At 44.2% G+C, this 60,948-nt stretch overlaps 5 protein-coding genes and 1 long non-coding RNA gene across 6 annotated transcripts; 4 read left to right on the forward strand and 2 right to left on the reverse strand.

Moving 5' to 3' along the window:
• Nucleotides 1-6,636: 6,636 nt before the first annotated feature.
• On the reverse strand, nt 6,637-8,731 carry LOC111839968 (uncharacterized). Its single transcript, XR_002837240.2, has 3 exons — nt 8,652-8,731; nt 7,956-8,223; nt 6,637-7,797 (listed from the first exon to the last, which is right to left on the reverse strand). It is a non-coding gene; the product is annotated as an uncharacterized lncRNA (long non-coding RNA).
• Nucleotides 8,732-12,984: 4,253 nt separating this feature from the next.
• On the reverse strand, nt 12,985-18,241 carry epcam (epithelial cell adhesion molecule). The gene is made up of 9 exons (XM_023804391.2): nt 18,071-18,241; nt 17,706-17,813; nt 17,127-17,379; nt 16,672-16,737; nt 16,340-16,400; nt 16,099-16,197; nt 15,816-16,010; nt 15,427-15,462; nt 12,985-15,112 (listed from the first exon to the last, which is right to left on the reverse strand). The coding sequence occupies exons 1-9, from the start codon at nt 18,123-18,125 to the stop codon at nt 15,104-15,106; spliced, it is 882 nt and encodes a 293-aa protein (XP_023660159.1). The 5' UTR covers nt 18,126-18,241; the 3' UTR covers nt 12,985-15,103.
• Nucleotides 18,242-22,984: 4,743 nt separating this feature from the next.
• On the forward strand, nt 22,985-33,744 carry LOC111839990 (uncharacterized). The gene is made up of 6 exons (XM_023804360.2): nt 22,985-23,177; nt 27,254-27,309; nt 27,793-29,874; nt 30,726-30,848; nt 31,001-32,977; nt 33,557-33,744. Exons 1-6 carry the CDS (start codon nt 23,035-23,037, stop codon nt 33,742-33,744), a joined length of 4,569 nt encoding a protein of 1,522 aa, XP_023660128.2. The 5' UTR covers nt 22,985-23,034.
• Nucleotides 33,745-33,762: 18 nt separating this feature from the next.
• On the forward strand, nt 33,763-36,074 carry LOC111839964 (mucin-4-like). The gene is made up of 5 exons (XM_023804309.1): nt 33,763-33,950; nt 34,123-34,302; nt 34,633-35,233; nt 35,423-35,572; nt 35,815-36,074. The coding sequence occupies exons 1-5, from the start codon at nt 33,819-33,821 to the stop codon at nt 36,054-36,056; spliced, it is 1,305 nt and encodes a 434-aa protein (XP_023660077.1). The 5' UTR covers nt 33,763-33,818; the 3' UTR covers nt 36,057-36,074.
• On the forward strand, nt 35,940-46,226 carry LOC111839963 (mucin-like protein). Its single transcript, XM_023804308.2, has 14 exons — nt 35,940-36,029; nt 37,717-37,792; nt 38,583-38,870; nt 39,435-39,668; nt 39,806-39,958; nt 40,181-40,359; nt 42,089-42,275; nt 42,557-42,676; nt 42,985-43,104; nt 43,287-43,307; nt 43,435-43,502; nt 43,594-43,783; nt 44,234-44,630; nt 45,683-46,226. Exons 3-14 carry the CDS (start codon nt 38,699-38,701, stop codon nt 45,822-45,824), a joined length of 1,983 nt encoding a protein of 660 aa, XP_023660076.1. The 5' UTR covers nt 35,940-36,029; nt 37,717-37,792; nt 38,583-38,698; the 3' UTR covers nt 45,825-46,226.
• Nucleotides 46,227-53,865: 7,639 nt separating this feature from the next.
• Nucleotides 53,866-58,359, forward strand: calm2a (calmodulin 2a (phosphorylase kinase, delta)). Its single transcript, XM_023804365.1, has 6 exons — nt 53,866-53,995; nt 55,229-55,259; nt 56,872-57,015; nt 57,128-57,234; nt 57,337-57,472; nt 57,716-58,359. Exons 1-6 carry the CDS (start codon nt 53,993-53,995, stop codon nt 57,742-57,744), a joined length of 450 nt encoding a protein of 149 aa, XP_023660133.1. The 5' UTR covers nt 53,866-53,992; the 3' UTR covers nt 57,745-58,359.
• Nucleotides 58,360-60,948: the final 2,589 nt, after the last annotated feature.

Consider the following 60,948-nt stretch of genomic DNA (forward strand, 5'->3'; position numbering starts at 1 on the left):
TTACAATGCCTCTGCAAAGTTTGTAAAAGATCCATCCAACGGTTTTTGAGTTATTGTCTTTAACGACATAAAGTGTCAAAACACCTTTTTTTTTTGGTTGTCACTATTAGGTGCTGCTTCAGTTTTGGGGTGATCCATCTCAAAATTTAATTAGTTCCTCACCCATACAGTACAATGTGTCACGCCCGGCTCGTCCAATCCTCCTGTGTGCCACGCCCCCTCATTTTCCTCATGTGAAACCCCAATTGTGACCAGCTGTTTCCTGTTATTTCGACTCGTCTTGTGTATTTTAGTCGGCGTTCAAGTCTGTTTCCCCAGGTCTGTCATTAACGTTTGTCTTGTGCTGCTCCCCGTTTGGTGAATAAAACCCCGTTTTTGGACTCCCGTCTCCCGAATCTGCTTCCCCGCTACCCGTTCGTGCACCTGACACAATGCTTGTGCAAAGTTTAAAAAGATCAAACAGTTTTTGAGCTATCGGCTCAATACCTGCAGCGGAGATGGCAGAAGACCATCTAAAACCATATGTATTCCCCCACGGCCAAGCAATACAATAAAAATCCTAGAAGTTATGTACTATGTATATGTAACAGAATGATTGAGGGTTGGCCTTTTCCCTGCTGCACGATGACAGTGTTCATTTGCAAAGCCCAATCCTGAGGCATCCTACAATATACAGCATATAATGTTAAATGATTAATTAATACACCTGCATTCTTTCTGAGATGTGTTGCTTTGTGCAACCTGGATAATGACGGTGAGAAAAGGTGCTGTATGGCGTAGAGAGAGAAGTGACTTCAGAGAGGCTAGAGTCTTAGCGGAACGTCGAAGAAATACCAGCAGAGTATCAGGAAAAACAGTAAAGTTCATAACCACTTTCGATAAAAAGGGTTATGGCAACGTGGTTAAGTGTCACACACTGAAAAAGATATCAGAAGGGACCCCCGGAGGCCGAATTGATTATTCTATTTCCACTGTCATCTGCACTTTGTTTCATTGTCCCTTCCATTCCAGGTCCTGAAAGAACTCATAAAGAAAAACTAAACCACTTTTTTTTTTTTGCAGCAGAGAGGATTTGAACCACCCCACCTTCCTGTATTAGGAAAACAAACAGATGCTCATACAGGAATACAGGTGTCCTTTGGGTTGGAGCTTGTAGACACAGCGCAAGTGAAGTCTGCATTTTTTTGCATATTCATATATAATTTACATATTCTGAAAAAGGTTATACATAAGTTACATAATGACTGACATATATGTGTGGATGTGATCTTTTTGGGATTATGAGGTCTTAAGAGTTGTAATACTAGTTCTGTAATGATTATATTAATAAACCACACACAAGACTAGCAAGTTAATATAATCCAGACCAAAACAACACTGAAGGAGAACCATAGAAACAGACCTCACTAGCTGTAACATCCCCCAGAAACCAAAGCATATGGCTGTTAGGTCCGACCCGACACCAGGATCAATACCCTGGCATTCCGAGATGCACCAGCACCAGGGATGTTCACTTTACTGAAGACCGGACCCTGCCTCATGGGTCCAATTATTCTTTTCAACCGTCCACATGCTCTTCTCATTCCAACAGACACCGTGAGGCTTGTACAGCTTCAGTCCCTTCTGAACATACACACCAGTCTCTGTAGTCATAGCCCATTACAAGAAATGCTAATAAAGCCACCCATTACACATTGCTAATCTATAAATGACTTTCTCCTCAGTGACATACATATTCATTGAACCACGTTGTTTTTACTCAATCAGTTCAGCTTAAGTACTCTGCTTAAAGTTGTGGCCTGTTCTCCCATCAGTACCAACAGATATTACTCCACGGATCAATTTGGGAAAATGACAAGATGCTGGATGTTATCATGGTTCAATCAGAAACGTTGCATGTATGTAGGCAGTGGTGATCTGTGATGATTTATGGATTTCTCTCTGGTAGCACCTCACCTCACCCTTTCCCACATGTGTTAGATTAACAGCCACATGGATTTATTTGGAAATCACTTTCTGGAAGTTCTGTGCTTGGCAAGAAAATGCGAGGTGTTACGTGACCAGCGTACTAGTGCTACAGCTGTTTAACCTAGCATTTAACAGCAACTATTCAGATAAGCCCTGGTAAGAGTGACAGAGGGCAGAGCAGATTACACAAAGGTGGGAATAGATTATATTAGTGGGATAGTTTTTCAGGCAACAACATTACAAATAACAGGATAGCTCTCATCACTGAAGCTATACTGAAGCTATCTACTCCCATACTTACTAAAGCTATCTATTCCCATACTGAAGCTATCTATTTCTAATTTTCAGTCTGCTTCCCACCCTCCCTCCCTTATCTAGCCCAAAGCTGAGTGATCCCCAATTTAATTGATTCCAAACAGATCTATAGCAAATCCTCAGAATACTTCCTGCCACAAAAAGTGCTGCACAGGTCTATTATAGCAACGGGTAACATTGGCTTCCCTGTGGAGGACCGTCGTCTCTCTTGACAATTGATTATATCGTCATGGATTTAAGGCTCTCTATCCTGAGTTCTGATAGCATCAACTACAATGGAGCAGTAAAACCACAGAGAAGCATGGAAGCAGCACAATCATTTTACGAGACGGTTCCCGGATAATCTTCCTTGTATCTAATGGCACTCCAGAATTTCACATAAGAGCAGCATTTCAAAGCTTGGAACAGGCTTACAAATCTATCGCAAAATACAAAGACTCAGAGATTTTAATTTCAGCCACTAAATTTAGATCACACTATACTGGAGAAGGAAATTTAGATTGGAAAGATGTTCAAAAATTCACACAAAAGCAGCAAACATTTAATGAAATTAAATGACACTTAATTCCAGGACCTGATTTAACCCTTACTGTGACTCCTGGGAAATTAGACCAACGTTCAAAACAACAACAACAACAACAACGTTAGGGCCAACACAGTGTGAGAACCAATTTAATCACTGTTACTGCAATACAAAGAGAGCCTCAAAACCATCAAGAAACATGCTTTTCTTTGCATCGTTTGACACTGACTTTGTGCAGATGAATTCTGGGAATTCAGCTAACAAATGGTCTCAAACAGTCTTTCACTCTGAATATACATGGCACTGAAAGGCAGGAAATGTGGTGAGTCCAGCTCAGAATGTTGGTGTAAGGTGGTTAATGATAGCCTGAGTAGTTCAAGACAATATCTATCAGTAACAATCAGGGACAGATTAGAGCGTCTGGGGGCCTTAGGCTGACTTAGTGTCTGCTGATAGTGTTAGTGTGTAACTAACTGTTCCATTTTTCCTGAAGTAGAATGGGACCTTGAGGTTTGACAGGGCCCTGGGCTATATCCTAGAATAGCCCATGCATTAACCTGCCCCTGGTAACTAGAGTAGGAGGTCTTTGTAATAGTAGCTATAGTAGGAGCTATTGTAAACTGCTACTTTTTTGTGTGTTGCTATGAAGATGTTCACTGGCTGGTATTACACTAATTGGGAGGTACACCTTGCTGTAGCGTGAACAGGGTGACCCATTAAACATGAACAGCACTGAGACCTGGTCACTGCAATTAAACCCCAATAATCTCTATCTGTACTGCTCTCATGTTCAATTAACCAATATGACCCCTTTACTGCGTTCCTCTGTAGGCCAGATTTTTAACACGTTTTTAATGTCAATTTGTGATCGCAAACAGGGGGCAGTGTCAGAAAAACCTCCTCTAAAAAAATGAAGAATCTTAACTACTTCACTGAGGCCATTTTCAATTCATGTAGTTTCATCGTCGTTTATTTAGAAAACGATGCCAGTGTGTCATCTTCTCGCAAGTTCTTGATCGTGCAGAGTCCATCAGTCTGTCTACAATAAGGACCAGCAAGATGGTCCACAGAGCTGACGAGACCCCTTATAATATGCATGATTGAGCATAGTATAATTTTAAAGCTCCTTAATGATATATTTTTATGACAAGCAGGATGGGGACAGCTGGATTTGTTTGACAGGTGTGACGACATTCAGGTGAAGAGTTCGGCAAAAAGGCCACCTTTTTATTTATAAATAGTACATGGTTGATGGTATAGATGGCTGAACTGTCCTGAGATCTAGGAAAAGCCTCGGACTCCTGGTCCCAACACCAGGAGAGCTGAGGGCGACCACCACCACGCTTGTTAGACAGGGTAAACTCCACCAATAGCCTTTGGCCTTGGGCTTTTCATCCATAGCTCCGGAGTGTCCTCTATACCTTCTGCCATACCCAGGGCAGTGCTGTTTGCAAACAGGAAGCTATTCACCAGTCACACTGATCTGTAGCTGCTATTTGGGAAAAACAAGATCATTTTATACCGCCTCTGTAACCTGGCCCTGAACCCTATTAGGTCTGATGCATTTGTTTACCTTTATTAAGCAGAGAATACATTCACACCTCCGGTCTCTCCCATTCTCTGTCATCCCTAGTAACACTCCGTAAGACGATTATCATTTATACAGATCAGCAGTAATGTCACAAGCTTCTATTTTCAGGCCTTCACTGAGTCAGCTCTGAATCAAATTCAAGCGAGGAAAAAAAAAAGTAGAATAGCATCAAAATGTGAAAAATGCTGCAGAATACTTTTTAACAAAAAAGAAAACATATTGTGTTTTATTTGAAATGTGTTTTGTTTAATGCCAAGCTATATGCATTTATGTTTTACATTTTTCTTTGATTTCTATTTAACTTTTTTGCATACATTACATAGCATGCTGCTAAGATATAATTTCAGCACTGTCCTTAAAGGTATAGTCATCAAGCTAAATGCTTTCAGAAATTCTTGTGTCTCATTGGCTGCCCTGCCTGTGCTCCCCACCAAATAAGATAAGTTACTAACTTCTTCTGTTTTATTCAGGTTGATGGAGATGAAGGTTGGGATCGTATCTTTCAATTCAGTGGCCCCACAAATATTATATAAAGTTAATACCACCCGCTCCCTTCTGTCTCCTCTGCGCTTTCGGCAGTACATAAGTACAATCTATCATCCAACAATCTATAAACCCACTGTAACAAAAATGGCCTTCTCTCTCGGCTGGGGATCTGTTTCCATAGACTCAAGAAAGCACATTTGCATTTGATGAATTTTTCATAAGCTCTGAATAAGACAGGAAAAGTGTCAAAAAGGGGTGGTTGGTCCTTCCACTGTCTCCATCTTTCTTCTTGAAGCATCCGCAGGCTGATTTAGCTAAATATTGATTGTAGCGGCGCCGGCATGCGGCCCAGACAAACCTGGCAGTTGCTGGGGGTGGAAGACCACTAGGGGCGCAATCACCTCGCGCGCCATCTTGGTGCATTATCAGTCACAATTATGGAGTATTCCAACCCCCAGAATGCAAGCAAGTCAAGTACAGCTTTAATGTCACCCCATCATATTCAGTACGCTGCATATCACGATGCAAAATAACGTTGTAGAAAACATTTTTATAAAAGTAAAATAAAGCAAAAATAAAGCAAATAATATAAAGAGGAAAAAATGGATATTAATCATTGCACTGCACAAAAAGTTAAATTAACTTGTCTGACACTTGAACTAGCTGAGAAATTTTAATAAAAGTACAATGTTTCTGGTCAGAGTTAGAGTAATGTATTAATTTTTTAAAGCTAAATGTAACTGATAGATGCTTGACACATATAATTGTTTTGTCATCTCTTCTGGTTTCTTTTTACAGCGATGGAGATGGAGACTGCAGAAATGCTGTTCTTTTCACCTTGCTACTTCTGTTCCCAGTAGGAAGTGGGCAAGAATTGTGAGACCTCTGAGACTTCCGCCAAGTCCTCACTGTTGAGTTTCACAGTTGTGAAATACATAAGAGCACAGGTCATGTTAACATCCTACTGAGAGTGAGGATGACATTCTGTAAGATGAAAAAACAAACTTGACCATCTTAAACTGGTTCAGCTGGTTGACCGACTCGTGATGTTTTCGCATGATGGTTAAACGATTTAGCTCATCACGCCAGCTTACAATGGTCATTCTAGCTAGTTTCACTGGTTACGCCATCATGACTAACTGGTGACCCACCCATTTAAACCATCAAAGAGCAGCATGAGCTGGGACATGACTATCTAAGACCATCTTAGACCAGCTAAAGCCAGCTACCACCATTAGCTTCTTTTTAGCTGTTTTTTTCTCAGCAGGGCTGTTAACCCAGTGAACCCAGAGTGCTGTTCCCTAAATGACATTAAAGATGCGTGTGGGGTTTGGTGACCAGGACATGGGAGAGGCATTTAGGACCCTGTAGTATCAATCCATCTCTATTAGGAGGGAAAGTAGAACAGCTTCGTAATGTTAATGCAGTTCCTCATGAAGACAGTTGGTTAGCACTTGGATAATATGATATACCAGAGGGGATAGGGGTTGTAATTTCTTCTTAAATTGAGAGATCAAGGGCTAATTTTTCTATGATGCCACTGAAGTCATCTCAAGACATTGTTATTTCACTCGGACTTGGCATTATTTATCGACCGTTAACACCATCATCCAGTTCATCTACCTCCTAGGGGTCATGCTGTCCCCTGTGGAACAGACCACACTCCGCACCTAATCCTGAAGCAGGGTGCTTCCTCAAGAGCAATCGCCCTTTCTCTCTGCATTAATCATGCAGACAAGTGTAGCCTCAGCTCAACAATAAGAATGCAAATTATGAGACTGTACATGGTGACTTATATCGTGCGCAGAGAGCAAAAGCCAGAATCTCAGTCTTGACTGAACCCACAGGTAAACCATAATTTTTCAGAAGGCTGTAGTGCATTATGCAGTGTTTAGATAAATTTCTGTGCTTTAGCCCACAAATCTCCAGTAAGTTTTACAGCACATCCTTAAACCTAATGAAGGGTAATGTAGAAAATCCCCCCCCCCCCCACACTCAACGCAAATAGACCTCCAGGGGATCAGCTGCAACACACAATAGTGTAGGGTCCTGCAGAGATCAGTTACTTTGAGTATCCAGCATGGCACCCGAGGAAAGCATTACCATCAGCGCCCCCTGTCTGAGGCAAACTGACTGGCAGGTCAGGACTATCCTAGAAGATGGCGTCCTGTGTAGCCGTATATGTCGCCTATTGGATTGACCAGCCCTTGCTACAGTTGTTTATCGACTTCTGAATAAATTCCGATCGATATCACGAGTGTATGGGGTGCCCTCTGGTGTTCATACACAGAATAACCAGTTTACTCAGCTCTGTGATTTTTACTAGTCATATAAAAACCTTTTCTCTTTCTGTTCTTATAGACAAAAACAAAAAACACAGCATTTAACTAAATGTTCTAAAGGTTACTATACTGAATACTGAAGCCAGAAGGCATAGGCAAGTATACTATCAGATGCACTAATAATAAACAATAAAGAAACTAAGACCTAATGTCTTTCTTAGATCTTAGCTTTTTATTGCTGTTTATTATTGGTCATTGTATATTATTGTATTATCATTTATTACTTATGATTGTCTGTATATTGTATGGTGTTATTCTGTTGAATGCAGTGTATGTGATGGAATGCAGTGGTTTGGAGTCCATGACAAATTTCCCTTCAAGAACAATAAAGCATTCCATGCCTTACCTTAACACTGATGACGTTTCAGCTGTCCATTGCAGCACAGTCATGAGTCAGCTGGATGAGCTGAGCTGAGCACACAGCCTTGGGGGGCATCACTGCTCAGTGTGCTAATGTTGGAGATGTTTCCCAAGTGGATTGTCATGGGTTTCACTCAGGAAGTCTGGGATCCAGTTGCACAGAAGGGTGTTGAAATTACGGGTGACTATGGTGACTGAGACTTCTGCCTCTCCTACAAGTGGAACGAAAGACAAGCAGTGATGCAGTGATACAGAAAGCCAGTAAGCCAAGAATCAACATCATCTCATCCATCATTAGTGATAAAATTCAACTATTTTTCAAATAGAAATCAAACCCCTAAAAGTTAGGACTATCACTGGCTCTGCTTACTTCTTTTGAAGACCAAATTGATCACGATAAATTCGCAGGAATTGCGCCACCGGACGGAACGTGTTCATGTTCTTTCGCGTTCTCCCTCCCCATTTCACTCCGTGACTGTTGTGAAACTGCATTTCCCATCTTAGCAACCTCCAAGGTGATTCAATTGTCTGAAGTAGGACTTCTCTGTGACTATTCGGGGGACATGTCTGAAGGGGAAATGAAAACCACTCTGCCTGAGCATGACGAGATTCCAGGTTTGTTCCCACGTGGCAGTAACCTGAGGGAGAGCAGAGAGATTTGATGAAACATTTTAAGTAGCCGAGCCAGATGACTGCGACGGCGATGGCAAAAGCACCGATGACACATCTACGGACAGCCAACTCCCACCGGGTGTAGCTACACACAGAGCATGTGCATAATAAAGCTTTAAATGCACAGAAGTATCTGTTTTCTTTGAGTTTCCTGCCTGAGCTGTATTTTTGTTAGTTCAGACACTGGCACTCACTGTTGACACGAAACCTCCCCGCAACACGAGGCGATTCTAACTGAGCCACCACCAGTGTGGCTGTGGATTATATTACTGCAGTATTAACATCTATCCGTCCATGTCAGGAACAAACATCCCAGTCAGGGCCACAGGGGACGCTGGTGCCCTTCCCAGGTAGCAGAGGGCCCAAGGCTGGGGTTCAGCATTAGCATTATTACCTCAAGATTCTGCTCTGTCGCCTTTCCACCAGCCTGTTTTTCAGCTAACTCCACAAGCAGCAGTAGAAACCACAGGTGTGTCTGTTTGTTGTTTAAATCATAACATTAAGGCCTGGAAGTGAAGCAAAAGGGAGGGCTGGTCGTTGTAATGCTGACTCAGTTCTCCACACAAGGGGCATTGTGCAAACCAATTCTGCCAGTAGGCACCATTTGAAAGCCTCACACAAGACGTAAAAGATACACGGGCGCAGATATCAATGTTCTTGAAACTTTGTGCAACTATTATACATTGAAACATGTCCAGCTAACCAGATTTTCTGCTGCTGAGATGTGTGGGGTCTCCAGCTTCGATCAGCTGGCTGGCATGAGATTTTCAATTTGAGAAAAGTCTGCACACTCATTTACATGAATGAAACAGTTTTAATACCTCGTAAATGGTCTGTAGCATTTGCAAACAACCCCAACGCTTTTTATGTAGTTAACTTTAGGTTTATAATGGAATAATATACAGTAGATTTGCTGTAAGATTTCTTGGTGAGCGTGACAGTGTGGCAGATTGAGAGCCAGACGCGTGACAGTTGGTGGCCCTGGGTGTGAATGTCACAACGTGACGATTCGTTGATGACATGTAAAGTTAATGGTAGAAGATGAGAATGATGAGGGATAGGGGAGGGAAGGGGATTAAGAGATGCGATATGCCGGAGGAAGCTCACTCATTGGCCAAATTACCCTGACCTCAAGTTTTTTGTAGGCACATTATTGGCTGACTGAATCATTACCTTATACATTACATTTTTACAAAATATTGGGTAGGCACATGTCTACCTGAACTGATTGGCACAATACCATTGCTCCTAGAATGCTGTCATTCACCAGCTTGCTCACAGGCCATTTTAACTAAGCCGTAGCAGATTGTCAAATGTCTGGTGAGTCTTGTTTTAACCGTGTCAATTGGCCCACAGAGCAAAAAGGCTGGATTCTCAAAGTAGCACCTGCCCATTGGCTTTAGAAACAAATATACAGGGAAAAAGGAGTTTAAGGAACACAGACACACACTTTGGTATGATTTTTTAACTCCTGATTTGGTACACAAAGGTATCAGATGGAACAGCTATGGTTTTACGCACGCGTGTGTGTGTGTATGTGCGTGTGTGCGTGTCGGGGTTTGTTGGATGACTCATTATGATCTGCCATCTTGGCATTTCTTCAATGTTTATTTACAGAGTTTACACACACACAAAGATTATGAGATTGAGGGATTGAGACTAGTGTTTTTTCATGAGAACACGGTGAGTAAGACATAATAGGCGGAATATTTCTGGTCTCTTGTTTTTGTTTGGTGCTACTGCCCATGATGACCTTGTCGTTTTCTTAAATTTCTCCATTCCCCCTCCACCCCTTTTTCAGTCACCCTCCTTCTCCACCACCCTACTTTCTTCTTTCTTCCCTTTCTCCGTTTTCCTCCTCTACATTTTTATAAGCATAATATACAGGGGTGCTTTAATGCACAGGGTTACCCGGGCTGAAGCCCAGGGGCCTCTGATAAAAAGGGGTCTGGTTAATAAACACACTCACACACACCATTGTAGAAGATAGCAGGGGGGGCTTTGACATGTTAATGAGACCTTGATAATGTATAAGCATCATGACCATTTTAAAGTAATTCTGAAATCTGCATGTTTGGGAACAAAGTGCAGCTCCAGTAACTCCCCTAAGTATTTCTCCATATAGAAGATATTAGCAGAGTTGTCTACTGGATTTAGATACAGTCACTGATGGTGATGACGTTGTACGTTAATTTGTTCCATTGAAATTAGATCTTAGAACAAAAAAGAGGAAAAGGGGAAATTAAACATCCCATTGACAGTTTTAAAAGCGTTAGAAGGAAGGTGTTATCAGATTTCATTGCTGTCTCGATTAGCTGAAGCTAATATCACACTCTACCAGACTATACAGGATCAAGAGAAAAAGCAGGCAAGTCCAAAGTTACATTTCTGCTTTTATTCAAATATATGCTCACTTTGGATATTTCAACTTTTCATTCGCATCAGCAAAGGTCGAACTTTTTAAATGATTCTTTTGAACAAACATGAATAATGCAATAGATTTATGAGGTTAATCATATAACATGGTAATACGTGTTAATAGAGAATTGATATTCGTTAAGGATTTTACCATGCTAATCCATTAACCCACCCCCAAAACCGAACCTGTGTGCAGTACCACTTCTAATCACTTGATGGGAGTGTTTTGCTATTTCAAATGGAATTTTGCAACAAACAAACAAAAAACTTTGGTACAAGCTCTTAGTACAAGTGAATTGGCTTTTCTCTACTCTGAGTTACAGTATTCATATGATGTTGAAGGCAGACATCGTCAAGAATACTCGTACTACAATACATGTTACAGCTACACTAGTTGGCTAAAATACGCTAGTTAGTTTGGTTTGAAATTGACTCCAAATATGGTGTTGCTGTTTTCTAAACTGTGTCCTTATATACTAGCGTTTGTCTTCTCTCTTGGGGTTTGGGCAAGTTGTGGCATTAGCCACATAACTGCGTGTGACCCACGTGACGCACGGATGACTCAGTTATTTAGTTTTACTCAGAGATCAGTCTGTGCTTGTGCTCTACTACACATAATGGAAATCTAAGCGGCCAAGAATTTTGAAGTATATAAACAATAAATGACTGTTTATACATCATCAATGTAATCACCATTTATTGCTCGAATTTATCACTAGCCTGGGTACCTAAAAAAAATGTTCTGTTCATCTCTGCAAATGGTAAACAATACAAGTACCTGGTGACATAGCAATTGACAACTGTTTCATACAACTATTGATTTGGCCTCTGGGTTACCATTTGGCATTAACCTCTGGGTTTTTATGTATGTAAAAAGGGACTTTTGTCTTGGTTCCTGAGTTCATGTGATGAGTCACCATTCACTTTGGATTAGTGTAGTTTCATCTAACCATCCATTAATCCAGTATGCAATCTAAATTGAAATGAAAATGATCAGCTGTGTCATCATGAAAACTGTACAGTGTGTTTCATCTGGAATGCCCTGCAGTGCTCCGCAGCACCAGCACGCTTCTCAGCATTCACTGTGCTCCACGCCATTTTTACAGTTTCTCCTTTTTCCGCAGTGTTGTGACATAATTCAAGATCACAGCAGAGATAGTAATTTTCTTCAGGTATCCATGATGATGACAACCTTTAGCTAATTACCGTTTCCTACCAAACACATGTATTCTATACTTGCTCTACATGGGCTCAGGGAGAGCAACAAGTTTCGACAAGAAACTAACCATAATGATTTGTTCCTTTTGTAAAAACTGAAGATATTTAGATTATTCTAAACCGAATCTAGAGTAGCTCAGATAGACAGTATGGCTATGAGCCCAGTTGGGTGCCATGCAAAGCTGGATGGCCTTTGGACACTGTACAAATACTTAATAACAACCTGTCAAAACTGGTTCTGCTCCTGTTCGTAGACTTTTATGCCCAAATAAAACATTAATTCCAACTTGTGTTGAGTGGAATACAACTTTTTAGACATCAAATAAGCTTCAAAATTATTCAAGAAGTATCAGGTCACTGCGGTGCAGTTTAGAAAGCACACTGAAAATTGGGGATTAAAGTAATTGTTTTAGGCAACTTATAAGACTTACAATAATTGTTCTGGGAGTCTTGGCTTTACGAAGAATAAGTCCCTGGGATTTTTACTATATGAACACTTCCTGTGGAAAACTAAATCAACAAGCAGCAGAGACAAGTCACCACAGGTTGGTTGAATAAAAATGAGTCACACCGCTTCCAGGAATACACCAGAACATTCCAGACCTAAATTCCCAAATGGTGTCATATAGAGAGAAATGAAACTTGGAATACTGTAATAGAGTCTGTAGTGGAAAATGACCACCAAACATGCTGTCTGATAGTTGCTAAAGAAGTTAGGCTGCAAAATAAGGTTGCTATGCTTGCAGAAATGGATGCAAGAGACTGGGGAGGGGGTTTTAGACCTTACCCAGGTTAAGCTAGATGAGAGACAAATTTTATTCCACATATTGCAAATATACTGTAAGATGCTTGTGCTAGACGAAAAACTTGTCCTGAGCGTAGACTGCTAAAAGCAGAAGTGGATTTTCCGGTTGTGATTACTGAGAAAGGTTGTGTGTGTATCAGTATAAAATGAAAGCAGCTGCGTCTGCTATTTGGAGAACTTCTCAGAACTGTCTGTGAGGTGTCTCCCCGAGCTCGCACAGAAAGATATCTCAATAAATGAAGCCGAGCTAAAGCATTGAACTCGTCTGTTCATTCGTACCTCCAAATTTCCATAACAAGTCTTTATTACAAAGCAAGACCATGGTACATACTGATACCAAGCATGTTTCACACATAACATTCAGGCTAAAAACACCAAGGCTTAGTGACATTTATATAACATAGAACAAGAATTCACTAAAAGGTAATTCGCTGATATTAAAATGAATTTTTAGAAATAAAATATTTTAAAAACAATAATCCAGGTAAAGCTATTCCAGTTTAAGTTTACGGTTGAATCTAGAAGCAGGATACTAGTGATTAGTACTGCTAATTTAAAAAAACTACACACACACATTACAGAGTGGGGCAGAACAACTCATGAAATATTTCCAGCAGCAACTGGAGCAAAACTTGTTTTCCACAATTCACCAAAGTGGAGCATTATGAACATATATATATATATATAACATTTATGTGGTTATACAATAGAGAGATTAACAGCTGGTGGTGTAGCAGTCATGGAACTTGTGCTCATTTGGTGTTGTACTCTCAAATCAACAGAGGGTAACAAAAAACAAGAGATTAACATTTCCCATAACAAAATGTTATAGACATCTTTCATTTTTAAGCATTAAACTTTCCTCCAACTTGCATTAACATTATGTTGTCACCCCAGCTGGCTGACGGACTATGCAGACTTTCAGGCTCTCCCGAAGTACAATCACCATTACTCTATACAAAGTTCTGCATAACTGAAGAGGAATGCATATTTTTGCATTTTAAACACTAGGTGTAGTTCAATACCTCACTTTGACAGGTAGGTATAACCAAATACCAAAACAAAACACTACAAAATTTTGCACTGAACCATAACAATGCTTCTCCAGTCTCCTGAATCACCTCAGTCGTATGTAAAACGCAAAGATGATTCCTACAAACATAGCTATGCTTTTTCAAAAGGAGGGCAAGTGACAAGAGATGAAAAATAACTAACGTACATAATGTCCCCTGAGCTTCGCAACTTAACGTTGCGATTAGATCGTAATGCTAGTTTTTGCTATCAGACCTGGGTTAATGACATTAACTTGTCTCATTTCAATAATCCTTTACCTACGTAATGTTGATTTCTTAGATGCCACCTATTGCCTACTTTTGCGCTACTGAACTGCTACATCCCATAATGCTTCTCAAAAGATACAAGGCTCAGAGGTGGTGGCAGAGGGAATTGCTCTAGGTGTAAACGGTACTATGCAGGTGTTGCGCCATTGAAAATGCTAGTTGCTCCAGGTAATGGCTCAACACCTATTTTTTTTTTTTAAAGGCTTTGCAGATTGTGTAAGGCAACTATATCTGCCAAGACAAATGATCTACTGAGTACATTTAGGAGTCCAGTTGATTTTTAAATAATCTCATATTGGTCACAAACCAGGGATCCTCTGGTCAGCATGGTTCATCAGTGGCTGCTGAATGTGGAAATGCTTTATGTTGATAAACAAATTTTCATTTGGTCCTCTATTCAAATTCCTCCCTTTTTTCCATACTATTTTTTTCCACTGAATCAGCCTTCTTGACAAAACAGCTTATGGCAACTTAACACTATTACACAAAATATTATCATCTAATGCAGTATATATGACACTAAACGCATTGAGAAATACAGCGCATTTCCCCCAAAAGTAAGGCAGCTCTACAATACACTGGTACAGCAGCAGAGTACATTTACCAAAGACACCATTAGACACCAAGGCCCGATGTACACTGTACACCCATGATGCCAAGCTCAAGTTATTCCAAGAATCAGACCATTATAAAAAATTATACCGCTAAAGTGAATTAGAAAAAAAAATATGGGTTTATTAATAACAGTTCAATTGAAATGCAGACACATTTCACCCAAAACTGTACAACGTAAGAGATTAAGAGCATTTTGATTGTGATTGACATTAAAGCATATATATAGTGTATGACATTAAGAACATTAATGCTTACAGTATAAAAATGGTAAAAGGGTGGGCTGATTCAAACAGAAATACTCAGGTTATTACAATAACATTTCCACATGGAACTGTACATAAACGTCAAACATATGCATACCACATTTATAAACTGAAACAAAAGCATATCTTTTTATTATTCCAAAGATGGCACACTTTGCTTAATATTTCTTTTCTTCGATGAAGGCAGCTAGTGAACCTGTAAGAAACCAAAAACCACGTATCATAAGATTACTTTTCAAAGCTCACAACCCTACAAAACCCTCCAAAAAATACATCTAAATACAACTAGCCTACTACTGACCAAGAGTATAAATGCTGGTGTACGCGGTACTTGGCTTCTGAACGGACACTGGGAGTGCTGGTCACCATAACAAGACATAAGACTATCACTGACGGGAAGCTTAATTTGGCTTAATGTGTGGCTCCCATCCAAGAACGAAATTACGGCACTCCGCTTGCCCCTTTTCTGTTCTTACACTCGCATTCTCCTTTCGCTGGCCGCATGCCTACCTGAGCCATCTTGGATTCTCTCTTCCTGATCAGGAACTGCGGAGCGGTGACAGCAGAAGGGGGCAGAGAGAAAGAACCTTGTTAGATTTCCTGCCATTATTAGTCCAAACATGTTCTATCAGTTTTGCATTCCACCACAATTTTGTGTGCCATTGTGGACGAGTAAACGAAGCCCATTAAAAAACCATTGATGTTTCCTCCTCCAAACAATTACATACACAGCCAGGGCGTGTTCATTTTCATGATGCCTCATAATGGCAAGACCAAATGATTGCTGAATTCTGCTATAATAGCAGATGAAATGGCATTATGCTACAAAAGACCTTTTGAAGCTTCAAGTGAAGATAAGGTGAGAGAACAAACACAAATATGAATTTCGGAGTACTGACCAGGACCAGCAGACCGATAATAATTGCCAGAGCCACCACAACGATGACAGCAATCACACCCCCAGTAAGTTTCTTCATGCTGAAGGTGGGGGGCTTCTCGTCAACATAATAGACGGTGGCCCTCTCAAAGCTCATTGGCTGCCCACCAACTGTGACCGGCGGGTTGGGATTCGTAAGTAAAGTCAAATTCTTGACCTGCGAACAGGAAGACACCAAACCTAAGAACACCGTCCACGCTACTACGTGTTCAATGCAGTATCTGACCCTCAAAAGCAGTCCTTACATCTTTTTCCAAATAGTGTGCCATGCGGGAGAGGTCCACCGTCCTATCACCCATCGGTTTCTTGATGTCCACAACAATCAGACTTCTATCCTTGTTATACTGCAAGATCAATCCAAGTCACATGTAACCATAAATGTTCAACAGCATTTTAAACCACACATGTGAAATGCTACATTCTGCCTTGCCTGTTACAAACTACAATCCATATGAGTACACCATGAGACATACTAGAAATACTCACATCAACTTTTTCTATTAGGGATGTGTTCAGCTTGTACTGTTGCAGGAGAGTTTCAATTGCACTGCAGAAAACAAATACAGGTTTCATAGAATAAACAGCACCAGCAATCCAAAGCAGACCCACTGAATAACTGGAAATGTTCAATCTTCCCACTATACCCATTCTATGTGAATTACATTGCAAAAGCATTAATCTTTATTAGAATAATGCCATTGTATATGATTGACATTAGCAGATGGTTCACCTCGATGTTTGACCAAATATATATGCATTACAGAATGAACTATTTGACTGAATGAAAGATAGTATTCAGATTTATTTTGTTTACGAACGTTCTAATGTTGGTGACATTGAGGGCAGTTTTCATTGTTCTGTGATAGAGGTCAATGCGTATCCAGCTGGAAAAAAAGAAGAGGTGACAGGGAATATGGGTTATTAAAATATAGGTCAGGCCAGAGCAAAAGGCCACATCCAGGTAGCAGAGTTATCTCTACTGGGCTACACAACCAGGATGTGGGTCATTTTAAAAGAATGGCCAAGAAAAAAAATCTCAGGCTTTCAACTGTAGCTTTAATGAGACACAAGAATAATCATTTAAAAATGGTCTCTGCTGTCATTTGGTCCTCCATAGAAATTAACTGTCCAGGTCTGATACAAATAATCCTTGTCACATAAGCCTAAATATATTGTTATGGTTACTGGTTGCGAAAGCAGCAATTGATATTTAGTGTTACGGCAATGCTGGTTTCGAGCAGGTATGTAGCCTATGTAAGGAATGTTTACTTACTAGGTCTCCACCGCATCACATTTGAGCTGGAGATCGCCCATGTCTGAGCGACGGACACCGGCGCTGTTCACACACCAGCACTGGTTAGTATTGTTGCACTGTTTGGGATTAAAGTTTCCGTTGCGCTCGCATACGGGATCGTAGATCCCGTCCTCGTCTGTCAGGGCATGCTCAGTGGGTTTCCCTAGAGACCTCACTGCCGCACGCGTGAGCAGGAACATCTCTGCCTTCATCGCTTGGCACTTGGAAATCACTGACAAATCGAACAGCGGATCAGTGACATATACAAATACTATCCATACGGCCAGCAACCACCAAGATCAGATTCATTTTTTTAAGTCAACAATCCATGCTTCTTCCAATAACCCCTCAGTTAACATTGCCCTTTTCCCCCCATCAGCGTTACAAAGATTTTTTTAAGATGCATTACCCCTTTTCCATGTCCATGGACAGAGTACATTTTCTTTAACATTATCACGATAAAGCAATTTAGCAGACTCACACTGCAATAACAGTGCGTTTATTGTGCTCTAGCGCACTTTGGCAAAGGGCCCAGACGGATATCTCAGGCTAACTTACGTGTACTGCAATCTATGGGATGCGCCGTGTTATTCACAACTGCGACGGTACAATTGCAAGTCTGCCCCTGCGTCTCACATTTAGCCCACTTCAAGTACTTGCATGAGCCTTTTATTGTAAAACAATAACAACAACAATAAGTAGGGTTATTTTTGTTCAATTCAAATTAAATTGCTAAACAGATGGATGCATGTTTACACTGAAAAAAACAATTAAAAGTGAAATTATATGAGCACTCCTTCTTTGAACAGTTATGCACTCCTTTGAACACCCAAGCACACTACAACTAAAATAATGTTTACAGGCGCATAAACAAGATCAGATGAAAAAAATGCAGTCATACATAAATAAGTAAATGATCTTACAGTCAGCTGATGCTCCCACTGCTGAAGCCACGAGCAGCAAAATCAGAGCCCTCATGATTGAAAGCGGAAAAATAGGAATAGGTCGTTATTCCGAGACAGGCTTTGCGATCGTTCAGCACAAGCCTCCGAAGTCGTTTGGACGGCGCCCACGAACAGGCTTCGTTTTTCTTCTCACAGGCGCGGTTTTCTCGCCAAACCGGTTTGGGAGAAACTCTAAGTTAGTCAGTGAGGGGGAAAGCAACTATCAGTCACTAAGCGTGATGCTTTTTAAAAATACATTTTTAAAAAATCTCATGCCGCACAAAATCAAATGAGTGTTTATTTGATAGCATGCAAAACCAGTGCAAAGTTGAATGATAGTACGACGGTCTTTGTAAACTTGATCTTAAACATCTCCTGAATCTTACTGATCTACCCTCTGGTTGTCGTAAGAGTCGACACGAGGGTGGGGCTGTTCTAAGCCGTTTAGTTACCTTCAGCTTTTCTTGAAATATTCAGTGAACTTTAATAGTTTTGTATTTTATGGGGTTCCTACATAAGATGTGTGTTTGTTATATATGTATTGTTCACGTACGACCATTTGATTGATTATTACAGGAGAGCCCTTGTGCCCATTTAGACATTCAGACATCAGTAGACATTCGGCTAAGCTGATTGGGGTGTGTGAATTGACTCGAGTGTGATGCATGAGGGTGCACATTCCATGTGAGCGTATTCAGGTTAGGGAGATGGATGGAAATAAGCAGTGCTTTAAAAGGGGATAAAACAGCTGCCAGTAATCCTCTTGTTATTCAGTCCTTTGGAAATTGTGAGAGGTGTCGATACAGGCCTGTAGTCCACGTGGCACCCTTGGTGAACATCACTGCCAGTATCCCCCCCCCCCCCCCCCCCCCCTCGTCTGAGGCAAAGTGAAATTGGCTGGCAAGTCGGCACCTCCTCAGAAGTTGGTGCCCTAGGTGGCCACCTATGTCAACTACACTCCGAAAAAAGGGGGAAAAACGTCTATCGATGCTTGTCACTGGGTCAGTCAATTGTATCCTTAGCTGCAGGTAATTGTACCTATTAAGGTAAAATAATGTACTCTGAGAAACATTTCTATACCATTGATGGTACATTAATGCTGTTTGTACCTTTGAGATGTTCCTCAGAGTGCATTTCTGTATGTTAAAACGTATAATTACAAGGGTACAGCCCCAGTGACAAGCAGTACAGATTTTTACCTTTTTTTCTGAGTGTATAAGATTTACCTATATAAAATGAGACTGAATTATTAATAGTTCTGTTAATCATTCCTTTGGTTTATTGTGCAATGAAAACTAACTTTATAGATACCCGGAAGCAGGGGAAACAGGGGGATGTGTACCCCCTAATTTTTACATGGATTTCATTCGTCTACTCCCTCACCTCCAAAAAATTTGATCTTTGCATTTCAGTAATTGTGTCCCTCCAATATCAAACTCTCGCCATGTGGTCATACTGAAGGTAATGAACGATACAAACATTCTAAGCTGATGATCTATATTACAAATAAAGATGTATGACTACTTGAAGCTATTCATGAAAGTGCTCATTAAAAGGTGACAATGCAGAAGAAAACACACCCAACATATGCAGTAGTGAAACCTGAAACCAGATGAGGGACCAGAAGGAGAGTCATCGCCAAGCTGGGTTCCATCTCTTCAGGGTTCCTCAGGTGGACCCAGAAGATAATTATTCATTTACTTGAAGGTTGAGATCTAGTATCAATTCTGCTGAAACCCACCACAGTGTACTACACAACAAAAAGTATTATTTATCATTTATAATAATAATAACAACAACAAGTATTGTTATTATTATTGTTATGATTATTATTTTTATATTGTTATTTCTTTTTTATGTGCGTCTATGCCCACCCGAGGACCACACTAAGCAGTGCTTATGACTTCCTGGTCCAGTCATTTTTGCTGCATAGTTTCGGGGGGGGGGGGGTGGTTGGAATGTGACAACAATTCCGACGAACAAGTTGGGGCAGCAGACTGTTCTGAAGAGTAACAGTTAACACGCTCGTTTTCTTGCAGTTTTACAACAATTAGTGTTTTTTTTTAGAATGAGAGCGGTATTCTCATTTCAGTAGCTCTACATGTTCATCTGGAACACCCCATGACATTTCAGAATTTTTTTTTTAACCTTTTATTTCTTTAAAATATTTCACCCTGGTCTGCGTAGCATTGTAAATAAGTGTTTATACAGGCGTTTACTTAAACTTGCAAATATGAAGTCGTACTGAAGTATTACAACGAAGAGGTGACTATTCAGTCCCTACATATTTGGTAACAGTGTTAGCAGCACAATAAACAGGGCAGAGTAAGCTAATAACTGAATAACAATAACCTAATGCTCTCACTACACTGTGCTGCTCTTTTGCTATATTATCACTAAGGTTTTTTGGAGCAGCGGTATCTTTGTCATCTAAACCCAAACCGTTTCTAACAGAGATCTTACGTTTTTGTATCATGGTTAGCATTGACGGTACAAGGGTGAAGTGCTTGTTTCTGAGATACACATTTCCCGAGAAAGCCAAGCTACACCCAGAATGTTAACGATGTTTCCTGCTCGCATACGTAGAGGCTCTCTGTGCATAATTACTCAGAAGCCAGGGCGTGTTGCGGCGAGTTGCGCTGAGTTGCGCTATAGTAAACTTCAGGCACGCTACTTTTCACTTTCAACGCGCATCTACATCTGAAGATGTATCGTGTGTCTTACTTTTCCAAAATATGTGAATATAACTATAAAAAAAAACATACCACATAAAGCAAGCAAATATCAATAGTTTCCTGAAACAGTTGACGGGACCTGATATTCAGATATGAGTAAACATACTTATTTGTTTAATGATTCTACAGTTGTTCTTTATGGTAAAATAAAGCTGCAATCATGATGTTCATCAGTTCATAAAATCTTGTGAGCGCTAACTGTGACGTTTTAACCAGACCACATGTTAATCTGTTAATCTGTGCTATTTGGCGTGCGGCATGAAACTTGGTTGGTTCGACATCCCCACCATCTGGCAGGGCATGGAACTGCTGCATTACACGTTGTACAGCAGAGGGTGTGACAGAAACATGGCTAAGGGCTAACAGCACAAGAATAAACAGTTTGCCAAGATATGGCAGATTACCTCCTGAGTCCAGTGGCCTGTACTACGAAGCGGGGTTACTGGCTTATCGGGGTAACTTGTCGGATTTAAGGTAGTCTGGGCAAAATGTAAGTGAACGAATATGAAGTCCATTTAAACTGTGGTACCTTAAATCCGACAAGTTACCCCGATAAGCCAGTAACCCCGCTTCGTAGTACAGGCCACAGGGCTTTTGTTTAGTGTGCATGTTTTATTTCCTTTAGCTATTTGGGATTAGTAGGACCTCATAATCATAAAAACCAAACCTTATTTTTTTGAACAATGAATAGTTTTAAACTAAAAATGATGCCCTTATATGAGGACGTGGGGTCTCAGGAGGATAAAGTAAAACTGTTACTAAGCCCCACGGTACCAATTTGTACAAAGACAGCAGTAACGAAAAACATCCATACTATACCACAATATGCACCAGAGGATTTGGGAACATTATTTCTCTCTGAACTTCTGTCTGGGTGTTCAGGCTTCTTAAAGCATGTTTGCTTGGATGATTGACTCCATTCACCATCTTGCTTTTCGTCTTCCTCTTTTATCTTCGATTTTTCCAAGTGTCACTGCACTGGGTCTACTCATAACGAGCCCAAAATAAGACAGCTTCATTCTAATCATCTCTTTTTCAAGTTCAGGCTTGATTTGAACAAGAATCCACTTGTTTTCCTTACAGAACATAATATTTCAAAGGTAATGATACTCTTCCTGTCTACCTGCGTCATTGTCCAGTTCTCACATCCAGAAAGAGATCAAATAAATACCATATTCCAAAGAATTTGAAAATTTGTTCTTACACAAACCTGACTATGACTGCCATATTCTTTGTTGTTTATGATTGTTACAAGCAGGACTGGAGATGAGAAGGAAGGGCAGTAAGGTGCGAGTAGAAAGGCTCAGATCAACAATACCTGGCATTGAGTGCGAGGGTGAGCGAGCCCTTTCCATTTGGGGAGGGGTCATTAAGCTCTGCTCGTCTGCGGGACCTGGCAGGTTGGAGGAAAAAACATCAACAATGTTTAATCCGCAGTTGTCTTCTTACTCTATTTTCTCTTATTATATGCTAGGCCGCCATGGAGACAGTATGAATTCTTGTCAAACTCCTTACCAATCTGGAGCCACTCATTTTCTCCATATTCTGTCCTGACTGCAGCTTCTGGTCCAACGTAGAGATTCAAAGACAATCAATGAGATCAGAAGCGGCAGGGGGCCTACAGCAAAATTTACAGAGGGGACCCCCCCCCCCCCTTCTGACTGACAAATTTGTGCCCCTTTTGATCATGCAAATTTTGCAACAATTTACGGACAACCCCCGGGTCTGCATATTTTTTCAAGGGTGGCCACAGCACAACCAACCATTTTTCTGAGAATATAGGATATTCTGCGACACATTCATAGCAGTTACCTGAATCTGAAGTGAGGAGATGGTTGATGTACTTTTTACTATACAACACAACAGTGTGGTTTGCGCTAAGTATGGGTTTACAAAGAGCCACAAACCAGTCTGTAGGGCAGAGTGTGAGACTCGGACTTGAAAACCAATTTCTGTTAAACTATAAACAGATCACTGTTTTGATGATAGGCTCAGGGTGTGATTTGATCTGAACACATCCCTGATGACTGTCCTGTATGCGGCTATTTCTTCGTGAAAAGACAGACTAAATCCTGAGGGTATAGTTCATTTACTCAGTGTGACGTCCAACACAAAAAGACAAGGGTGTTCCCATTTTGTAAGGTGTACAGTATCAGAAGGTTCTAGAATGGGCCATTGTGTTCGATCCGCTGTGGAGTTAAGGCTGATATGCACGATCCAGCTCAGGCAGATGCAGCCTCTACAACCACAAGCTGGTCATTTCAGGGCAGCGGGAAGCAAAAACAAGACATCAGAAACGCAAAATACCTTGTACTTAATGAACTCAAGTCACAGAGACTAAAAGCCATGCGGTAAGCAGAAACAGCTTTCCTTAAATCCTCAGTACAGCCTCCTGTTCGTGGTCAACTTCTCCTCCCTGGACTGTTCTTTCTTCTCTCAAACTCATTTTTGGTGGTTTCATGTAGTTGATGATTTGATTAATTTAGCAATATGCAGGCAATCTCTCCTCATTCCTGATTTGGTAATTCTTGTCATATGTAATTATTATTTTAATAATATCCTTTATGATCACATATACAATGAAAAATGCAGGATATTTCAGGAAGTGTATGAACGAAAGTTTTTTGATATGGTTTTTTGGATTTAGGATTTGAAAGAAATATTTAGAAATTTTGACAACATAAAGCCCAAATTAGACTATTTATCTAGTTATTTTTCTCGAGCCACTTTATATGCACACTGTGTGAGTAGTCATACTCTTAACGTTTCCTTATGTTTGTTTGTGCATACCCCAAGCCGTTTGCATTATACACTTGTCTCACTTTATTTATTTTTTCCAGTATGTTTATTTATTTGCACATATCATTTCTATTTTAATACCTCTGTTTCAGTTACATTCTATTTTTTTCTTCATTAAGTGTTTGATTGTATTATGTTTCACTGATATGTCACGCGACCACCAGTGCCGTAAGAAATTTCTCGTACTCTTTGCACTTGGCTTTCTGTTTGTACGTCTGTTATACTCTACCGTTCTTTTTAATACAGTATTTTGGCACATACTTTATGGGGCAATTTTTTGCCTTGGTAAACCTGAGTCCTTCCATGGAATCCCAGAGCCTGGCTGACAGGTGTTTCAGTACAGTGAAACTTTCTTCAAAGAGCAACTTCTGAAATATAATTAATTATATTTTAGCCTCTTTAGGGTCACAACTACTAACTAAAAGGTGGAATTTTCCAAAATAAAATCCCACTTCTTTCATTCTCGGGAGCATATTGCACTTTCCAGGTAAGTGTTCCTGCAGAAAGACTCCCTCCAGCATAAAAATGCCTGAATGCAGAGAGTTCTGAGATCCCCACGGCACAGCAGATACTGGCCTTGCGGCTTTTGACCCTGGGCAGTATTTCTCATAACTGTCTTCCTTCACCTGACACCATGGACGTTGTAACACAGCAGGACAATAGAGTAACCCAGCCTGAAGGGTAGGGTAATATTCAAAATGTAACACAACCGGTGATCTGGAATTCGTTTCAGCTTCGGTGTACTCTCTTTGGCATCCATCGATTTACCCCCACCTTGGCTCCATTTCGTTCCAAGTGTGAAAAAAAAAAGATGTCTTGTTCCCTTTGGCTTCTTGAAATTTATCCATAATAGCAAGGACACTGTCGTCCACACCCATGCAGCCGCAGTAGAAAGACATTCATAAACAAAGACAAGAAGCCCATTTCAACCAACAAAGTGACCAAAACTTCATATTACATTATGAGTGGTACTGTAGGCATCAAAGATGTTCCAATAGTTATATAGGATTATTCCAAGGAAACTGACACTGGATTATTCCATGGAGACTGACACTGGATTATTCCATGGAGACTGACACTGGATTATTCCATGGAGACTGACACTGGATTATTCCAAGGCATCCATCTTGGGTGGAAACTAGTGACCATAATTATTCACTCGTCCCTCGTTTCTCATGTTTAGATTAATAATAATAATTATAATAGTAAGTTACATTTATACACTGCCTTTCACAAATCAAAGGTCACTTTATAAGGAGGAGGTATGAAAAAAAATCATGTAAGCAGTACATGAAGAGAAATCTACATTAAACAGGAAAGTCTTTCCTGGATTTGAAAGTGGACAATGAGAAACAGTCAAGGAGAGACTGAGAAAGAGAATTCTGAAGTTTGGAGGCGACGGTACTGAATGATCTGCTACCCATAGTGAGAAATTTGGCGCGAGGGACAAGGAGCAGATTACAGCTAGATGACCAAAGAGTGCGAGGGGGGGGTAGTAAGGGGGTGCATGGCCAAGTAATGTTTTGAAGGTGACTACTAGGATACTGAATTTGATATGGGACAGAACTGGTAACCAGTATGACTGTGAGAGAATGGGGGTGATGTGAGCAGAACACTTGTTATGTGTGAGGACTCTTGTAGCAGAGTTCTGAATAAACTGAAGCTTTTGTAAAAATTTAGCAGGAAGGCCAATGAAACGGTAATGACAATAGTCAATGCATGACACGATAAAAGCATGAACCAGAATTTGTGTACTAGTGATGTATTGATGTATTTCTGATACACTGATATGTTTAATTTCATTCAGAACAGCAGAAATAATTGTGCGTGCAGTATTATATTTTTACGTCTCTGGCAAAACAGTAATTCTTGTATTCTACTCGGCAATACCCTCCAAAGGAAATGCAACAAAAAACTCAGATTCCCGCATTGAATAGCTGTGTTCAGCAAACCACAGAGCTCCATTGAGACGTCACCTGTGGCTCTCAACCTCAAAAAAGTCTAGTAGCCTGATATCAATTCCAGACTAAGAGGATAATGACTGACCATCAACATAAAATGCACGCCAGTAGATCTCTTTACTCATTACAGAGAAAAGTATTCCTTTGCGATTATCAGATGTCTCACCCAGTGTCCTCAGGGCACAAAGTCATTTAAGCAAAATTAAAATTTGTAGTAAAACAGGCTTAGATGTTTTTAAGATTGCAGCTTACAATGTGCAGTAGAGCCCTGGAGTATTACTCTTGAACAAAATATTCAGCCAGATGGCTGCATCAGAGCATCTCCGAAATGGCAAGGCACTTGGGGTTCTCACGATCAGCTGTGGTGAGTACTTAGGAGGGAAAAACCTTGAACCACTGACTAGGTGCACGGTAGCCAAGACTTGTAGATGCAAAATGTGAATGAAGGCTATCCCATCTGGAACAAACCAACAAAAGCGTTGTCATGGTACAAATCGCAGATGATTTTGATGATGATCACAAGAATACTGTGTTACGGCACGTAGTGTGTCAAGCCCTATTGTGCATGCGGTATGTAGTCACAGGCCAGTTAGAGTGCCCATGCTGACCTCTGTCCACCGTCGAAAGTGGAAACACGAGCATCGGAACTGGACCTTGGAATAATGAAGGAAGGTGGCCTGGTCCAATGAATGACCTTTTTTGCTGCGTCATTCAAACGGCCAGGTATGAGTCAAGCATCTGCGGGATGCATTGAACTAACAAGTCCAATACGCAGCAGGACTCCATGCCCCGTGTGTTCTGACACAATACTCCCACAACCATAATAAATATCATCTGCTGTTTGTGCCATAGCAGCCTTTCTGTTGGTTCATATCAGGCGGGATAGCCTTCATTCATATCCCGCATTGACAATACTTCGCTGGCCAACACCCAGTTGGCGATTGTGGATTTCTCTCCTCTGATCACTCTCATACCCCTTACACACCAAGCCCTCGCTGGAGCCGGTGCTGGTGCCATCGCTCACATTCACACTACACTTGGTGCCGAAAGGGTAGAACGACAGTGTTTGCATGTTGCTGTGGGAGGGGTACCGCCTCAGAAATGAAGACAAAAGTGGAGGACCGTGTGAGATGCCATGAACGCAAGATGTTTTTGGATTTACTGCAAATGCTTACATTATTTTTAGCTTTATATGTTATTGTCTCTGGGTTTACCCAACACAGCTCGTTCAAAATTTCTTAGTGTCCCGTGAGTCATTTGAGTACATCTGCCAACGACTTATTCCTGCACTTCAGCGGTCGAACACAAACTACCGTTTGTGTGTTCAAGTTAATTCAAGTTAACGAAATTCTAATGGTAACTTATTAGTTAGCTAAGTTGCTACTACAACGTTATATATAGCCCAGCTCTGGTCAAAACGCCCGTCCAACACATAAAATACAACCGAGCGTTTAACGGTATGCTATTTTGTTTGAAGGATCCTTACAGGGCTTCTGATGTACACCAGACGTAATTAAAGTTCATAGTCACATTACAGGAAAACACCACAATAACAATTTACCCAATAAATATGACAATGCTAAGTAGAATCAAATGTCATACTGCCTGAATGAAGTGTGTTCTTTATTAAACTTGCCCATGTAGTAACACACTACCGTCTTCTGCAGCGCTCCCCTACTGTGCCTGGCATATGCGTGCATGGTACTTGGACCCGCCTCCGCAGGTGAGCCCCCATATCAACCGACTCGGGTCGCACTCATAGGAGTTTCACTAGCACAAAAATGTTCTTAGGGTAGAACGAGAAAAATGATTAGTTCAGAGAGATAACCAATAAGATCTTGGTCAGATGTCAGACCAACCAATCAGTTGTCGTGATCTCGCCTCCTCTAGTTGTTTGGACCCACCTCCTCTACTGTCTGATTAGTTATCTCTCTGAACCAATGATTTTTCTGTTCTGTCCTCAGAACATTTTGTGTAAGTAAAACTCTCACAAGCTCAGGTAGCCTCATAGCCCAGTAGTGGGAATGCAATGAGTTGAGTTTGTATCAGTTTCCTTGCAGATACCTTGAGAATTTCTACTTGAATATCTTGTCAATAATTCAGTTTGAATATATTTTTAAATATCCCATGATTCCTTAACGCCTTTAATGCTCCTTTTACTCTCCCTGTCTCTCCTTCCCTGTATCTTGCTGGGAATTTCCTTCAGTGGATCTGAGAAAGTGCCTGTCAGTGGGAATGCAGTGCCACAGCCTTGCCGACTGCATGAACACGCAGGATGGAAACTTACGGTGCGTGTGCCACGTGGGTTACTACGGCAACGGGCTGCAGTGTGAGGACATCGACGAGTGCGCGTTCGGCTTGCACAGCTGCCACCTGAAGGCACGCTGCAGCAACTCGCCGGGCAGCTACAGCTGCACATGCCAGGATGGCTATGTGGGCAACGGCATGCAGTGTGAGGACGTTAACGAGTGCCTGACCAACAACGGAGGCTGCCACCGCAACGCCATGTGCAGCAACACGCCAGGAGGACGCACATGCCGCTGCATGGATGGCTTCAGAGGGAACGGGTTCGAGTGCCAGGACGAGGATGAGTGTGTCAAGTCACGAATATGCCACTGGAACGCCACCTGCACCAACAATCCCGGCTCTTACCTGTGTACGTGCAATACAGGCTACAAAGGCAATGGTAACTACCTCTGTCTGGACATTGACGAATGCTCAGAGACCCCCGGAGTTTGCTCCCCCTCCTTTGGTTACAGAGGGTGCAGGAACGCACCAGGGACTTACACCTGCCTCTGCAGCCCAGGTTACCAGAGCAATGGACAGGCATGCAATGACATCAACGAGTGTTCCAGCAACATCTGCAGCGTGTTCTCCTCCTGCGTCAATCTGCCGGGCTCTTTCCGTTGCTCCTGCCTACAGGGCTTTGCCGGTAACGGGGTGACCTGCATGGATATAAATGAGTGCATGGGATCAAACTCCTGCGACCGCAACGCCAACTGCATCAACGTGCTGGGCAGCTATGAGTGCTCCTGTCGCCCTGGCTTTGCGGGGGATGGACGCCAGTGTACCGACATCAATGAATGCGCTACGCCCAACACCTGCCCCACCAGTGCCACCTGCGTCAACACAGGCGGCTCCTTTAACTGTGACTGTGGCTCCGGCTTCATTTTTAATGGCTCCAGGTGCCAGGATCTCGATGAGTGTACTCTGGGCCGGTGCAGTCCCTACGCCACCTGTTCCAACGTCCCTGGGTCCTTCTCCTGTGTCTGTCAGCCAGGCTATGAGGGAAACGGTGTCTCCTGCAGGGACGTGGACGAGTGCACGCAGGCCACGCCGTGCCACTCCAATGCCCTCTGCGCTAATATGCCCGGCTCATACAGGTGTAGCTGCCAGGCTGGTTACACTGGTGACGGCATGGCATCATGTGAGGACATCAATGAATGCCTGGTGGACAACGGGGGCTGCCGAAACAAAGGCACCTGTGTCAACAACAAGGGATCCTTCTCCTGCCTGTGCTCTCTGGGGTTTCGCCTGGTCAATCAGACCATGTGCCAAGATGTGGACGAGTGCCAGGAGCTGCAGGCACCGTGCCAGGCCAACGAGCGCTGCACCAACACCGAGGGGTCCTACCAGTGCCCCTGCCAGGTGGGCTTCACCCGTTCCACCACCAACGCCCCCTGCTTGGATGTCAACGAGTGCATTATCGCCAAGCCGTGCCATGCTAACGCCACCTGCCTCAACACCCCTGGCTCCTTCACCTGCTCCTGCAAGCGCGGTTTCATGGGCAATGGCACACAGTGCGATGACGTGGATGAGTGTGCCACAGGGGGCACCTGTCACCCCCGGGCTGTCTGCTCCAACTCTCCTGGGGACTTCACCTGCCACTGTCTGCAGGGCTACAAGGGCGACGGCTCCTTGTGCCTCGACATTGACGAGTGTGCCGTCTCCAACCACAGCTGCCCTCCCGAAGCCGTGTGCATCAACTCGCCTGGCACTCATGTGTGTTCCTGTCTGAATGGCACGGTGGCATACAACAACACCTGCCTGCTCCCCAGTACCAGTTGCATCCCGGCCTGTCCACCCTACGGCCTTTGCCACCACTCACCCTCCGGGTACCAATGCATCTGCGATGTGGGTTTCGAAGGGGATGGACTTGCCTGCACCGATGTCAATGAGTGCCAGGGAGATGTCTGTCCAGACAACAGGACAGACTGTGTGAACATCCCCGGCTCCTATGTCTGTGTCTGCAAACCCGGGTTCGAGCAGGATGGGGAAATCTGTGTCGGTAAGGTCATACTCAGGAGGACTCAAGCATCACCTTACGCATGTTCTGTTCTATAATGAAGCATATGCCAGCTCTCAGATGTGGGTGGTGCCTCAGCAGAACAATCACGTCTGTGGCGAGGCCATTAGCCGCAGCTCCATGCTAGGCTTGTTCTCACCTTCTTGTTTGTCACTATTATTATTATTATTATTCAAATCAATCGATATAAATATGGCTTTGAAGAGGAAGATGGGGTAGATGAAAAGAGAATTTCCCCATAGGGATGAGTAATGTGTCATTGTTGTTTTCAGCTTGTATTATATAACATTAGTTCTGTTAAATTCTGCTTTATGCATATTTACTGTAAAGAAGACAATAAGGCGCCCTCTCAAAATATGTAGCCAAAAAGTATTTTGTAATTAAAATTGTAAAAATTACAAAAAAATTTTACAATAAACTTTTCAATTTGGTATTGAAAAGGTATGTTTCTGGTCATATAGACTCATTATGAATATTTGTTGATTTCAACTATTAAAAGGCTTGTGAGAAAAGAGAGATGCTGGGAATTAACATGATATAAGGCAGCACCTGTCACTGAAATAATCCAAATTAATATTATTCAGATTCATTTCTTATGCATCTATGTGCTCATTGTTAAGCTTAACTATACCCCTTGACTTTAACTCTAGCTAATACGTTTTTCAAGGGTACAGAGAATATATATATATATACGTATAAACTCCTGTATAAGTTTTACAGAAAAATCTGCATGGCCTGTGAAATAGTAATTTTCCCCCTTAATAATATTATGAAAGTGACGTGACTGGTCCTACAATTCTGTCTCTCCTTCTCTCTGTCACACCATCGCCCAGATGTGGATGAGTGTGAATCGCAACAGCAGGCCTGCAGCAAGTTCGCCCGGTGCATCAACACGATGGGCAGCCACCTCTGCTTCTGCTTCAGTGGCTTCACGGGGGACGGCTACAACTGCTCTGGTAAGTCACCCCTTTCCTGTCTCCTGCCCTCGGTTCCAGCGTCAGCAGAAACTTGCGGCGAGGGAAGCCGCGGTGTGTGTGCTTCTGTCTCTGGTTGGATTTCTTTATAGGAGGCTTTGTCCTGACCCTGTCCCATTTTGGATGACTTGTAGACATTGATGAGTGCCAAACGCAAAATGGAGGATGCCACCCGGCCGCCAGCTGCTCTAATCTGGTCGGCTCCTTCACCTGCACCTGCCCTTTAGGCACCGTCGGCTCCGGCTTTGAGTGCCAGGATGTGGACGAGTGCGCAGAGAATTCCACTCTTCCCCACAGCTGCGACCGACACGCGCAGTGCCTCAACACGCAGGGATCGCATCACTGTCGGTGTCTTGACGGCTACCAGGGCAGTGGGGTCGTCTGCGAGGATGTGGATGAGTGTTTGATGCCCGGCTCCTGTGCACAAAACCTAACATGCGAGAATTCACCTGGGGCCTACTCATGCATCTGCAGCTTGGGCCTCGCCTACGTGCGGGGCACCTGTGTGAGTGAGGAGGACTGCAGAAACGCCAGGAGTGTCTGTCACCTCATGGCCCAATGTACCTCCCATCTAGGTTCACACTACTGCCGTTGCAATGAAGGATTTGCCGGGAATGGAACACACTGTTCGGACCTCGATGAGTGCAAACTAGGGGAGGTTCAGTGCCCCAAATTTGCCCACTGCCTTAACATGGAAGGTTCCTTCTACTGCAAGTGCTGGGATGGTTACCTGGACAACGGAACACACTGTGAGGATATAGACGAATGCTGGATTGGTAACTTCACCTGTCCCGACAACAGTACTTGTGTCAACATCGACGGGAGCTACCAATGCCCTTGTGACCCAGGGTTTGAGGCCAAAGGCTTTCTGTGCGAGGAAGTGGATGAATGCGCCCGAGGACTGGCATCATGCCCCAATGCATCTTACTGCCAGAATGTGGTCGGATCCTTCCTCTGCAGCTGCCGTGAGGGGTATAGCGGGAACGGCTGGGACTGCAAGGACATCAATGAGTGCCTGGACAGCTTCACGTGTCCAGAAAATACCATGTGCCGCAACACCGAGGGTGGCTACCTCTGCCCCTGTAACCTGGGATTCTCCTCCAATGGCTCTCTCTGTGAGGATATAGACGAGTGCTCCACCCCAGAGCAAGACTGGCTATGCACTAATGGCACTTGCGTCAACACCCCCGGATCATTCCTCTGTCTTTGTGAGGAGGGCTTCCACAGCGCTAACACTGGCTGTCAGGATGTGGATGAATGTGCTGACAGTCCTGCAGTCTGCGGCCCCCATTCCAGCTGTCTCAACACCATCGGCTTCTATGAGTGCCCCTGTGACAAGGGCTTTGAGTCTAATGCTACAGAGTGCACCGATATAGATGAGTGTGCCAAGCAGGAAAACCTTTGCCCCGCCCATGCGGAGTGTGTGAACACGGACGGGCACTTCCTGTGCTCTTGCGTGGCAGGTTACGAGCCACAGGGGGACGGCTGCGGCCTCATTGACTGGTGCGTCTCTGGCGCCAACTGCCGCCCTGATCAAGAATGTATCAGCAAACTGGGGGGGTTTATCTGCTCTTGCAGTGAGGGGTACCAGGAGAAGGCAGGGGCTTGCGTTGACATTGACGAGTGCACGACCAGAAAAGGGGCATGCCACCCTCTCGCCAGCTGTCAGAACACAATAGGCTCTTTCTCATGCCACTGCCCCTTGGGATACTCTTTGAATGGCACATGGTGTGAGGACGTAGACGAGTGTGCCGCTCATCAATCCCCCTGCCACCGGACAGCTCGCTGCATCAACACACCAGGCTCATTCTGGTGTCCGTGTGCTCCGGGGTTCCTGAGCATCGGTCCGCTATGCGTGGACCTGGATGAGTGCCAGCTGGACCAGGGCACCTGCCACTCAGCCGCCACCTGCTCCAACACCGTGGGGTCATTCCTCTGCCGCTGCCCCAACGGCTGGAGCCCCATCAAAGAGCAGGGGCGTGGACCACGAGGCTGTGTTGACAGGGATGAGTGCCTGTCCCCTTCAGCCTGCCCCCCCCACACCACATGCCAAAACTTACCAGGATCCTTCAGCTGCACCTGCCCACCCAGCAACACCCTCTGCCAAAAGGGTGGGCTACTCACACAATGAGCATCATATGTAAATGAGCCCTCTGACCTACAGTATCTTGAATCCCTTTATGACTCCCTTTTTCAATTAGCATCACATCACCCCTTTTAGACATACTTCACATAACCAGCAGCCTATGCATTCTCTGTAATAGCTTGTGGGGGGCTCCAGAGCCTATGGCCATAATGGAGCGGACAACCCAGGATGGGCCACCAACCCATTACAGGGCACACTCACACACCATTCACACCTATGGGCAATTTGGTAACTGCAGTTAGCCTCAGCATATTTTTGGACTGAGGGCGGGGGGACACACTCCACAATGACAAGGGGAGATCATGCAAACTGCATATACATGGAGCCGCGGCGGAAACTCAAACTCAGGTCCCGGAAGTGTGAGGCAAAGTGCTAACCACTGTGCCACCATTCCCCCGCACAACAACCACATTTTAAGGTCACACTATTTTTGGCCAGTATCTCAACATCAGGGGCTGCCTGTCTGTCCACTGTGTGTTCCTTGTACCCTTATTTTACGAGGTCTCTGAATTCAGCATTGACCGTGTTCTCCTGCCCCCTGCAGAGAGCAAGCTGTCCCCCTTTGGACAAGAGGTGGGGGACAACACAGTCAAGGCCACAGGGCCCGACACCAACTCTCCCTACATCATGCACCCTGCGGGATTCCCTTTCCTGGGAAAGTCATACAACAGAGTCTATGTAAGCTTCCTCTGGCCATCATCAGGTTGGGCTTGTGTAGGGGGGCCTCCATGAAACTCATGTGAGTGACCATGTCCTACTCTTTCCCAAAGTTTTCAGACAACGGTCTCATCCAGTTCCAGTCAGTCATGGAGAATGAGCAGTTCCTGTTCCCCACTGCCTTCCCAAAAGGTTTTCGTGGCAATGAAAGTGTGGCTATGCTAGCAGCATTCTGGGACGATGCAGACCTCACCATAGGGGCGGGGAAGCTCTTCTACCAGGTTGGTGGTCATCCAGGAGACTGGGAGCTGTGCCCAGTCTGCGTATGTTTAATGATCCTGTGTATTATCTTTGTCCAGGACCTATGTAAATGTCAATACTGGTTCATTAGTTACCATCTTTTTCATGAACCCTGGCCGCCTGACATTTACATCTCCCCACACGCTATCTCAGGAGTACCATCAACGAAACCTCTCAGACATCTACTCTCAAATCGTATTTGACCGCACGGCAGAAGAAGTGACCCTTTTTGAGCATCGCAGAGGGGGGCCCGTGTTCACCCCGACCTGGATCCTCAAGATTACCTGGGACCATGTGCTGCCAGTGTCCTACCAGAAGATCAACCTATCTGAGGTCGGCAGGGTACAGTACTTGTGACAGAACATTGACAGAACACCATGTCTGACATTTATTTATATTTTACAAGCAATCTGATGTTCAAAAGCATGGCATATTATGTCTTGAAGATACAACCACAAGAGTAAACCTAATATACCTATATGTTGGTTTGACATTGTAATATAAATGAAGAACAGCTAACTGGACGTCCCAGAAGGACTTGGAGAAAGACTGGGAGCACTAGTCTAAACCAAGTCCACCAAAATTAGAGACAGATAACCTTGACTGTGCAAAACTCACCAATGAATCTTTCCCCACTTCTCCCTTTCTGGTGTGGAATTACAGACCAACACCTTCCAGTGCGTCCTCACTACAGATGGGGAGCGCTCATTCGCTCTGCTACATTTCGATGAGATGAACTGGGGTCCCGGACAGAGGCTATATCACACGGCGCTCATGGGTTACACCGATGGAAACAAAAACTTCTACAATGAGCTCGCCTTTCCAGCAGATAACCTCTTTGGTCCGGGCGGGAGGTACCGACCTCAAGAAGTGAAGGGAAACACAGGTCACTTGGGCCAGTGGGTGTATGACCTGAGTGGGCCGACGAACTCTGACAAGGAGCCACAAACGAAGTGTCAAGTGTGGGCGATGAAGGAACCGCACCCCTCAGCGTGGGTGGTAGGTGTGCCTCCCTGCCCCTGCAGCCGAACTCAAGCCCTTGAGGACCTGGCCTTTGGCCCTATGACCCTGCCCCCCCAGCAGGGGGAGAGAGTGAAAGAGCTGAGGGCCCTTAGATGGGGCGGGGTCAACGGCCAAGTCTTCCAGTCCATCCTACCCAATGCCTACGGTTCTGGAAAGATATGTGTATATGACCCGCAAGGCCCCCTGCTGGCAGGATACAGCGAGCGCTACTTTACTGCAGCTACTGTGAAAGACCACATCGGTAAAGATTTCATCTGAATATTATACGACATTTAATGTGATGCATTCATTAGCCCCTTTATTTCATTAATTACATTATATCTTTGATTTACTGTAAAGTTTACTAGTAATTTAGCTTATCTGTCAACTGCATGGGTGCATTACATGTGAACTGCTTGAGAGTAAATCTGATTCCGCTCTCTCTCTACAGACAAAGACCTCCTCCCATTTCAGTGGTGTTGTGTCCAGTCCCCTCTCTGCCATTTCTACCTGCTGAAGCGCCCAATGGACCGCTGCCAAGGTTACGGCTGGACAAGCCCAGAGAACTTAAATCCCACAGTCAAGGTGGCTCAGGGCATTGGTGAGCAAGAACTTTTAATGCAGAGGTTCTTTTCCAGATGAGTCATAGTGCAGTACCTCTATTACCCATTAGATGTCCCCAATCTTTCAATGATTGAATATCAAATCCCATTACCTATGACTTATTTTTCTGATTGTTGTATGACCATTTGAAACTACTACTGACTGATTTAAAAGACAGTTACTTACCTGTGTTACCATCCAACCTGAAGCTTCCACAATGCCTTGTTCTATGTCACTCAGGAATGATGTACGGGAGTCTTCACTTCATTACCTTTGATGGGACACCGTTCTCCTTCAAGGCCGTTGGCGAGTTCGTCGTGGCCCGCCTTTCCTCCGCCTCAGGCTTCAACATCTTCACCCTGCAGGCAGAGATAGATGTACTGGAGATCGATGGGCGGCCCAGCAAGGTCCCTGCCGTGGTGCGCTTGGCCGCGTTCCACCAGGGCATCGGCAAGGTGTGTGAGCGGAAATGCAGCCGGTAGCACCTAAGGAATGCTGGGTGGGACAGTCAGGGGTGTAAGAGTGTCGCATATGATAAAAGGACCTCACAGTTCACTCCAAGAGGGTGCTCAAACACAAAGAAAGATCTAATATTGATTAACGCTCACCCCACTGCTGTAAAAGAAACACCTTTCAGATGTAGCTACAACAGAGCGAAGTGATTGGCTACAGGAGACTGGAGAAAATTTCCCGTGTAACACAGAGTAGGGGTTCTCAAAGTACGGATGCGGACCGAACCGCAAATTAACCCCAGCCGATAATGCACCTTATGAATCTATATTGTTTACGTAAAAAGGCTTAACTTGGTTTGAAGTACAAAAATACATTGCAGAACTACCAAATTTCTCACACAACTCGCCATTACCCCCTCGCCCAATGACAGAGTCGAATCGACCAGTGAACATTAAAAAGTTCCTATTATTGTTATATACTGATGTCTGTATGTAAAGTTATTATAAATCATTAAGTATATGAAATACCGTTTTGTTATCGAAAATTGTTCCGGACCTCTAACTTTGAACAAAAATCTAATGTGGAGCTTTGATCAAAAGGTTTGTAAACCCGCGATGTTGGGACAAGTATGTTTGTGGCCAGTAGGTAGGACGCTGCTTTGCGAATTGAAAATTCAGGTACAGTATTCTGTAATGAAGAGTGCGTTTTTAAGTCTAAGTTTGTTTGTATCGCACTAATACATGAATACTTTGGTACCTTAATCTTTGAAAAAATTTGACTTTCAGGAGATATCGAGTTCTTAACTGAACTATATAGTTAATCATATAATCACAATAAAATGTTGTTTTATAAAAGAATACCTCTTACTGTTCTGGTGATAATACCAAATTATAAGTTAGACAAAATTCAATGCATGGCGTGCCATATTTGCATAAAGGTTGACAAAAAGTGGTCACTTAATCTCTGCAAATAAACTGTCACAAGCACAGGGCATGATGCAGGCAGAGAAAAGATGCCGACGATCCACTTGCAGCTTCAAGAGACAACCAGGGTTTATTGAGGAAACTAAACATACAAAAGGAAAGCAGGCAGAGAAGCACAGAGTACTGTGACAACACCTAATCCTGCACAGAATAACATCTAACAATGACTCACTGGAGAATAGAGCAAGGCAGGCACTTAAATACTCATAGAAAACCAGGGCAAACAAGGAACAGGTGTAGGACATAATTAACTAATCGGCACAGGGCAACAAGCAGCAGAACAGGGGGGTGTTCCACGAAGCTGGGGGGTGTTATACGACGCAGGATTTCTCGGTTAGCTGGGTTTAATTTAGCTAGAAGTCTTGCTTGTCCAATAGAAATGCTCCTTACCTAAACTCTTATTGGACAATCATGAGTTCTAGCTAAGTTAAACCCAGCTAACCGAGAAATCCTGCTTTGTGGAACACCCCCCAGGATTTCCCAGTTAGCTGGGTTTAACTTAAAAGTAATGTCCATTGTTTAATAGATTTCTTTGGCCTGTTATTAATCATTTTACTGCTTTGGCTAAATTATCTCATACAACTCAAAAAAGGGACTTTTACAGGTTCCTGAAAAGGCTTAAACTTTTCAAACTTAAACAATCATGGCATTAAAAAAGGACTTTTGTCAGTAGTATTTGCCTTTGCTGTTGTGCGCCTGCACCCAGGTGGAGTGGCGGTCGGGTGCATCGGGGGAGGGTCTCGCAGTTCTGGTAGATGACTTGGATGTTCCAGTCAAAGCTGGTAAGAGTCAATGCATTACACTATCATTTACATGTGATCTATATCATGTTCCCTACATTCCCATCACAAAGACACACAGTATTCTGCAGTAAACATGGCACACACTCACATGGTAAAGACAAGCAGCAAACGGTCATAGTTTTGGTTGGAATACTTCTGGACTAATCCACAAACTTTCAGCAACAGCTGCATGCTATACAGTTAGCGCTGCCCCTTCAGGGTGTGTCTGACTGCCCTATCTGGTAACTGAGGGCCAGGCAGGTATAATAATTACTAGGAATCTCAGTGATCTGTTGCGTTTCTTGATAAGTGTTATATTTTAAATTGTATAATTATTAAAAGGATGGGCTGTTAAATACTGCCAGACCATTTGCTGCTTGACTTTTATGTTTTATTTTATTAGTATTTTCTATTTTATTGTCTTGGTTTTATGTTGTCGTGTGCTGAATGTTTTTGGAATAAGTTTCTTTCAAGATTCGTTGTAAAGCACTTTGTACATCCTGCTTAGAAAAATGCTTTATAAATAAACTTTTACTTACTTATTTACTTGCTTACCACCAGGACTGATGTTAAGACCTTAAGACTTCTGATTTAGCCCCAGTCCTCGGACTGAGAGCATGGCTGTTAAAACATCTGTGCAAGGCAAATCCTTTGGGGCTCACTGAAGCCCCAGATGCACTAGCTTAGTGCCTTTGCTTAACACTATTACAGTGCCCTGGTACCCAGTATACAGTGGTGTTACCCACTCTTTCCCACCTTGCTAATATGGCTCCCTCTGCTGGCCGCTCAGGTGTAGTTCATGCGGTTAGAGAAGGCTTTGCAGTGCGCTGCCCTTCTCTGGAGCAGTGCATTGCAGTGTATGCTGGTGGACTGCATGTGGCAGTGTGGCGGGGGACCGGAAACAGCATGGGAGCCCTGGTGGATGTCCCACAGCGCTTCTTCCAACGCACGGTGGGGCTGCTCGGCCTCTGGAGCTCCAGTCGCACCGATGACTTCCTGCTGTCGAGCGGCCGGACGCTGCCCTGGTCCAGGGGCAGCTTGCCATTGGAGGAGGCCCTACACAGCTTTGGCCTGTCCTGTAAGTGATGCATGTGACCAGTCTGGTCTGGATGTCACACCTGCTAGTGCTATATTCCAGTGTGGTTTTCACAGTGAAAAAGGGGATGGGGGTCTTAATATAAATAAAGTGATTTTGGGGTTATGGTCTGGCCCATTGGATGGTGCAGCTGCCTGATACCTACAGGGCTGGTGGTTTGCTAGACTCAGCTGCTAATGAGTAACTAGTAACAAGTGCAAAATTTGTTTTGGGAACAAAAGGTGCTTGGGAAATCACATCAGAAATGCTATAGAAATAAATACCCCCCAAGATAAATTCCCCCCAAGAGAGAACTGAGAATCAGCCTTAATTAGGATATGCAGAAATAGAGCGTCCAGTTGTGGAAAGTAACGAAGATAGAGTCAGTGGTAGGGGATGAGGTTGGCTGAGGTCTTCCAAGAAGAGACTGGAACTGGTCATGAGGGACTCTGCAGACCGGGAACAGTGTCACATTCTGTATGACACACAGATAATAATATGTGAAGATAAGTAAAGTGTAATATATTTCAATATGGAAAATATTTTGTTGTGCGCTCTGTGTTGCAGGGACTGTGCCAGTTCCAGAGAGTCTTTTGCACTCTGGCCCGCCCTCCAAACTGTTGGAACCAATCACAACAGCAGAGCTAATGTCAGTCAATCCAGTTATTCTGGATGACCTGAAGAAAAAATGTAAAGGTAGCATGCAGTGCGTCCATGATATCCTGGCCACCGACAACACCAAAATGGGCCTTCAGAGTCTGGCCAATGAGGAGAGGTATCACAACCTGGCCCTTATTTTTGGTGAGCGAGCTACTTCCGGAAGTTTCTGAGCTGCACAGGTTCCATTGCATTTAACATAATACTGAAAGCGCAAGATCAAGGAATCGATGAAGTTTGACAGTCATGGTATTCTCACTTCTCCGTGATTGGTCATGTAGGAAACATGCCCCCCATCGTGACCAATCCCACGGTGATCCAGGTCCAGGTCAACTTCACATTCCGAGTCCAATTCACCGCCCAGGACCCCAACAATGACTCAGTCAGCTTCTCCCTGCTCTTCCCTCGCCCCCCGCTGGCCTCGATCGGAAGTGGTGAGCAAGCCTGCAGGCTCAGTGGAATCCAATCTCAAGCACGTCCCGACTCCCTCGCTCATTAGCATATACACAGTCTCACAAAAAAGTCACGTAGCACTTTTTGACCCAACTAAAATTCATCCCGACTTGTTTTACATGACATTTGGTTGGCAAAACTAGAATCCCTCGATACAAAGTAATTGACTGCTGCCTGTTTTGCTCCCTGTTGCACTGCTGCAGGAAATGGGATTCTCATGTGGATGCCACTAAATGCCCAGCCTGTGACACTCACGATCATGGTGACCGACCAGCAGTTCAGCTCCCTGCTCACCCCCGTGATCCAGCTGTGCAGCTGTTTGAACGGGGGAACCTGCCAGTATGGCAGTATTGCAGAGAACCACCTGCAAGGCAAGTTCCAGGTGAGTGACTTATGGTACCTGTCCCTCAGGAACTTTAAACAGAGCCTTCATGCATGAACAAAGAGGCGTGGAGTAGGTCATCCAACAATGACAGTATAAGGTTTATGTGTGAGGGCTGTGCACATTCCACGGTGAACAACATGAAGATCCTCTTCACTGTGGAACCCCCTTCCAAGGCTTTGTCCCAGGGGATTCAATGGGAGAGAGGTAAGGAGTATGTATTGTCCAACAAACCACCTCAGGGATGAGAACCTGAGGAACCTGAGTGCAGCCATGTGGGAGGTGATACCTCAGCGCCACACTAGTCCAAATGGACCAGAGTGAGTCCCCCCCCAGTGGCTGGAGTGCCAATCCTAGCACCACCCAACAAATTTCCCTGTAAGTTGGAGGACCTTCTTCCAGGGCTGGGTGCAGATTAACGTCATTCCCCGGGCAAACCAATTACAGGTTAAGGTGCTCAACAGAATAGGATCACTCCTGGCATTCACAGGATTCAAACCTGCAACTTTCTGAGTGCCGTCATAGATCCCTAGCCTCAGAGCTACCCCTCCGCCTACTTAGAGACAAGCGTGTATCTCATGACAAAGAAGTAATTATGGCATTCCAGCTTAAGTGGAGCGCATGACAGGGAGAGACCTGCAACATGCACTTATAGGAAAAATCACATAGGAAAGGACTAATGCAGTTTCAACAAACATGTTGTGAGCTTCATAAAGATAAAAAGCACTTATCTCAAAGTATCTATGTACCAGTATCCTGGTATAAGGAGCAAAAACCCTAGATCCATGTGTGACTGAATATTAATAAGGTTTGATGACACATTTTTACTAATTCTCCCTCATCTGGACAGGTTTACATTGTGAGAAAACCATAATGACTGCTGGTATGGGCAGGCATCTTGCGGGAGTCAGCTGGTTGTTCATTAACACTTTACATTAACAGCACCTTTATAATGCATTCATAGAACATTCATAAGCCACATGTAAGCATTCCTTAACATCCCAACATACTTTAACAGCTTTAATACATTGCTGCTTATGAATGTTCTATCAATGCATAATGAATGTATTATGAAGCTGCAGTTAATGTAAACCATTACTCATTGTTCTGCATGGTCATATAATGGCCAAACAATATAAAGCCATTTTACAGGACCAGGTGCAGATGTGATGGGGTGTTCAAATGTGATGTTTCCAAATTCAAAGAATGTAATGACTCTGCTAAACGAATTCAAGGTTTCATGAACATCTAGATGCAGTCAAACACCTCCCATGGCTTCACTGTCACCAGATATAAACCTTTATGGGAAATTCTGGAGCACAAAGTAAATTTGCATCTCCTTCATTCTCCAAAGACCTGAAGGCTTTTGTTCTCAAAGAATGGTTCAGTATTCCATTCCTTGTATTACTTGTATGACTTGTATGCAGAGGTGGATAGTTCAGGCCCTGAAGGTAAAAAAAATCCAGCCCAAGATTTTGTTTCAACCAACCAGCTGAGTACTCTGTGACTGTAACTCTTTATGCTGAACTGGTTGGATGAAACTAAATCCTGGGCTGGATTTTTTACCTTCTGGGCCTGAACTACCCACCTCACCTTGCATGTAGCTCTGAAGGTGAAGGGTGGCACTATTCATTATTAGATCCTCAATATGCGTATGCTGTTAGGTGTTTCTGTGATTTTGCCCAGCCCTCGTACCCTCGCTGCAGCTCCTTCTCCCATTCTCACCCAGGTGGTGGGCTGTCTGTGTCCGAAGGGCTTCACCGGGCCTTTCTGTGGGCACGCCGCTGATGCCTGCAAGGGCCGGCCCTGCTTCCCAGGAGTGACCTGCAAGGCCCAGCGGGATAACTTCACATGCGGGGAGTGCCCCCCACACACTGCCCACCAGCGAATGGGGGGCTACAAGTGCTTTGAGAATGGTCAGTGGGCCTTGCGTGGAGACGTAAGAATAGGTCGCTGGTGAAAGAATTGGGTACCTATTGAAGCGGTGGGATTATAAGAATATGACTACATGTCTCCCACTTGTTAATAGTCTAAAACATTCCTCAAGGTAGAACCTGATATTGCAAACCTTGATTCAGAAGTTTTGGTCCGTAACTTCACTTCTATCAACTTGCACAATTAGCTTGACGGAAGGCTAAGTTTATTCCAGCTTGATTATCATGCAGTAACTCAAAACACTGGGCGTGTGACTTCCCAGACGTCTGCCTCCCTCCTTTCCCCTTCCCGTGCCACAGCATGGCGCACTGCACCAGCACTGGATACGACTTCACCTGCAAGTGCAAGCCCGGCTTCACTGGGAACGGACACAACTGCACAGGTATGGCCGCACAGTCCCAACGCATTTTCAAAGCCACCTTGAGAAGCCATCCAGTGAGCCCCTAAGCGCTCTCAAGGGACACAAAGGAGGTGGTGTCATGTAACTTTAAGAGATCAATTTAAAAGTCATTACTTGTATGCATGTCATATGAGGAAACATCGGTATGCATGTTTCATTGGGAAATTCAACCTGGTTTGTGTACCACCCTCCTTTTAACTGGAACAGTTGTTATCGTGCCGACAACTTGATTCACCTGGAAAGTTAATCCGCAGCTCTTCTATTGCGAACACTCTGTTCTTCCACTGCAGATATAAATGAGTGCATGGATCCGTCTGCCTGTCCCAATGCCAAGTTTGAGTGCGTCAACACACTAGGCTCAGTGCAGTGCTCCTGCCGTTACAGGAGCACCGAGGAGTCGGACGGCTGCGGTACGTCCTGCTACCACACGAGACCATTTAATAACTCACCCCCAGGACCCGGTCAACTCACATTTCACGCGATGGTCGTATAATTATGGAATCAGTCATTCTCAGAGATTACTCTGGTTGGCTGAGCTGTGGTAAACAAGCTTTTTGCACATTGGTAACATCATCTCAATATCCACCTGCAGGTGACTCTGCTAATCCCCCAGGTACATCCCGTCATGCTCAGCAGATCTCTGCTGGTCCTGCCCAATGTGAGGCACGGAGAAACTTCTCTCTCAGAAGAAATACTCACGTGCAGCGAGGTATTTTTTTGACGTGATGCTCTATCGCCAGGGTTTAACATCTTTAATGTTTCCATGCAATGGAACAATCCAGGCAACGAGAAGAATGGCCTACAGAAGGTTAGCGTGGGAGCATTGGATATATTATGTTACTACTTTTGCAGAACATATAATGATCCCGGCCCGCTGTGCCGCTGCCCTTTTCCCTCAGCTCCAGCGAATACTGTCGATGGGATTCCAGAACAAGTTCTATAGCGCAGCTGAGAAGAAGGTGGGCCATGGAGGCCAGGCACACAGCGAGTACCGCATCAACGTGTCGAGCGACACGCCGCACTGGTACGTGCGGGATTACCTGACGCGTGTAAGCCGGCACTACCGCATCCAGGCGGCACATGTTGGAGGTACGTCAAGCCCAGTTAGAGATCATCAGAGGGAAACTCACACTCATGGGAGTTATACTTGCACAAAAATGTTCTGAAAGCAGAATGAAAAATGATTGGTTCAGAGAGATAATCAATCAGATTGCAGAGGAGGCGGGAACGAGACATCATATTGGTTGGTCCCACCTCCTCTAGTTGCTTGGACCTACCTCCTCTACAATCTGATCTCATTGAACCAATCATTTTTTGTTCTGCCCTTAGAGCATTTTTGTGTAAGTAAAACTCCCACGAGCGACAGTGTGGTGCAGAACTAGGAACACGCGAAAAGGGAAAGAACAAGTGTCAATAACACCTTGATTTTAACGCCACCAGATATGGCCTGTCTCTCATCACCAGGACTTGCCAGTCCTGACAGTGTGCAACCGGAGCAGACTTGTTAACCTTAAACACACTGACCTCTGCCCCCTGCAGACCTGGACGAGTGCGTCACCAAGGAGGCGGCGTGCCAAGCGCCGGCTCTGTGCGCCAACACCTACGGAGGGTACAGGTGTGTCTGCAATGGCACCATGGATGTGGTGGAATCCCAGTCCTGCATATTAGGTGAGGGGGGGGGGGGGTTCCACGCAGTGCAGTCTTCCCAGGACCGGCCCCGGATGTCCAAGCACATCTGTCGCTTCATGCCTTTGTATCCAGCTTCAGATAACGGTGCGGTCAACAGGACCGGCGAATCAGAGTCCCAGTCTCTGGAGGATCAGAAGTCTTTGATCCTGGGCCTGGTGCTGGGCATCGGCATTCCACTCCTGCTGCTGCTCCTCCTGGCCGCCCTGGCCTGCTTCTGCTGCTCGCACAAGAAAACCGTCATAGGAGAGTACGTCTCCTCGTCAGTTACTCCACGGCTCTGGAGTCACACTGTCCAATTAAGGACTGCCACTTACTGCTGAATGCTTGTCCCTAGGGTGACACTCTGAGCTAGGACAGGGTTTGCAAACTACCATTTCAATTAAAAAAACCTGGATTTCACATTAGAAGTGAGATCTTGCTGTGCGCCGATTGGTCAGTCTCTTATAATCATGCATGTGTCAGTAATATTGATGTGGAACGGCTGGATGAGTCTTTCAATCAAGGAAACCAGTAAAAGCACAAGAAGAATTGAACTAATTAGCCAAGAACAGGAGCCTTTCAGTGGTAAAGTAGTTTGTGAAACCTGAATGTCACGGTGCGGGGCAAGCGAGCCGGAAAGCAGGCGACTGGAGCCGTAAATACGGACAAACAGGGTTTTAATTGAGACGGAGGGTAACCAGGCAGGAACATTCACAGACACTACAATAACAGATCTGGGGTACACTGACTTAGACACGGACTAAATACAAGAGACAGGCTAAGGGTAACGAATCACAGGTGAGAACAATCAGGGAATCACACGAGGTAACGAGGTGGGCGTGGCACACATCGGGAGCGGACGGAGCGGGGCGTGACACTGAAGTACCTCAAAATGTCCCTCCGGCATGGATTAAGTGGTCATTGTGCTTGTCTCCAGTGCTTCTACACATAAATGGACCCCTAGGAAACAGGCAATGATTCACTTACTGAACTACTGACCATTGTTTTTAATACACAGACGCTACTCTACTTACGAACGAGTTATGTTCCGACCGGCCGTTCATAACTTGAAATGTCCGTAAGTCATTTTTAGGGTATTAGCAAGTACAAAAAACTAGGATGCTGGGAGATCGCACGCTACGCTGCTGTGCGGCGGGAGAAGTGGCCAGAAGTCGTACTAGACGTCTAGAGAGTTACAGGAGCGTCTGTAGAGTTCAGGGGGCCGTTTTTCAAGTTAGTATATCTGATCCTTGATCAGTGGGGGCCTGTATGTCTATGGATGCATTCAGTCTCTCTCATCTCCTTTCCTTTCACCCGCAGAATTCCCCACATCGTACCAGAGTACAGCCTGGGCCAGTACAATCTCCCTCCCTTCAACTACCTGGACCCAGCATTACACTACAGAAGTCACAGCAGCCCTCGTGTCATAGACGGCATCACAGTCAGCGATTGCTACCGGTAGCGAGAGTTTGGTTACTCGAAACGAGCCTGAACCCAACCATCCACTGCATATGAATGCTGAGCAGAATCAATGCTGTATTTATGTCTGCTGATTGCTGATTGGACTGACAAGTATTTGAAACCATCATAAATTGTCATAATGACAACTACGTGTCGTGTTACAATCAGATTAAAACCGGAAATTAAACAAAAACAGTCAAATATCCGGAGAACTGATGATGGGGATGGAAAAAAATATACCAGTATTGTTGAAAAGAAAAGCTATATGGACAGTTTTTTGCTACAATGTACAGCAATAAACATCATTTACAACCTGAGAGAACATATGAAGGAATTTCAGAATATATAATAAAAGATAAGCAACAGGGCCTCCTACTCTCACCTTCATTTAAGCACTGTTACTCTTCCCAGATTCAGCTACGGCTGGAAAGTCTATAGGGCACCAGATTCATAAAGTAAAACATGCGCCACCATTGTCAGCCTGCAGTACCTGTACACACCACTTGGTGTCAGGAGCAGGCAACCTATGGCAGGACCAGCCTTACAAAGGCCCACGTGACTCAGTAGCACACCATTGCTGTTTTTAAGATCATTGCTGCAAAGAAGAACCTCACAAGTGCCCCCAAACCATCCCAGGCTTGAGGTTCAAAGACGGCATGAAACGCTCATGTCTCCTTCACTATTCTTCTCCCCTATGTTGCTCTCTGTCAGTCTTAATCAGTTGTGCATATGTTTCAAATAGCAATTAAGGAAGTATCGGTGTAATTGTGAGCTCTGAATGAGGCTGGCGCTGCGTCAGGGAAGTGGTTGGTCGTCCTTGATTAAGGCCTCATTTGTCAGAGAACTCCGCATTTGCGGCTCTGCGTGTGTCTGGCGAAGAGCGTCTGGCTTTTACCCTGCAGCACCAAGACATTTAGGCGATTCACTGCCTCACCAAAGCTAAAGAACAAAGTGGGCAAAGAGACACAGGAGTCAAGACAAAGTTGTATCTCGGAGCTTCTCGCTCTGACTGTTGTCCTGACTGCGGGGGTGCGGCGGGGGGGCTGCCAACAGTCTCGCCCCCACATTAGGATGACAGCACCTGAGCGAGGTTTCCTATGCGCCAGAGCGGCCGCAGCTCCCTGGAGGATGGCCAGATGTGGCGTCTCGCGCCCCGGGACTGGCTGCAGACCTCTGCGGGGGCGGGGCATGGCGCCGCAGCTGTGCTGCAGCCGCATGAAGCGGAAAGCAGCGCTGCAGAGCCCAGCATGTCGGCCGGGTGAAGGCAGAGTCACGACGCACAGCTGAGTCACAGATTCCAGCCAGAGTCTCGGGGCGCAGTCCAGCGGATTATGGGACTGTGGAACACAGTATAACCTGCGGAAGTGCTGCACTGATTCAGGATCAGACACAGCGGTGGTAAAACATGACAAAGGAACAAGTCATCGTGTGACTAAAAATACCAACAGTCCACAGTCTAGTATGGTACGTGTCTATATGAATCGTACTATTATATATAACGACACATATACACCTCTATACACACATAATACTGTCCAAAAGCAGCACATTCTACAAACATTATCCTCATATGTGGTCAATGGGACTTTTTATAGGTCAGCAACAGGAAGCATGTCAGAGAAGAGGCAGGTCCACCCTTCCAGGTCACACATGAGATTGATGCATGGCACCGACCACACTGGCCTGGGAAACGCGGATATACAGAGCGTAATTTACCGAGTAGCGCCGTCCACGTAAAAGGCATCGGGTTACTTGATTAATGAGTGACTCTTGGACAGGCCTGAAGCTCACAGGTAAGTCAAGCGGAAAAAAAATCCATTTGCTCAACTGCAAACGGAGAGCCGTGTCAAAACAAGCAGTCAGCCATGACCTGAAAACTGTTCATTAAATATTAAGTGCTGGTACTTACTTGTAAATACCCCGTGCTTAACATTTGTGAAAAACTTAGCAAATGAAGGCATAAATAACCCCCAGTTGCTACCTCCCAGCCTCCCCTCATTGTGGTTTGCGTCCTCTTGACATCCTTAATAAAACCATTACCTTTCAAGCTATTTGATTCAGAGCGACTGTGTGTATTTTGTCATGCTTTGCATTGAATATACTCCTCTCGATGTACTCATTTACGCTGGATACAAAACAAACACTGACATATTAAAATGATTAACTGCTACATAAAAAATATGCACCACAGTAACAGTCCCACAAAATCAAAGAAGTCATGTTTGCTTAAATTGTTCATTACAGAGAGATTAATCTAGGCAGGTTCACGGACAGCTAGCACACATGTAAATATCTATTAATGTCTGCATAGGGAATCAGCAGAAAGTTGTAGTCACGGCAATGGACTCTGCACTTAGAATGCATTCATCCCATTTTATTGTCTTGGAGCTGATAATGCAGGTGAGTTAATAATTCATAACAGGCAGGACGCAACAGCGAGCGCGTGCATGACTTTCTGACTATCTCAGGGATGGGGAGGGGCAACCCTCCTCCCACTTTAGATCAGCTTCTGTAACACTCTGGTGAAGTTCAGAGTGTAGTCATGGTATGAAAGAGTCAGTTGTTTGGGTCCAAAAACACGTGTCTCATTCAGTCCCCAATGTTGCAGCACAGGGGTCAGTGCTAGAAGTCACAAACAAAATGGCTGCGGGGGAACACAGCACTTTAGGAAGTACAGGACACTACAGCCTTCCATGAAATGGCAGTCAGGACTGATGGTACTGCTACGTTATAATGACGAGAGCCAGAAGCTGATTCTGTTCCTAACAGCTGCAATAGGGCATCTTGTTATAAAAAAATGAGAGAAAGTGATACATAAAAAGAGCAAAGACTATGTCAGCGCCTTAGAAACACAGACTTATCAGCTATGGATTTATCCCAGGGCAAAAGTCAGATCATCAAGCCACTTTAAGTTTATTGCAGGGCACAAACCGTCCCCAGAGCCAAAATTCCAGAGCTGAGGACACAGAGGCGCACTCCCAGTACAAACACACTTGGATACGACAGTATTTTGGGATTTAGCAGGCCTGGCGCCATTCAGAGGTTTAAATGAGACGTTACTACTAGGCTTAGAGTTTGGAGAATAGAGAGTGACATCTAGGCACCCGCTGCCTTTCAGGGAAATCTAGGGTTCATTCAGGTGTATTAGTCAGACATTCCCTGCTCTTCTTCTTCACCCACCATAACACATGCACAAATAGTCAGGACCCACTCACCTCCTACCCACAATCCTCTACCACTTTACTTTATAATAAAACCCAAAGCATTATGAGTGCTAATCTCACACTGCCATTCTAGAGGGGCATCCCATGGTCAAATCGCAAGTAACCTCTGATCTGATTCTGATTCAAAGACATGAAAATAAAGGCCCTTTTCCCCACACAGTCTCTTTTCTGACTTAAAGCCTCAAATGCTAAAAAAATTATTTCACAGTTGTTGATCCTCAGTGCAACCGTGACAAACCTACAAAGACAGACAGGTGGCCCAGGGCAGGGAAGCTGGCTTTACATCACCTCTGCATTGCTGACACAGTTCTGGAGACCTTTGGATCAGCTTAAGTCCATCATAAAAGTCGTAAAAGATATTCTCACCTTTTTCCCTACCCTGATGTTAGCAAACACACAGGTCACTTGATTCCTTTGGTATACACTTTCCACACATGCCGACACACACCTGATTAAATGACAGCACTGAACACGGAGTGAAGCGCCATGTCAACACGTTTCTTGATTTTCTCATTGGCCCCATAACTGGCAGTATGAGGTAAATACACCTTCCTTACCTAAAAACCGCACCTTTTCATATTATTACTGCTACACCTGCCAATTTATCCATTATGCATTTATACAACTAGAGATATTATAGAAGCAATTCTGGGTTTGCTACTGAAAGGTTCAAAAGCCGGCCACAGCCGTGAAGCTTGTATTTCTCCCCAGTTGCATTTGAGGGTAAGCCATGCCCAGCTCCAGGGGATCTCCATGTTCCAGAACAGGCCTGATGAGCTTTACTGCAGCCTCAAAGCCCCGCAGAGCAGAGTAATAGGCCTCCACATACCACTTCCTATCAGGAAGGGCGTATCGCCGCTGTAACGCTGTCAAGAGAGCACTTTGTAGCGCTGTCTGATAAGGCTTTGTTTGGGTATGGAGCAAAAGGCATATCAGGGGTTACGCAACCAGGAGGCAGGGGGGAAGTGAACGGAACGAGATGTAGAGCTCAACCCAGTGGTGAAGGCAGGCCCTACTGCAGCCTATGGCTACCACCGCGACTTTCTTTATAATCCACAGCCTTAAAGGGCAGAAACTCTTTAAAATGCTTCAGTCCCTGAGGTTTGTATTGAGATTTATATATATATATATATATATATATATATATATATATATATATATATATATATATATACATACATATATTTCAGAACAACCCATCCCTTCACAAATGTTTGTAAACCTGACTGCATGGCTAGGTGTTTGAATTTATACGCCCGTGGCAATGGGTCTGAATGAAACACCTGAATTCAGTGATTAAGAGGTGAATCCCAATACTTTTGTCTATATGTGTGTGTGTGTCTGTCTCTCTGTGTGTCTGTGTATATACCACTGTGCAAAAGTCTTAGGCAGTCAGAAAACTTACGTTTAAATGATCTTCATGTTGGTATAAAATTATGATGTCTGTCAAAGCATGTCAGCTTAGGTAAACCTCTCCTAAAGTCCCCCTGTCCAATACAGCCAAGTAATTTTTTGACTCAACCACTACCCCACCTTGTTTAGCTAATCAATACCTCATAAAGTTATCTGATTAAGTTAATTGATTAATTGAGCAGGTGGTGAAATTTAAGGAATACATGGAATAGTTGTGGTATCCCTGAGGAGAGGTTTGGGACCTGAAAGGTTAGATGCACTTCAGTTCATCTAACTATCTGACAAGATATCAGTAACTTTCTGGAGAACAGAAGAAATTTATTTTGTATTATGTTACTGTTCATTTGCATATGTTCCAATGTGAAAATGCGTTTTTTTTTCCTGAGGAAATATACACTGCCTACACAGATAAACAGCCTTAAACATTTTCATTGATTGCCTGCCCAGTACAATGTATATATACAGTGTGTATGTATATTATATATATTACACACATTGTATATATACATACACACACACACACACCTTTAACCCCTCCTGTGACCTTAACGAGATTTCAAGGGCAAAACAAGTCATGGATTTAAAAGTGAAAAACAAATTTCAAGTTGAGCAGAAGGAGGCCAGTAAGGCTTTGCAGGTATTAAATGACTTTTGTTTATTGTCCATCCCATTATTGTGTAATTACAAAGCCCTGTTTTCAGTACGCATAAAAGTTCTTGCAAACTGCATCCAAAAAAACCTCATTGGCCTCTACAGAGCACGTGCGCCAGGAACAAACAAACCGCTGGATGCCCCCCTCACCCCCCACCTCCACCAACAGTGTAGAAGATTACAATTCTGGAACAAACAAGCACCCGCGCATGTGCACCCTTGCACAAAAGGGGGAGCTTATCCCAGCAACCAGACGGGCAGGGCCTTAGCAAAGAAATAAACAAATCTCAATGAAAAGGGCTCCTGTGTTTTCAAGATAGAGCCAGAATGTGTGAAATCGGTGGTTCCCACATGCCAGTCTGAGGTCAATCAACGGAAACAAAATGTCACCTGGAAACGCTAAGCAACATCAGTACGGCTATTAAAAAATTAATCAGCACAGCATGTGTTGCATTGACTGTAAACACACACAACAACAAAGAAGTGATTGTAAGAAATTATAAACAAGGGTAATTAGAGGACTTTCCCCCTGAGATCTCAAGTTAATAGCGAGGACAGGAAACAGCTAGACAGCTATGAGATGCGGAATCCAACGAGCTGAGGGAGCTGTTCAAACCAAGCAGGGTGGAGAAGTTAGACGACCTGCTCGTGGCCGTCACTGAGCACGGAGGTCAAAACACCGTCCTCGGTACTTGGCAGACACTATGCTGAGGATCTGTGGCTCGCATGACGCAATAATGGGGTTCAGAACGCATCACAGCCTGGACACGTCACATTCAAATGAAGATCTTTTCACTTTTCACTTAGCTATGAAGAAGTCACACAAATAAACAATAAAATACACCAGTCACTGACTGCAATATGGGTATCAGACAATGATTACCCTAACCACCTGTTTCATTCAGCCCCCCAAATAATTACTCATATTCTCTACAGAAATTGCACAATGTATATAGCATATAGTATTTCATGTCATTACAACAAACCATACAAATGTTACAAATACTTAGGCCCCTCCACCTGAATTAAGCTTTAAAAATACTAAAAGGGACAATTCGCGTAGAAGCCACAGGTGGAATCCGGCCCTTTGCGGCCATTCAGTCTCTTTACATTTTTTTTTTTAATAGGCCAGACTCAGAACGACGTGTGCAAACTTTTTTCCGTTTTTGACCTGGCCCCGTTTATTAAAAATAAAACGAGCTGAGGGCAGTAGGAGGACTACGACGTCGACGCCAAACGGACCCGGAGACGCCTAACACTCTTGACCCAAATTTGCGACGCAGCCGATGTGTCCCAGTGGGCCGGCCGGCCCCTCCTCCGCCACACTGCAGCTTCCACAGCGCCCGGCCGGGGACTATTGGCCTGCAGAGGCGTTGGGAGGCAGCCGATCGGCCGCCGGAGAGCTCCGTGCATTGATCCACAGTAATTCATCTGCCAGCAGCGCTGAATTTATTTTGGTCGATATTCAACCCCTCCCCGTTTTTCCCATCTATTTGGATATTTTCCCGGGGAACCGGTGCGGCACTTCTGTCACTAAAAGGCACATTATGTCCCCTGTATAATTTTTTAATTACGTGATCTGCGGTATTAGTTGCATGGTTAACCCAGAACTAAATTAATGAGCGCGAAGAATGCAGTGAAAAGAACCGGTTCAGATACCTGTAATGAAAAAAGAACCGTCACTCCACAGTTATCAGCACTTTCATAAACCTGGCCGTCATGCCGTTTCCACCGAGCTGCCGTGGCATAAATCAAATAATAGAAAAACTAACCTCCTAAAATAGTGAGTGAAAGGTGGTGCTCAATTGCATCGTAAACATCTTTGTTTCTGTGGAATGTGCATTGCTATGTTTGATGCTGATCGCCAACAAAAAAATCAGGGTGTTGCTCATTGTATTTTTACTGACTTAATACCCAGTACTACAACTAACGTCATGTATGGTTTCCACTGTCATTTTGTTGGGCCAGGTGTGTGCCTTACCTGTTGGTCTACAGCAATCGATCTTATGCCTCAGATCGACCACAAAACACAAAAATAACAATATTGCATAATGTGTTTGTGTTACATGAACAGAGACTGACCAGAATGCCCCACGCAGCAAAGACCAAATATCCTTTCAAGCTGAATGCCATTTTCTAGTTTTCTTCATCCACTTTCTTCATGCAGTAAGAAACATAGACCAGTCTGATTCATGTCATGCCGCAAATGTAAAAACCAAGGCAATTTAATTCATGTTTTCTTCTGCAACAATCTACTGACATCACAGTACTAGCAAGAAAGGAAAATGCCTTTAAAGATGAGTGCATAAAGATATAATAATACACTTAGGTGTATTATTAATGGAGCACTGTCTGGTCCCGGCTATCGGGCCACGCTTGCAGACAGCCATAATCGCACAACGCATCTTTCCCTGTGCCTCCAGCAGTGCATGTGCAGTCTAGCGCTACCATGCATGTCCAAGGGAGTGACGCATTGCAGGTATGAATGCACCAATCAGAATCGTTCTACTCTTCCTACCGCGTCCTATACGGTGCAGGCTGCATTACTAACCTACAGAATTTTCACCTCCGCGCTTTGATAGTTCCACATATGTCGGTACGAACACCTAATTATACGCAGAAAATGATCGGTTCCGTTCACTTTATATAATTTGTTTTATAACGAAATGTTTAATTATATAGTGAAATAGCGTTAATAGTATTTGTAACTCCGTCTTGAAAATTTGAAGGAAGGTACGGTGAGCGAAGGGATACACTGAGGGGGCGGAGTTTATGAACAACCGTTAAAGGCGGGTGGGAGGCGATCTGCTATCATCCAGTGCGTTACCGGAGAGGGGAGTGTTGTACTTGTAGTGTGACAGCGTGAAGAAGAATAACAAAAATGGTGAGTATTTTCACATCCTGTTATAGCTACTGTATCAATGGAGGGCACTCTCGCCTTGAGTCATTTAAGAACTTGAGCCAGTGAGAAATTTCCATAGCTGTGCAAATTACTTGTCCGGCCGGAGTTTTTATGTGCATCAGGGACGAAGATCGGGATTTAAATTTGTTGAAGCGTGTATAGTTGTTTTGTTTTCACTTTCTGATTAAAATAGTCATTAATAACTTTCTCGGTGTATGCTGTATCAGGATTGCATTGCCGTTGGGGAGAGAAGTGGGGGTGTAAGAGTGAAATGACAGCGGGGCCGTCTCCCGCCTGTTGCTGTAGTTCGGTTTCTTTGTCTCGTTTTTCTTATTATGTACAGTGATTTTGTTTTTCTTCATTAGCCTCTGCGTATTCTGTAACAGTGTTGATTTTTGTCTCGATCGGGGTATCCACGCGTATGGACAGTTGTTCCCAGTCGTGCCCCTTCGGGCGTTTTAGTCCGCAGACCGCTTCGTATCCTCTGGATTACCGGCATCATGAGGAAAGACTGATCGGGCGACACGCTCAGCCAAACGTAACATGATGTGCGGAACGACTCCGGAAAAGACTGCGGCCGCCTAACCACACCTAGTGCAGAACCGAAGTCTTGGTCGTTGGGTGGGGATGTGATTCCCGGCCCGGCAAAACGGTATCGGTCCTCAAACCAGTTCCCAGGATCTTACGGAGTTTGATCTGTCGATGTCCGGCTGTCTGCGCAGATTCGCGGCTCCCCCGATGCCTGCACCCCGTATGAATAGTGCGTTTTGCAGGCGGACTCTGGTTAATGATCACCCATATTTACTAACTTGATATTAATTGATAGTAATACATCTGAAGTCTGAATGTAGTACATGACAAGTTTATTGCGCCATATAGGCGTAACTTTACTGGGCGACATTGCGCAAAGGTAGGGGGGGGGGCGTGTGAAGTGAGTGGTTACCTTGGGATTGCTCATTTAAACGCTGGTGAGTTAAAAACAAAACAAAAACCTTACAAGCCAAGATATTCCTGTCCCTCTTGCTTAATTGGAGTGTGGTTGTAGCTCCAGAGTGTAATTTAACCGAATACTGCGCCAAAATGTGGATTAAAACGTGCAACTTCAAAAGCGAAGGGTTCATCTGTGAATGAGCCTGCAAGACTGTGATCCATTACATGTGCACTCAGCAGTAATGTAGATGCCTATCACTTAACCTAGTTTATGGTTTCTTACAGGCTGATCAGCTGACAGAAGAGCAGATTGCCGGTAAGGTCCCTCTCTCCTCCCTCCATCAGTGCTGTCTGCAAGACACACGAGTTGCGGCATGGTTTCTTGCAATGTTGCCAATTACCATTGTCGGTCTCTCCCCGGATTATTTTTTGCCTTTTAAGGCTTTCCTCTGGACAGACCATTTAAAACACTCGTGTGTCGGGGGGGGGGGGGGGGTGGCAGGGGTGAGTGGGGAGGGGGAGACCTACCCCGCAGAGTTCCCAGTCCCAACGGCATTTTCACACCAGCAGAAAGACCCAGTTCATGGAAAGTGCTTTACATTTTATCGCTGATTTGGAAGGGCAGGCTGCATTTGCAACACGTTACCATATGGAAACCAGCGTTGGGGAGTCTGCACAGCTGACGTCGGAGAGTTTGTGGCGCATCAAAACTGCATTTGATTACCAAATGCGGCGACTGGCCCCGTGGCAGGAAAACTGAGCAAAAGTCTGGATATGCAGTGTGGAAGCAGTGGGTGTGACTCTCGCTAGACGTCAGAACAGCAGCGTCGCCCAGCTGTGTTAATTTCGTTGAAATGCTTGGTTGAATTGCAGCTCTCAGGAATATAATGATCTCTGTATATTCAGGTTAAATGGAGGAGGAGAGGATTATACAGCAGTTGAGGGCAAATGCTGCTGTCCTGTGGGAGAAAAAACATAATATTTGGTTTAATTTTGTATGGGGTGTGGTGGTTGTTGGATTTTTAAATAGTTTTGCAGAAGACTCCTGTAATTGGATGCTATCCCAAGGAAACAGAACTTTCTTTTCCTGTTTACATATGTGTCGTCCAGAAAGGGCTTGTTAACAACATTGGTGGACCATGTAATAGGTTATTTGTAGTTGTTCAGTTGGTGTCTTGCTATGCAAAGCATATCACTTCACCAAATTGCCTGTGACTTCAGTCAAGTGATCCTCTCACGGGTTACATAAGTTATTCATCAGAAGAAGCAGCCAGCGTCTTTTTTTTTCACGGCGGGCCTGGTGGCATGGAGACCACAGTCACATCCACACCGCCTGCTTTCCCGTAATCAGGCCTGGAGCGTGTCAGCTGGCACAAGTCTGACAAGCTGCTCTTTGTTGAGGCTGATTCCAATTTGCCGTGTCAAACTGTCAAGGACTATCTGCTCCCCCGGTAGCGTTCTCGTAACTGGTGACATCCCGTTGGCTCGCGGGCTTGAGTTGTTCCCCATGGCGTGCACATCTGATGCGGTGTTGCATGGGGGGGGGCTGGAGCGCCCAGTGATGCCGCACCCTGAGCTAATGGGCCAGGCAGCGATTGATGTTGCTGGGTTACAACATCTGATGGGTGGCCCAATTCCCCCTGCTGAGTACCTTGTAGTGCTAATGCATTTCTTCGGAGTCAATAATTTCCCCTCGTCATCTTTGCTCTTCCATTAACACACTCATTCTCTAAGATGAACCATAGGAAAATTGTCCAGTAATACGCTCTGGGCGGATTGGAGGTAAACCGCACAGATTCTCTGTGGGCAAGGACTGGGCTTTTAAGCAAACTCGAAGCGCTAAGCATCAGCCACTTCTTAGCAGATAGTTCAGAACATGGCGGTGATTCCCTCTAAAGCCATCCACGTTCTCCTGTTCCTTCTCGCAGAATTCAAGGAGGCTTTCTCGCTATTTGATAAGGACGGTGATGGAACCATCACCACAAAGGAGTTGGGTACAGTCATGAGATCCCTGGGCCAGAATCCAACAGAAGCAGAGCTGCAGGACATGATCAATGAGGTGGATGCTGATGGTGAGGAACCAAGGACTTTCCCAACAGTGGGAGCTACCATTCCTCCAAACTCTGTTATTCACCCAAACTGTAACTTCACAGGGCTAAAGCACACTTAAATGTTTCCCTCCAGGAAATGGCACAATAGACTTCCCAGAATTCCTGACGATGATGGCAAGGAAAATGAAGGACACAGACAGCGAGGAGGAAATCAGGGAAGCATTCCGTGTCTTTGACAAGGTAACTAGGTGACTGAGCTTCCGACTGTAAGGAATGTGAATGTGTCAGCGGGAGCAGAAGTGAATGTGACTGACCTCCCCCCCCCCCCACCCCCCGCTGCAGGACGGAAATGGGTACATCAGTGCCGCAGAGCTGCGCCACGTTATGACAAACTTGGGCGAGAAGCTGACGGACGAGGAGGTTGATGAAATGATCAGGGAAGCAGACATTGATGGAGATGGTCAGGTCAACTATGAAGGTAGGTATGACAATTTACCAGGGTTCACATCTGACCTTGCTCACATACAGCATTTTACAATCTGAATGTTAATGCATGGAGCCATGAGAACAGCCCTTTTATTGGTCTTTTCATCTGTGTGACTCCTTACTGTCCTGCTTCTGATTGGCTCATTGTAGTCTTGACTCATTATATCCATTCATGCATAAAGAGAGTTGATTGGTTGTTACACAACTAATCTATCTCCCTCTTGTCTCTTTACAGAGTTTGTACAAATGATGACGGCAAAGTGATGGCCTTGTACAGATTTTTTTTTTCTTGTATAAAATTAGCTTTTTCTTTAATTTATCTGTAAAATGTTTCTGTCCCTTCCCCTGCTGTCCAAAGGAACTGCATGTATACTAATTAGGATTCAAGTCCTCATTTCCCTTTATTTTGCTATCATTTATTTTTATTTTATTTTTGGTTTGTTTTTGGGTGAAGAATGGTCACATGGATGGGGGCTGGGTGTGGCCTGGAGCCTTTCTGCCCTGCAGCCAGCACCCCAGCATAAGGTGACATTGGGGCTGCCTGTCAATTGGAAGTGGCATGTTAACCTTTTTGATGTGGAGGACGACTCTGCATGGACTATGGACAAAGTATACAGAAAAAATCTCAGCATTGCACTATATTGCAAAAAAAGAAAAAAAAACAACGGGTGTTTTCCGCTAGGTACTCGTACACTAACTTTTTGTATCTGCTGTTCTATACCAGAGAACTTTGTTTGATTCTTACTATGCTTTTTAACGTTTTAGTCACTTTTCCTTTTCTTTTCTTTTTTTTAAACTGCTTATGGCACAGCCATGCCTCAAAGAATCCATTCCAAGTTGTATATTTTTGTTTTCCAATAAAATTTACAATTTACCCAACTGGAAATGGCCTTGTTTTTCCTGAGGATGGTAGTAACTCATTTGCATTAGCAGCTTCTGAACACAAATTTGACCCGATACACAAAATCTGTAGTATCTAAGCAACCACTGACTTCAGTCGCTCTGGGCTGGATTTCTCCTCCCCTATCACGACCTAATTGAAGATGGAGACTATTTCACATGTGTTTGGCACCAGTGTGTACAGAGATATCTTAAATTGCTGTGGGGAGGGGGGATCTAGCATTTTGCGTTCTCAGAAAAAGAACCCAAATCAGGCAGGGCTGAAGTGGTTTCCTGCTATGTGTGCATTTGCCAAAACCAACCAGCCCAACCAACACTTCTGATAAATGGCCTAAATATAGGGTAGAACTTTCTGAGGTGAAAAAATGACTTTATAAGCTTTGGTTAATAGTAAGTTTATATCGTGGCAGGCAATTCTAGTTTCCTGCGACGAGATGGCTTGGAAGTTAAGCTCCTTCAGATTTGCGTGACCTTAAAGTTAACCTGCACCTCAGCCGCTGCCGTTACACAAGCAAAAGTCGTGTTTCTCACTCGGCCGACGCAAAGCTGCACCACAGCGGAAGTCTCCGAATAAACAGACTTGCATGTGCAACCAAGTTGGCCAGGTACTGAGCCTGAGATCCCGTTTTTAACGCCACACGTTAGAGGGAGTAAAGCCAAGCAGAACCAGTATTTCCAGAACCTTACCTACGTTTTAGACACTGTGAGGAGCTATCCCAGCGCAAGCAGCAGCCGACCACGTCTTCCTCAATTAGGCAGCGTCAGGCCCGCAGCTCACATGCGTTAATGATCTCCATTCCGAGCTGCCCTCACTCCCTTCCATCAAGTGTAAAGCCAGCTTGCTCACACAGTGTTCCGTTCCCGTGCCTGTTACAGTAAAACCTGCAAATCTTCCCTCCAGCAGCGTTCCGTTTAGATTTTGATGGTAGTCCTATCGAGGGATGACTGGATCTAAAACAGGGGTGGGCAATCTTATCCGCAAAGGGCCGGTGTGTATGCAGGTTTTTGGGATAACCTGTGGGTCAGCTGTTCAAACCCAGGTGTGAGGACTCTTCATCCAATCAGTCCTCTAATAATCTATTTAGGAAGTTGCAGGAAAAACCTGCATATACAGTGGCCCTTTCTGGATAAGATTGCCCACCCCTGATCTAAAAGCTTGTGCTGTGTGGCCTATGGTCGCCCGGTGAACCAGTCTGCTTAAGCTCAAAGCAACGCTCAGTTCTTACATGGCCATACTGGGGAAATGTGGTAGAGGTATTATTTAAATGGATTTCAACAGGCATAATCCGCTCTCTATTCAGAACCCAAGCATAAGATAATTCTGTGTGACTACAAGAAACCCAGGCGCGCACCAGTATTTTAATCAAAGTGTCCTGCTAACGAATCCGCCCCCGTGGAGAGCTGCAGAAAGACAAACACGTCAGCGACAGCAGCCTCAAAAGCTTATTCACAGCCGGCAGGTCACTAGTTAGCTGGTTCTGGAAAACCCACTTGGTTTCAGTCAGAATAGGGGTCAGTGGGCAGGAATCAAAGGGCCAGATTTCAAAGGAGCAATAGCAACACTCTACATAAAATTACCCCTTAATTAAGGTCCCTGGTGCAAACAGCAGCTGTTACATTTTTCATCGACTTCGTTTGATCCCAGTCTAAAGCTGCATATTTGCAGTGGGGTTATACCTGGATTGGCAGCTGACCAGTTACCCAGGCTTTCTCCAGCAATGAGAACACTGCAAAATCAAATATAACACTTTAATGTGGCTTTAAAAAAAAAAAAAAAAAAACTGTAAATCTCATTTGCATTTACATGATTCTTTTCAACATATAAAAAAGAAGTACTTGTGCAAGATTCATGCTCTGGGGCTCAGTGGTGTCCCAGAGATGACATGAACGAGGTTTCAGCCATAGTCAACAACACGAAATGCAGTCAGTGTTATTGTATGTCATGGCGTTCCCAATCTCCAGCACTTACGTAACGGCAGAACGGCGAGCGTTTTAAGGACATGCTGTTTCTCTGCCGCGCGGCTACAGTAACCCAGTTTCATAACGAGCTTTAAAGAATTTAATCAGGCATTCATGCAATATGTAGCAATCCATTATATAGCTACTGACTTGCACACCTTTTTGGGCGAGGATGTCAGGCTTATGTATTCTTATGCTGATTAATCTTATCACCACATATAATATAATAATATAATATAATATAATATAATAATGTAGATATTCTTAACCGAGTTATGTAAACAACCATGGAAAGGATGCTGAAAAACGCTGTAACAATCCTCACAAAATAGTTTGTAGCATCTTCCAGCATTAAAGGACAAAGTTGACTGAGGTTCCCCAGCATCGAGGGGACTTGCCAGAGCACCATCTGTGTCACCCAGAAAGGCACAATGTGTGCACACAGTCTTCCTTATAGGTGGGAATCGATCACACGCTGAGTGCTCAGCTTGTAGTGCAAGCGATGCTGCGAATCTGTTACTTGGTGCCAATGTGTAAGATGGTCATAAGTGTCAGGGAGTCAACAAGAGGAAGTGTTTGTGAAAAAAGAATCATCCTGGAGATAGATTT

The sequence above is a fragment of the Paramormyrops kingsleyae genome, chromosome 3 (genome assembly GCF_048594095.1).
Source record: "Paramormyrops kingsleyae isolate MSU_618 chromosome 3, PKINGS_0.4, whole genome shotgun sequence".
NCBI classification, from domain to species: Eukaryota; Metazoa; Chordata; class Actinopteri; order Osteoglossiformes; family Mormyridae; genus Paramormyrops; species Paramormyrops kingsleyae.

What these genes read in the sequence shown, in the direction of transcription:
- epcam (XM_023804391.2), bottom strand. Translation starts at nt 18,125, where the DNA reads ATGAGGGCTCTGATTTTGCTGCTCGTGGCTTCAGCAGTGGGAGCATCA. An exon ending in AATGTCACCAACATTAGAAC is followed by an intron (nt 16,401 to 16,671) that starts GTTCGTAAACAA and finishes TGTTTTCTGCAG; the next exon opens with TGCAATTGAAACTCTCCTGC. An exon ending in TTATCGGTCTGCTGGTCCTG is followed by an intron (nt 15,463 to 15,815) that starts GTCAGTACTCCG and finishes ACCGCTCCGCAG; the next exon opens with TTCCTGATCAGGAAGAGAGA.
- LOC111839990 (XM_023804360.2), top strand. Translation starts at nt 23,035, where the DNA reads ATGCACGATCCAGCTCAGGCAGATGCAGCCTCTACAACCACAAGCTGG. An exon ending in GGATGGGGAAATCTGTGTCG is followed by an intron (nt 29,875 to 30,725) that starts GTAAGGTCATAC and finishes ACCATCGCCCAG; the next exon opens with ATGTGGATGAGTGTGAATCG. An exon ending in GGACGGCTACAACTGCTCTG is followed by an intron (nt 30,849 to 31,000) that starts GTAAGTCACCCC and finishes GATGACTTGTAG; the next exon opens with ACATTGATGAGTGCCAAACG.
- LOC111839964 (XM_023804309.1), top strand. Translation starts at nt 33,819, where the DNA reads ATGGAGAATGAGCAGTTCCTGTTCCCCACTGCCTTCCCAAAAGGTTTT. An exon ending in AGAAGATCAACCTATCTGAG is followed by an intron (nt 34,303 to 34,632) that starts GTCGGCAGGGTA and finishes GTGGAATTACAG; the next exon opens with ACCAACACCTTCCAGTGCGT. An exon ending in CAAGGTGGCTCAGGGCATTG is followed by an intron (nt 35,573 to 35,814) that starts GTGAGCAAGAAC and finishes TATGTCACTCAG; the next exon opens with GAATGATGTACGGGAGTCTT.
- LOC111839963 (XM_023804308.2), top strand. Translation starts at nt 38,699, where the DNA reads ATGGGAGCCCTGGTGGATGTCCCACAGCGCTTCTTCCAACGCACGGTG. An exon ending in ACACAGCTTTGGCCTGTCCT is followed by an intron (nt 38,871 to 39,434) that starts GTAAGTGATGCA and finishes TCTGTGTTGCAG; the next exon opens with GGACTGTGCCAGTTCCAGAG. An exon ending in AGAAGAATGGCCTACAGAAG is followed by an intron (nt 43,503 to 43,593) that starts GTTAGCGTGGGA and finishes CTTTTCCCTCAG; the next exon opens with CTCCAGCGAATACTGTCGAT.
- calm2a (XM_023804365.1), top strand. An exon ending in GACAGAAGAGCAGATTGCCG is followed by an intron (nt 55,260 to 56,871) that starts GTAAGGTCCCTC and finishes TCCTTCTCGCAG; the next exon opens with AATTCAAGGAGGCTTTCTCG. An exon ending in CAATGAGGTGGATGCTGATG is followed by an intron (nt 57,016 to 57,127) that starts GTGAGGAACCAA and finishes GTTTCCCTCCAG; the next exon opens with GAAATGGCACAATAGACTTC.